The sequence below is a fragment of the Vigna unguiculata genome, chromosome 5, assembly GCF_004118075.2.
Source record: "Vigna unguiculata cultivar IT97K-499-35 chromosome 5, ASM411807v1, whole genome shotgun sequence".
NCBI lineage: Eukaryota > Viridiplantae > Streptophyta > Magnoliopsida > Fabales > Fabaceae > Vigna > Vigna unguiculata.
The window spans coordinates 8,390,344-8,457,587 of NC_040283.1; the positions used below are offsets into that span (position 1 = coordinate 8,390,344).

General features: G+C 29.6%; 2 protein-coding genes, 1 non-coding gene and 1 pseudogene across 3 annotated transcripts; 2 read left to right on the forward strand and 2 right to left on the reverse strand.

Moving 5' to 3' along the window:
- Nucleotides 1-16,417: 16,417 nt before the first annotated feature.
- LOC114185974 lies at nt 16,418-17,251 on the forward strand. The gene has a single exon (XM_028073965.1). It carries the CDS (start codon nt 16,453-16,455, stop codon nt 17,161-17,163), a length of 711 nt encoding a protein of 236 aa, XP_027929766.1. The 5' UTR covers nt 16,418-16,452; the 3' UTR covers nt 17,164-17,251.
- A 2,305-nt stretch (nt 17,252-19,556) lies between these two features.
- Nucleotides 19,557-21,580, reverse strand: LOC114183624 (annotated as a pseudogene).
- A 20,037-nt stretch (nt 21,581-41,617) lies between these two features.
- TRNAY-GUA lies at nt 41,618-41,709 on the reverse strand. Its single transcript is given in 2 exon segments — nt 41,618-41,653; nt 41,673-41,709. It is a non-coding gene; the product is annotated as a tRNA-Tyr (tRNA).
- Nucleotides 41,710-46,686: 4,977 nt separating this feature from the next.
- On the forward strand, nt 46,687-52,290 carry LOC114184251. The gene is made up of 4 exons (XM_028071536.1): nt 46,687-46,931; nt 47,125-48,780; nt 49,178-50,223; nt 51,823-52,290. The coding sequence occupies exons 2-4, from the start codon at nt 47,293-47,295 to the stop codon at nt 51,938-51,940; spliced, it is 2,652 nt and encodes an 883-aa protein (XP_027927337.1). The 5' UTR covers nt 46,687-46,931; nt 47,125-47,292; the 3' UTR covers nt 51,941-52,290.
- The last annotated feature ends 14,954 nt before the right edge of the window (nt 52,291-67,244 follow it).

Below are 67,244 nucleotides of genomic sequence, written 5' to 3' on the forward strand. Positions count from 1 at the left end.
ACACCACTTTTACACCAAAACCTTAAGGCAATGTTGTTATGAGTCTTTATTCTTATATAGTATTTAACTTTGTCTTTTCTATCCAATGTGTTTTTGACTCATACTTGGACTATTCCCAACATCTCCCCTCAAGGGTGAGTCCCTTGTTTTTTTTCTTTTTTTTCATATGGTATATTTCCCTTCAGGTGTGTATGAGTGACCCCTTTGGTTATGGTTATGCGGTCAGTCACTTCGGTGACCCCTTTTTGGTTATGGTTATGCGGTCAGTCACTCCGAACCATCGGCTCTGATACCACTGATAGGTTATAGATTTTTAGGGCTTTTGAAAATATGAGAGATTTGAAATATATGAGAGATATATGTGATATGTTATACGGAGGAACATGTTTTTATATTTTATTGATATACTCTATATATAGAGCAAAATATAACAAATATCAAGTATAAAATATTTAGAATATCTCACTCCTAATCTAAAATAATAACAAATTTCTAAAACTGACACATATCTCTAAAACTGAAATATTTTTTAAAAATTAATTTAAATAAAAAAGATATTAAGTAATATTCTCGACAGATAGTATTTATATATATTTTTTTCATATTTTAACACTCATACGCGTGATAAAAAATCTTGGATCATCATTAATAATACATTGTTACATATAGCGATTTGCAGAATTATTTTATGCGGTTAGTGCATAGTGTTTTTATTTTAGTGCTTCAAAAATGATTACCATAGCTTTCGAATAATTTAGGAAAGAATTTTTAATATTCACGATCTTAAAAATTACAATAATCATGATTTGTAGGTGTGAAGTTATTTCCTAAAGTCATTGTTGTTACTACATTCGTCTACCTAAGATCCATCTTAATTTGTTGAACGACTTAATCACCATTGATAAAAAAAGTTGTCATTAATAACAAAATGTATGAAGTTCCACATTTTGACTAGGCATTTATTACATGCATGAATATATATTTCTTTTAGGTCACAAAAGTATAATGGATAGAATAAGGATAGTATTTCTCTATATCTTATTCGTTGGATAAATATTCGTTTCGTATATGTGTTTATATTTGTGTGGATATCCGTATAACGGATATCCATATATTTTTTTAATATCCACGGATATCTACAGATATTTGTAGGTATTTGTAAAATAAAATTTTAATATTCAATAAAAAAATTAATCATAAATTCGAATAAAACTATAATGCATGCGGGTATAAAAATATCCATACCTATTATTTATGGGTATGAATTTTTTTGACATCCTTAATTTAAAATATTAAAATTCAAAATTATTTTGTAAATATGCATAATTTAGTTATCACTTTAATCATGTCATTAACATCGTACACTTTTTGTCATCCGGGTTGTAGATTTTGCTTCATTAGAATTTAACTATCTATTATTTTAGTTTATAAACTCAATTACCAACTATCATTTTATTCTCTGAACTTAACCGTCTACATTAATGGAAATTTTAAAAATATTTTCAGAGACTAAATTGATGATCAACGATTAATTTGAATAACTAAAATATAATAAACAATGAAGTTTAAGGATTAAAAAGAAAGTATAAAATTGAGTTTAAAAGTTAAAATTTGATAAAGTAAGAGAGAAGAAAAGTGCAATAAATAAGTGATGTAAGAGATTTATTTGTTTAAAACAATATAATGATTGCTTATTAGATTTATGAATAAAGAATCGCAATTTGCAGTGTCATTGGGAAAGATTTGGTAAAGATGAATAATTGGGTTTAGATTAGACGTAATGCAATCCGGAATAGAAACAGTGATGTTGATAGCACTTGTTTTTGTTTAAGCGTGAATCCAAAGATGTGATGATCAGAAAAGAAAACATTAACAATGGCATCCTGCAATTTCAGCCGTAATTATAAGCAGTCATATCAGTGCCTCACTGTTTAGTGTTGGACGACATTTTTAAGAATCCAGCCAAAGATCTTAAGTTTCCACTTTTTGGATCCATTCCTATTTCAGAACTCAGCTTTATAATCACACATTTGCAAACACTTGTCATATCTCACCTGCATTTTTTACCTCAATTCATTTTTATCAGAGATAAAATAGTTAATATATATATATATATATATATATATATATTTGATATATAGATACAAACTATATAATTTTTTTTTAAATATATATTTAGTTTTTATTTTTGTTATTTTTATTTAATTTAGTATTTATTTTCGTTTTGTATTCATTTAGATTCTAATTTTTATCAAATTTTGATCAATTTGGTTATTGTTTACATATTTAACGTTTTTGAATAATATACATTACGTGTCAGTTCCTGTTTTTTTTTTTTAATTTTTAATTTAAGAAAAAATTGTCCACGTGTCAAGTCACAATGTATCATGTGTTAATGCTAGTACCACATGTCAATATGTGGTTATGCTATTTTTATTTTGTTTAATTTAATCCCTATATTCGTTATTTTTGTTCATTTTAATCTTAATTTTTGTAAAAATAAATCAATTTGTCCCTTTTGAATTGACACCAAATTTTTTTATACAAATTATATTAATATTTTTTCTAAAATTAATATTTTTATTAATTATTTTCTAAATTCAATTATATATTATTAAATTTAATTATAAATTGAATAAATTTTCTTAGTTAATTGCTAAATAAAATATAATCATTTAAAATATTATAAGAATATAATTATTAAATATTTTTTTAATATTTATATTCTAAAATAATTTTTAAAATTAATATTTTAAATATTTTAGAAAAGAAAATTAATATCTGTAAAATTAACATTTAAATATAAATTTTACAAATGTTAATATTGTTATAAAATAAAGGAGAGAAAGAGAGTATAGAGTAGAGAATGATTTTCAGTCGGTGTGTAATTATGAATAGGAGAAATAGATACAAAAAAAACAATCCAAGAGATACAACTCAATGGTTACAACACTAATGATAACATCAATAACAATCAATCATAGGTAACTGCTAGCAACTCAATGGACATCTATACATTTCATAGCAAATATATATTTTGAAAATTTTAATAATTATATTTTAACAATATTTTAAATAATTATATTCTATTTAATAATTATATTTAATTTATAATTAAATATAATAATTTATAATTGAATTTCAAAAATAACTAATAATAATATCAATTTTAAAAATTAAATTGTTCCATTTTATTAAAAATTAGGACTAAATTAAAAAAAATAACGAATATAATAATAAATATCGGGATTAAATTGAACAAAAAAAATAATACAATCACTGACACGTGATACTAGCATTGACAAGTGACACAATTATGATTTGATACATTTACAATATTTTTGAAATTAAAAAAATTTAAATTTTTTTTATTTTTTTAAATTAAAAAAAATACCGTTAGAAAAAAAACCAAATTAACTAAAATTTGATAAATATAAAAACTTAATTAAACTTAAAATAAAGATGAAAACCAAATTAAATAAAAATAATAAAAATAAGAATGAAATGTATATTTAAGTTTTTTTTATCGTCACTAAAACAATTATATGATAGGGCAGGAGATATATTTATATATAGCACCAATAATGGGTTTGTTCCTGTTAATCATAGTCGCAAGCAAAGCACGTGAAGTGAAGCAAGATAGGTTCTTCTCACAGGTCACACCCGTAATTAATTTCACTTCCATCATTTCTGCACTTCTCTTCTGTCCATCGGGACCCCTCGTAATAAGCCAATTCATACATACACCCATACTTCAGTTTTCGTTTCAAATTATTCATTTCTATTAAATATTTATTATCTATAAAATATTAATATATTTAATCTAAATTATTTTTACTTAATATAGGATGTAATATAAACATTGCATGTTTTCATAGAAGTTTTTTTTTCTTAAAAAGATAATAAATATAAATTAGAATATTTTAAAGAGATCATAAAATGGGTTCCAGCTAGGTTCTCAAAATTTGATGGACTAGTCCATTTTATCTAGTCTGTCAATTTAGTGCACTAGAGATGAGACGAATATCCTGCTAACTCATTTTTTTTAAAATTAAAATTAAAATACATAATTTATTTATATGCATTATATTATTTGAAGAATGTAATTATACAATAATATTATAATTTTAATTATTAACATTTATAAATTAAATTTCAATATTTAAGATATAAAGATAATAATTATTTTATTTTATTCACTAAAAACATTAATTAATTAAATAAAACTAAAAAAAATTTACAGTGTACTTTTAATATATATATATATAGTTTAGAAAGTTGAAAACAAATTTAAGAAAAAAAAAGTGGTAGCCAAAGTAAAACTAGTTAAAATTTTCAATCCATTTTGTGTTGGGCTGGTGTATCCCCTTCAAACCCATTTTGAACAGGTCAATGATAGACTAGTTCAACGGGTTGAATTAATCTATTTTTCCATCCCAATTTTAAAATAGTAATTATATATGAAATGTTAAAAATATGATTTTTTTTATTAATTATCTACATTTAAGTTTTAATTTTTGTTAATAATATAGTTTAGTATATATGTGAAGATAAGTTTTTAAGCCTAACTATTAAAAAGTGAAATTGTATTTTAGTTCATATGAGAAGATAATAGTGTATCCTTTGTTTAGTTGAAGAATGTATTAGTTTTGTTGAAGAGGGTGGGGTATGTCTGCTTGGCTTTGCATAGAAGAGAGTCACTTTAGTCTCTTTCTGTAAATGGCCCTAGAAAAAACATCATACACATGAAGACTCAATACTTATATAACACCAATACCTTATCAATATATTTACTTTTGCAGACCAATTTATTCTTATAATCAACTTAATTCTTTCACTTTTGTAAAACACGTCTTTAATAAAAGTTTTCTCAAGAATATTTCATAATAATTTATGTTAAAAATAGTTCGTGTGAGTCAAAGTCCTACATTGAATAAAATAGACAAAGTTAAACACTGTATAAGATGAAGACCTATCACTAGTGCATTTTAGAGCTTTTACAGCGCTGTATATGCCTCGGTTCATGCGGACCCGCTGCATAAAAGCACGCGGTGGCAATTTTGTAATTAAATTCAACTTTTATGTCTCGGTTGTCATAATAACCGAGGCATATAGCTAAAAAAAAATTTGACTCAACGCATTGACCACTAATTTAATTTATTTATTTTTTTCACAGATGCAATATGCCTCGGTTCTCTCTTAACCGAGGCAGTAGAGACACGTAATTATTTTGACCACTGCGTTGACCCCTAATTTGAATTTTTTATTTTTTTTTTTGCTGAAGGAATATGCCTCAGTTCTGTAATAACCGAGGCAGTAGTGGTAATATATGCCTCGGTTCAGCGCCTACCCGAGGCAGTAAGTGTAGAATATGCCTCGGTTTCGAATAACCGAGGCAGTATCCCTTCGTAGGGTTAAAAAACCCCAATTCCTTCATTGTGCAGTGATCTCCGTTCTTCTGCAATTTCATCTTCTCCGGCCAACCTTCAGTTCTCCGACGACCAGCACCACCGTCACGCACAGCTCCCGCACCTCCGACACTCCAGCGCAGCTCTGCGCCACCGTCCCGACACTCCAGCGCAGCTCCAGCGCCGCGACTTCTTCTTCTTCGACCAACCACCACCGCACTGCTCCGCCCTTCTCCGACGACCAGCGCAGCTCTGCGCCACCGTCCCGCACACCTCCGACGCAGAGCTCCCACCATCCCGCACACCTCCGACGTTCCAAGGCATCGTTTCGTCGCAGCACCGCACCGCCGCGGCTTCTTCTTCTTCTTCGACCAACCACCACCGTCGCTGCACCTTTGAGGAGTCGTGCACTGCCACCGGAGCCACAACGTGTTTGTTCTTCGAGCAACCATCACCAACGGCTACTACAATTTTGTTCAGTCTGCCTCCACCGCCACTGCACGCAGCTCGAGGAGGTTCTTCCGGTGCCGTTGCCATTGCCTCCATTCAATCCCCCGCTCCTTGGTATGTTTATTTTTACGATTTGGATTATTTTTGGATTCGCTGGATTTAATTTTTTTGGATTGCTTGTATGTTCTTATATTTTCAATCTTGAATTTGAGATTATTAAAGATATGGAAGAAATTTTGGATTGTTTGTACTAGGAGATAATTTGGATCCTAGGAGTTAGTATATATCAATTTCATGAGAATTTATTTTAAACTTTTGACAGTGTTGACGTAGTATCCCTGTTGTCCGACTGTGGGTACAATTGATTCTCCTCCGTTGCTACTCACGTCTCACACTCTAGGTTCTTAATTTTATTATGAGCTTATAATTGTTTAGTATATTGTTTATTTAGTATGTTTTTTATTTATATTTTAAAGTAAATCAATTTATTTTGTTTGATCTCAAATTCTCGTTGCATGGAGTTAGCCATAGTTTCCCGTTTGAGATTGAATACGAAAATTATTTACTTGTCTCCAAGTATTTTTTTTAAAGAATGTGTATTTTTTTTAAAAGGAGACAATACTAATAATTTAAATGTATTCAATCTTGAATTGTCCGGTTGGACAGTTTAAGAAGATTAATCACTTTTTAATAGTTTATTAGTGCATGTCTATTTTAATATACATATCTCAATATTCATGAATATTTGTCAATTGTGTTTTGTATTGATCTTTGGGTGCATATTTGACTGTGGTTAATAATCACTTTCATTTCGTGTAACCTGAAGACAAATGCGAAATGCTGGCGAAATTTCGTGAAATTTAAGATATGTGTTTTAAAATTAATATGTACCAATAAACTAGAAGAAGTGAATCTTCTTGAATGGGATAGGGTCACACCTTAAATACAAAAGCGAGGTGATCATTCATTTAAAGATTACTGAAATTGTTCACACAATTTCAATATATAAACGTATGGATCGAGACTGGATTTACTTGCCACGCATCAGTGTTGAGTATGAGAAAGGAGTAGAAGAATTTATACAATTTGCGCAACGTTATGAAGGTAGAAGTGATGATGAAGTGAAGTTTAGATGTCCTTGTGTGAATTGTTTGAATGCGAGAAAGTTGAATGCAACTACAATTAGGGAACATCTTATCTGCGATGGTTTCCTTCCAAGTTATACAATATGGACATGGCATGGCGAATTAATAAACTTTCCAACTGTCTCCCGAACTGAAAATTTTGTGGATTCCATCGTGGAAGATCAACATGAAGAAGACAAATTAGAGGACATGATTCGTGATGTTGGCGCTAAAGCTTTTGCCCAAGCGCACGTGTATGAGACAATCTCTACTGATTCAGAGACTCCGTTGTATGTTGGTTCAACTAAGTTTACAAGGTTGTCAGTGGTGTTAAGATTGATGAATTTGAAGGCGACTAATGGGTGGACCGATAAGAGTTTCACAGAATTATTAGTGTTGTTGAATGAAATGCTTCCAGATGGAAATACACTACCCACTCGCAACTATGATGCCAAAAAAATTCTTTGTCCGATGGGTATGGAGTATAAACGGATACATGCATGTCCTAATGATTGCATACTCTATAGGAAAGAATTTGAAGGATTGAAAAAGTGTCCGAAGTGTGGCTTATCACGGTACAAGGAGAAAATCAACAATGAAGATAAAAGTGAGTTAGAAAAGGATGGACCCGCTTTGAAAGTAGTCTGGTACCTTCCAATCGTACCTAGACTTAAGCGTTTGTTTGCGAATCCAAAAGACGCTAAAAACCTTCAATGGCATGCATATGAGAGAAGATGTGACGGCCTGCTTCGTCATCCAGCTGATTCAATGCAATGGAAAAATATTGATCACGAGTTCCCCCAATTCGGTGAAGAATGTAGAAATATTCGCTTTGGTTTAGCTACTGATGGAATGAATCCATTTGGTAATTTAAGTACCAACCACAGCTGCTGGCCCGTTATATTATTTATTTACAACTTGTCTCCTGGACTTTGCATGAAGAGAAAGTACATGATGTTGTCTATGATGATATCCGGTCCAAGACAGCCTGGAAATGACATAGATGTTTATCTCAGTCCACTAGTTGAAGACTTGAAGATGTTGTGGGAGGATGGGGTTGAAACATTTGATGCTTTTACTTCTAAGACTTTCATGATGCGTGCAATGTTATTTTGCACAATTAATGATTTTCCAGCTTACGGTAATTTGTCAGGGTATAGTGTCAAGGGTCATAAAGCATGTCCTATATGTGAAGAAAACACTACAGCTCATCAATTGAAATACGGAAGGAAAACAGTATATATGCGCCATCGAAGATTTTTGCAATCGAATCATCCTTATCGAAGGTTAAAAAAATCATTTAATGGACATCAAGAGAATGATGATGCACCAATTCCATTGAATGGCTTTCAAATTCATGAAAAAGTTAATAAAATACATCATGTATTTGGGAAAACCTCTAAGAAATCATCTACAACGAGCCCTTGGAAGAAAAAATCAATATTTTTTGATCTTCCATATTGGTCGAAGTTAGAGGTTAGACACTGCATAGATGTAATGCATGTGGAGAAGAATGTGTGTGATAGCTTGATTGGTACACTACTTAACATTCAAGGAAAGACAAAAGATGGAGTAAATGCTCGGTTGGATATGCTTGAAATGAATATTCGCAAAGACTTGGCACCAAGGGAGGCTGGTAAGCGTACTTATTTGCCTCCCGCATGTTACACCATGTCTAGACAAGAAAAGATAAGTTTTTGCCTTTGTCTTAAAAGTGTCAAGGTACCACAAGGATACTCTTCAAATATTAAGAGTTTAGTGTCAATGCAGGATTTGAAGCTTGTTGGCCTGAAGTCTCATGATTGTCACGTCTTAATGCAACAATTGTTACCGGTGGCTATTCGTGGAATTTTGCCAAAAAATGTTCGACAAACTATAACTCGTTTGTGTTCATTTTTCTCTTCAATTTGTAGTAAAGTCATCGATCCTTTAAAGTTAGATGACCTTCAAAGTGAGATTGTTATCATCTTGTGTCAGCTGGAGATGTTTTTCCCTCCATCCTTTTTTGATGTTATGGTACATTTGCTTGTTCATTTGGTAAGAAAAATCAAGTTCTGTGGGCCAGTATACTTAAGATGGATGTATCCTATTGAACGCTATATGAAGATTTTGAAAGGGTACGTGAAAAATCAATATCGTCCAGAAGCTTCAATGATTGAAAGGTATATAGCAGAAGAAAGTATTGAGTTTTGTTCAGATTACATGACAAAAGCAAATCCGATAGGAGTTCCTCCTAGATCATGGTTGAACAGGTCTTCTATAAGTAACAACATCCGGGGTGTGAATGTGGTAACCAAATCTCGCGCAGAACTATTGCAAGCACATCTATACATATTGAACAACACTGATGAGGTGATCCCTTACTTATCTGCACACAAAGCCATTGTAAAGAAACAACATCCAAGACAATCAGAGAAATGGCATTTGATGGAGCATAACAAAACGTTCATGCCTTGGTTTAAATCTGAGGTTTTGAAAGATTCACAATCTTCTGAGACTTTGATGTGGCTAGCAAATGGATTGAAATTTGATGTCGTAACTTCTACAGGTTATGAAATTAATAATTGCACATTCTACACAAAGTCTTTGGATGATAAAAGCACAGTACAAAATAGTGGAGTGAGTCTTGAAGCTGAGTCGCTGCAATTTTCCACATCCAAAGATCAAAATCCGGTAATTGGGTCAATGACGTACTATGGTGTAATAGAAGAGATATGGGAGGTTGACTATACTGTGTTCACTATTCCACTCTTCAAATGTAAGTGGATTGATAATAAGAGTGGTGTCAAAATTGATGAATCGGGTATGACTCTAGTTGATTTTCGAAAGGTGGGTTATCGAGACGAGCCTTTTATCATGGCACATCAACCATCTCAAGTTTTTTATGTAAAAGATCCTGCAACTGAACATTGGTTTGTTGCTCTTCATGGCAAGAAACAAATTGATGTTAATGAAGAGAATTTGAGTAACCTTCATATTGCTGACACTCATCCATTTAAAACAGCGATAAATTTTGATGAGGCCCCAGTACTTGACGATGTACAAGCAATTCGGGAAGATCACGATGAGGGAATATACATATGACCAATCCATAACTTGATGTATGAATCTGAATTGTTTATATAAATTTACGTGTTTTGTGAAATAATATGTTATTTGTTATTAATCTTTTGTATTTTTTTCTTTTAACAACAGATATATGGCTGACCATCAGACTTCATCATCATCATCGGAGGATGAATTGCCTAAAAAGAGAACCACCAGAGGAGCCACTAGATTGAGGAAGCTCATGTTGAGAAAAGCTAAAGGTAAGAAGACTCATGTCATTATTGACGTCATCACTGGTCAAGCTTCAGGTCGTAATGGAGACCTCTTTAGAAGCTATTTAGGAGTACTGGCACGTGACAGAATATCCATCCTTACTCCTAGTTTCGATCATGTGTCTGAAGTTCAACGGAACATGATATGGCAGGATCTAACGGTAAATTATGTCACGTAATTTTTTTAATTTTTATTTTTATTATATTGGTAAAACACTTATTGATGTTCATTTTCTTTATTGCAGACGACATTTGATATTCCAAATGTGCCGACACTTAAACATAGATGTCTGGCAGCAATCGCCGAAGATTTTCGTGGTTTTAAGACAAAACTAATGTCTAGGTATGTCTATGGATCTAAAAAGAATGAAGATCCACGTGAGCTATACACTTCAATTGATGAAGACACTTGGCATCAGTTTGTTGAGTCTCGTACATCTGAGCGATGGAAGGTTAGTTTACTTGAATTCAAAAATTTGTTGAAATTGTCTACAAGTTGAACTAATTCATAAAATCAATTATATGTTACAGGAAATAAGTACAAAAGCCCAAGCAATAAGTAAAAAAAATAAAAACCCACACATATTATATCGTGGTGGGTATAGAAAGCTTGAAGAAAAGATATTGAAGGAAAAAGAAAAATCTAGGCCCCCACCTTCTGAAGATGATTGTCTTGCGCCTCCTTCACCACCATCTCGTCATCAAAAGTGGAAGTTAGCCCGCCTACGATCATCGGGCACCTACACTTCCGAAACTGCACGAGAAATCTCTTAAAAAATTGTAAGAGTTAACTTTACTAAAACATTAATATCATTTTATACCGAGTTTCTCTTAATTTTCTTGTGTTATATTATAGGACTCCTTGGTTGAGCAGAGCTCCCAAGGTACTTTCATTCCAGAAGGTCGTCATGATATTCTTGCTACTGCAATTGGACGACCTGAGCACCCCGGACGTGTGCGTGCTGCTGGATCAGGAGTCGGCATTCGTCAATTTTTTGGTGGCTCCTCTAGTCAATCTTCATGGACACATAGTGCTGAGTATGAAGAAAAACTGACTCAACGATTGACAGAACAAATCATTGAAAGGGTTATGCGTCAGTTCGAGCAACATTTTGGTGGTCATGGCAACCCTCCGCAACTAATTCCCCAACCAGAACCTTTTGTGCCCCCAACAGGTAGAAGCAAAAAGGGGAGTTGCTCGGGTCCAGCTGTACCAGGGGATGATGCAGACAACACTCATCGATGTGAACTATATGTTCTGCATGGTACAGGGAAGACACTAGTTGCTCGTGGAACAAAATTTGAGGCAGCCACTATTCTTCATGGTATGGAGCTGGCGGATGATGAGGTTAAGGTCACTGTAGAGGAAGTTATTATACCAGATGCTTTAGTTCCTGTGCCAACAGATGAGGTGTATACTGTGGCACATGCATTTCAGTCTTTCCTCGCCTGGCCTAAAGATTTTGTTGGTTCTATTTCTGACCCTTCGGTATGGATCTCCAAACTCACCTTATAGTACTTTGCATTTTAAGTTTACATGTTATTTATGTTCACAATCAAATTATTTTTTCCATGTACTAACAGTCGCATGAAGTGGAAAGTCCTGAACCTATGAAGATTCCAATATCTTTGGACGATCCTCTTGGTGCATTACACCAGCTTGCTGACATCATTAGTGATAAGCCGATGGTAGTTCCATGGGATTCTGATGTATTTGGGAGAGATAGTGACATCCCAATGTACCTGCATAAGCAAGATGTCTTAGAGCTTGCGTCGGGTACAGAAGAACTGAATATTACCCTTATTTAGTTATGGATGATGTAAGCATCTAAACTATTCATTATGTTTAATTAATTTATATATTAACTTATATTAAATAAATGTTTTTGTCCAGGTATATTTTTAGTGTCAGTAACAATATGGGGTTGAGTGATGTATATGGGTTCATAGACCCCCAACTCACTCATGTAGGCAATAAATTTGATGACATTCAAGCATACGTCACTGAATGCTTTGGACAAGGGAAGAAAATATATTTTGTCCCTTATATTTCTGGGTAAGTTAGTTTGTTGACTTCTAATTATAATATATTATTTTAAGGTACAACAACGAATTTTGTTTTATTGCAGACATCATTGGCAACTAGTTGTAATTTCCATGAAGGACAACATTGCTGTGTGGCTTTGTTCCTTGCACAGGCCTCCTCCTAACCATCTTAGACAAGTTATAGATTGGTAAGAACCTTAATTTTATGAACTTTCTTTCTTATATAATTGTATCTTAACACCTTACCTTTTTCATAGTTCAATCGCTGGACATAGCATGTTGTTAGGGAAATCAACTGCTATGACAAAAAGGCTAGCATGGTTGAGCCTCAAGGTTTGCTATTTTTGTCTATAGTATTATAATTATTCAATTTCTTTTCTTCATCAATTACTTATAAATGTGCATTCATTGTAGTGTAATTTACAAACCGGCTCATATGAGTGCGGTTACTATGTAATGCAATGGATATCAACCATTGTACGTGCTCGTATCACAAGTGGTTGGGAAACGGTAATTATTTCACTATATGAAATACTTATATGCAATTTTGGCTTAGTTTATATACTAATTTAAATTATTCTCTTGTGTGCAGAGACTTGGTACCAGTACATCAATCCCCGTCAAGTCCATCAAATATTTAAGGATAGCTTTGGCAAAGTATATTATTCAAATGTACAATAGTACTTAGTATATTTGTTTATGGAAGCATATGATATTGTAATGAGTGCTACAATATGAATAGTATTTAAGTATTGTAATGAGTCCATCAATTATAATATGATATTGTTTCTGGCTGGGTTTGTATTTCTGGTTCAAAATTTGCAGGTTAAATGTGCTAGATTTGAATGAAATAGGACCAGAATTTAAAAAAAAAAAAGCTTTATGCCTCGGTTGTAACCAAAACCGAGGCAGAAGATCATTCGAATTTTTATTTTTTTTTTAAATGGCCATATGCCTCGGTTAGACCAGAACCGAGGCAGTAAAGTTCACTTTCTGTCGCGGTCAAAACAGACCCGAGGCAGAAAGTATATTAAATTTTTTTTATTTTTTGAATTTCCGGTACGCATTAGGCCTCGGTTGGGCAGAAACCGAGGCAGTAAATATTTTATATGCCTCGGGTTGTAACCGAGGCATAAACTACTAGCTTTTTACCTCGGTCGTATATGCAGCGGTTGCGGACCCGAAGCCAAAAGCTGGAAATAACCGCTGTCATTTCCCTTCCCTGCACTAGTGTATAATCTTATTGTCTTAAAATTTTAGAGTAAAAATGGTGTCAAATACCTTATATGTATAATACTAATGTTATATATATAAGATTACAATCTCTCTATGACTATAACATATTACAAAAATATAAATCTATTAGCGATATCAGAGTCGGAGTGAGTAACTAATATATACGAAACATGACCCAAGACTTTCTAATTAATTATTATTCATCAAGTTCTTTAAAACACAAGTTTTCATAGGCTGAATTACGTCAATTTAGATCCATTTATATAAAGATCATTGTAGTATCCTAATTTTTTAAATATTTTATTTTGTCTCAATTAACCAACATGTGTACATCATATCATAAAATTATACATATATAAGAAACCATCGCTATATGTTTTAAGAATTTGGCCTTCCAACTGGCGTAAATTACTTGTTTTTGAATGAAAGGGTTTCCAAAACATAATCTTGAAATTAATTTCAATTCAGTAATCCTATACTGCAGGTTTTGAAAGAAAATAGAAAATATTGATTCATTTGGAATTATGCAGTAACATGCAGATATACATGGTTGATAAAGTTGTCAAGAATTTTATACCTAATTAAGCTGTTTGAAATTCTGCATCATCATATTTATTATTTTTCAGAATTAAAGCCAACTATAAGCATGAAAGACCTATAATCTGCACAACTTTTTTGGAATATTTGTATCACTTTTAGTCTGCATTGATTCTGCAGTAGTACTGATCTTCAATCTCAAGAACTGTGTAAAACTCTTGACTCTCTAGGTAAAGTTCTCAAGAATTATATAAAAGAATATAATTCTTATGTATCTTCTTTATATAACTGAACTCTTCAAATTTGCCTGTTGTTTACTACTTACTATCCCTTAGAAAGTTTATATTACATATATGTTTGACCTTCTGCATCATGCAAGCTATTTTACTACCTCTTTCGTTATACTCTTATTTTCTAACAGTCTTATATTACTGGATCGGAAGTATTCTTTGTTTTAGATCTTATAATTCTGTAAATATTTTGTTTTTAAAATGTGTCTTAAAAGATAGAAGATGTATTTAAATTATTTTTTATCTTAATTTTAGGTGATACGAGACTATTGAATGTACAATAACAAAAATTTTATTTTAAAAAATTTAAAAATTTGTTTTGATTTGAAAAGTTTTTAGAACATGTAATCGGAAAATCACTTGTACAAAAGGTAAAATGGCCATTTGAAAATTTGAGCGGCGCAAAGAAATTGTCAAGGTGCAGAAAGTAAAAGCCCACAAATATTGAATGAACTTTTAACACTTGGACTATTAATGGGTTGAGTTTTCTTTTGTCAAAATAAATTGTCAAGGTGCAGAAAGTAAAAGCCCACAAAAGATGACAGCTTGTTGCCATAATAAATGATTACACACTTGTTATAATAAATATACCGCAGGCCTTCATCTTTTCCACTTTCGAATTAATCAAAGAGAATAAGAACTTAATTCTAGATTAGTTAATCTAGAAAAAAAATTAATTCTAAATTTTACAATCTAAAATATATTTTATATTTCATAATTCAAAAATGAAAAAATTGATTCAAAATCATCTAATATATTTTCAAATTGCAAAATCTAGAAGTGAGAAAATCAACTAAATTATATAGTTTAGAAGTGAAAAAATTAATTTTAATTTCATCTCTCTCTTTTTTTCTCATCTTTGAATCTTTCAATCTAGAATTTTTTTTTTATAAAACTGCAGGAAAGAATAACACTGGAAGTCAAGTAATATATATAATTCAGTATGTATAAAGATGTACAAAGAAAACATGGAAATAGAAGATCAATTTTCTAACAACCGTGGGATGTTACCAGGCCTCATTAAGGACAAAATCCATTTTTCACACATTAAAATACTAATAAAATAAGTTGAACAAAAAATAATTTTATTTTTTAATGTTAATAAATTATATTGCTTTTTGAAGCTAAAAAAGGATATATATATATATATATATATATATATATATATATATATATATATATATATATATATATATATATATATATATATATGTATAATCCCTACAATTTAGTACCCACAATTATCACATGAATTCACTCAATAATAAATGGTTCAAACAAATTCTTATTTGTCCTATGCAGCATTTTCCTACCTCAGTTCTGTGAGGACCTTTGATAGAGAATGTCATGAAAAAGAAAAAAAAGTTGAATATATAATATTAAAAAGAAACAATCATAATAATAAAATTAAGAAACTCAAGATAAGTCATTCAACTCATGGTTTATCGGTGACTCGTTATGAATTAAAATAAAAAAAATACTCAATTCAATTTAACTAATTGTAACAAAATTTATAATCTATTTTTCACATGTTAGTAAATTCACCGGCTGAAAGATCTTTTGTTATTCTAACTTATTAGTGTAACTTACCTAAATTATAACCAATAAATACAAAATAAAAAATTCTACATTATTAAATAATATTTTAATATTTAAAAATATTAAATTTTCAAATTACACAATTAAAAATAATAATAATTATTATAAAAATATAAATAAATAAAAGTTTAATTTCATCCATATTTAAAAAATTGATGATAAATGAGATAAACTTTAAAATTAAAATTCATTTTTATATTTCTTAATAATATAATATACACGAGAAAATCTAATAAAAGAAATATTGAGTTTCTAATATGACGACAAGCTAATGCAAATAATGTGGCGTCTAATAACGTGACCCCAAAGCTAAATCTTGCAAAACATTTCAGACCTTACTTGCACTTCACCAACATGCCACATCAAATTCGTCAAAGATAATCATCATTTCCCAGTCATATTAAAATCATGAATTTATCACCAAACTCTGCACTTCTCATCGATGAAAACCTTAAAACCTGTCGATGTTTCCTCAGAAACCAACCAAACTCAATTTTCCATGCAAATACTAGATTCATCACTCCAAACTCTGGTGAAATCATGGAAGAGAAGACAAAGATGGTTGCTTCTATTCAACACATCCAGCCAACAAGATTCCAATAGCAGAGCAGCATGGCGCACCCATTTGGCCATTTTCCTTGATTCAACATGGCTTCACGTCTTCACAATCTTATTGCTTGTTGCAGACCTCGTCATCACAACGCTCGAGCTATCTTCATCTCTAGTTTCGTGCGAGAGACGCAGAAGCAGCGTAGCAGAAGAATGGTTCCATTGGATTGGGATTGGTATTCTGAGTTTTCTTGCAGCAAAGACAGTGGCTTTACTTGTGGGGTTAGGTTCTTCGTTTTTCCAGCATGTGGGGTATGTTGTTGATGGAGTTGTGGTGATTGGGGCTATATTTTTGGAAGCATTCTTGGTGGGAAAAGGTGGTGGTTTTTTGGTTGTGGTGAGTTTGTGGCGTTTCATTAGAGTGGTGGAGAGTGTGTTTGAGTTGAGTGATGAAGCCATTGAAGCTCAAATTGCAGGAATAATTTACCAGTTTGAAGCTCTGAGAGAAGAAAATAGTAGGCTCTTGGAAGCAGTATATGAGAAAGAGAAGATGATAGAAATGTTGGAGGAGGATTTAGATAAGTGTAGGGATGAAAGCCCTTAACTAAATTCAAAAAGAAAAAATCATGAAATTCAAAATTTACCCACTTTCACTAATGATGATTAAAATTAAGTTGTAAACTTGTTATATATATTTCGAAGGTACTTCTAATACACCTCTTTTTTAAGCTTCTTCTGTCCTACTTCAAGTTATGTATGTACTTTTGATCAATCAATGGTAGCTTAAAATTACCATATATAAGGAATTACTATTTTTTGATGACCATAAAAGAAAAATGAGATCATTTTTAATGAAAAACTTTCCACGATTGAACGAGTAGATTTGTGAATAAATAAACATATAATTAACCATATTTTTCGCGTAATCGATTATCAATGTAAATATTATTAAAATGGTTATATTTTAATAAAATAAAAAAATTATTAAATGAAATAAATTAATATTTTATAAATATACGTTTCTATATTATAAAAATAATTAAATTAAGAACTTTAAAATAAGGAGTGAATAAAATAATTTCATATTTTATTAATATATATGTTTTTATATTATAACAAAATAAATAATTTAGAAAATATTATTTAATTTAAATATTTTGAAAAATAATTTATTTTAATAATTTTTTTTAATTTAATTTCTTATTTTATAATAATTCTCATTTTAATTTGAAATTCATTTTAACAATAACTTATATTTTTAAAATTACTTTTTAAATATCTAGAAAATTTTTAGTATATTACATCAATGCTTCAAACTTTTCCCTCACTTTTTATCGTACTTTTCACGTCCAAACAACTTTACTTCAGCTTATTTCTCACTTTATTTCTTATAATCAAAATAACATCATTTGGTCTTGAGATTTTAAGTTTTGGAAATATAAGAAATTTGACAAAATACCACATATTTATAGTATTTTAATTTTCTAAATTTAAATAATAAATAAATATATTTTTATATCTTCATATAAAATTATTATAAAACAAAACAAATCACTTAACATTTTTCAGTCATTTTTCTTTTTTCTTTCTTTTACTTTTCACTTTCCTTTCCGGAATTAACACTTTGTTTACAGGTAAATATAATATAAATCATTTTTATTCCTAAAATCAAGGGAATATTGTAGTTATAAAGATTAAAAGAATACACACATAATAACAAAAGATTACAAATATAATCTCTCAGTGAATCCCTTCTTGATAATAACCCCTTCTTGATAATAACAGTTAAATTAATGTAATATAAGATGAATTTAGATTCAATTTTTGAGTCCATAAATTTTAGATCAACTTTTAAACATTTAATATTGATATTTGAGTGTCAGGTTGAGTCCTAATCAATATAGGAAAATGATTTTTTGACTATTAAATTTTGACAATTTTTCCTTATAATCTTATGTGTCATTTTTTAAGTAATTTTTCATTTTTTCTTTTTCTCATTCTCAATATATTAAAACCACTTATAAAATAACATATCATATTATAAGAGAAAATTGTCAAAATTTAGTAGTTAAAATATTATCATTCGTCAATCTATTATAAAGTCCATATAATAATGTCCTTACTTACCGTATTCTCTTTCTATAACTTGGCCTAAATTCTAGTAAATGTCACTTCAGTCCTTGATAGAACTATGATGAAACTTGTTTTTCTGTAACGAACCTTTATCAAATCGAAATTGAAATGATTATGTTGAAGTCGGTCATTTAGTTGGTATATTATGCATTGGGATAGGTAATTATATTTTTCTTTTATAAGAATTGTATTATCTTTTAGCGAAAAAATTGGTGTATGTATTTTTTGTCCTTATATTAATAAAGTGATCTCTTTGTAAGGTCTTATTAAAACTAAAATAATTTATAATTTAATTAAAATAACGATGTCAAAATCTCTTTACTATATATCCTTCAACTATAAAATGTCATCTATGATAAAAATTTCAACTTTTATGATAATTACTTTAAAAATTATATTTAGAATAATTCTAATTAATTAGGGACTCTCTGTTTCTAGAAGTTGACATCTAATATTTTATTATCTCTATTTTATTTTTATTAACATTTCCTATATATCAACAAATATATCATAAATTAAAAATGCAACTTGTAAATATTGTTGCTGTTTACAAATATTTTTTTCATAGGCAAACTCATTGTTATTTGATTCAGTGATATATTTTTGACCCTACTCATATCTATGTTCTTTGGGATCAAGAAACCTAATAATTGAATGTCCTTTTCATTCAACAAACCAGCCCTATTTGCACATACAACACCTACCCACATGCTCATATTTTCAGTGCAGATAATTTAAAATTTACACAAATCTCCTCATTTTTTTTAACACATTTCTTCTTAATATGTAAAAAAAAAAATCTAATAGAAACTTTTCAATTATTAGCTATTTTTATTAAAATTTGTAAAATCACAAAAAGTCTCATCAAACAAGAACTGAAACTCGTAAATCTTCTATGGGTAAAGACTGAGCAAAACGATAATAATCATAAAGCAGCTAATAACATAATTTGTTGGATTAAACAACGTTGTTTCCTAATATAAAAGATCTACATAATCTTATACTTGAATAACTTTATCATGTTCTAGTTCATGATGATCAACAACACGAGGGTTTGTGTTTGTATTTGCATTTACATTGAGATTGGATGAAGCATCCTTCAAGTTCTTCTTCTTCCCCTTGCTCACACATTTCTTCATCAACTTCCCTCCCCACTCCCACGCATGCAACACAACGTACGTTCCAATGCCTCCGATCAACCCATAAGCTATAGAGTAGGTTAACGGCATCAACAGAATCGTTACAAACGCCGGTATCGCTTCCCTCATTTCCTCCCAATCAATCTCCGTCACACATTTCATCATCATCACCCCCACCAATATCAACGGCGGCCCCACCGCCCACGCCGGAATGGAAGCCAGCAACGGCGTGAAAAAGAACGCCAACAAAAAATACCCCGCCACCGTTAACGCCGTCAGCCCCGTCCGTCCCCCTCCCGTATCCCCGTCGAGGACTCGATGAACGCCGTCACCGGCGACGTGCCCAGCAACGACCCCACCACGATCGACGACGCGTCAGACATGAACGCGAAATACTGACCCTCGAAATCACCGTTCATGTCGAGAAACCCCGCGAATCTAGCCATCGAATATAAAGTCCCAGTCGTGTCCAATATATCAACGTACAGGAACGTGAACAGTGCCTCCCAGAATGCACCTCTCCCCATGTGAGCAAAACTAAGCGCCCCCGCCGTCGATTTAATCACGTGCACGTCAACGATCTTTTTGAAGTAATTGTAACCCGCGTCGCCGAACTCCGTGTTGGGGAACACCGTAACGGGCGTGTTCCTGAACCAGGAGATCACGGTCACGAAAACGATGCCGTATATCATAGCGCCTTTTATGTTCTTCATCAGGCAATAAGCTATGATGACGAACCCGACAAGACCCAGCCATAGGGTGGGATTCTCCATGCGGCTTCCCGAACATAGTATCTTGTCGGAGACGGCGCCGCCAGGGATTAAACTGACGGTTCCGTTGATTGTTGTGACGGGAGCTAGCGCTGTTAGTTTGTCTTTCGGGCAGGCTCCGAGTGTGATGAGTGTTGATGGGCTGAACCCGACGAGCCCAATGCCTTCGTTGCTCTGAAGCCCAATGAAGGCCAGGAAGAGACCGATTCCGGCAGAGGAGGAAACTCGGACGGGTTTGGGAACGAGTTTCGCCAGCTTCGCGCGGAATCCAACGGCCGATATTAGAAGGAAAATTAAGCCTTCTAAGAAGATAGCGGTTAATGCGGTTCGGTAGGGTATTGAACCCGACCCGTGATACCCGACGACGGAGTAGGCGAAGTATGCGTTGGCGCCCATGCCTGGCGCGAGCGCCAATGGAAGGTTCGCGAACACGCCCATTATGGTGGAGCCCACGAGAGAGGATATGACAGTGGCCACGATGAGATCACGGCGCGTGCGTTCCACACACGCTGCGTAACCCGGGTTGACGGGCGGGTACTTGCATGAGGAGTCGGGTTGGATGAGAAGGTGGGTGGGGCATTGGGCCAGGGGGATTTTGGGGTCAGAGCAGTGAGAGGTGCAATCGGAAACAGAACAAGTTCCGCCGGAGTCAGCTATGATGGTGGCGTTGACGGCAAGGATGTAGGCCATGGTGAGAAACGTGGCTGTACCGGCACGTAACTCGGTTGTAAAAGTAGAACCGCGTTCTTGAAGCTTAAAACGCTTACCGACGCAGCTTTCAGCCACCGCTAAATTTAACCACGACGTGAGTTGACGACTCCGAGTTTGACTCGGAAGTGGTGGTTGAAGTTGTGCCATATGAAGAAATGTGTGTTTAGTAAGGGAGATGAAAATGAAGAGTAAAAAAGATAAAGAGTTGGCTGGGAATCAAAGAAGGTTGATGCGGTTACGTATTGGGATCTATTTTCATCCTATTATGTACCTATCGTATTTATATTCCTTTTTAGTGCTATTGGACCTCCTCTTCATTGCCTCCATTATTTCTTTTTTAAATTCTTCTCTTTTCCATTATTTTATATACTATCAAGAAAACAAAAACATGTTGTATCATATAAAAATTCAATAAAAGTGTCTGATGTATAGTGGTTTGGTTTGCAGTTTTGGTGCCATTTTCTGACTACAATTGTCTCTCTGCTTTTGTGTACAAAGATACAAAAATGATAATTTTGGTTCCTGTCTGATTTTGGGATATATTTTTAAATTTTATATTTCCTTTTCTGGAAATTATAATTTTCTTCTTATTATTTATGTTGCTATCCTGTTTATATTCCTTGTTCATGCTCTATGGTTTACTGGACCTCGCTTCTATTGGATCCCTTAACGTTGGATCCACTTTCTGTCTTTCTTTTTTCTATCTTTTCAAGAATTTTCTTTTATCTCAAATTGGAGTATTTGAAAACTAAATATCAGGATATAGATAGTTCATACATAAACACATTAATGGCATATGGTTGCTTATATAGTTTATTAGGATAATTCATAGTGTTACTTAGATAATTAAATTCAAATTTATTAGTCAAACAGTAGTTAATTATGTGGTCATCAAAGTCAAACTTTGTAGTTACCTAGTTAGTTTGATGTCACTATTATTTTTCTCTTTAAATTGAGATTGTCTCCCTTGTGTAAGTCTTTCATTTTTCTTAAAAAATAATATAAAAAAAAATTCAAACAGTGTACACCATTAAGTGATTCTATACTTTAAGATTAAATTCAATCTCTTCTATGAGCCTTTTACTTTCAGAATATGAATTCATTTAGCTAAAAACACATACTAGAAGAAGCATATATTACGTGTCATTAACCAAAAATTATCTATAGTCCAAATTTCATAGCACCAAATTATTTCGTTTTAATTGAGTTTCCCTTACATGCATTATTTCTACTAGACAAGGCTAGTTTTCAATGGGTGTTTTTTTTTTTTTCAAAAAAAAATTAAGAAATGAAAATAAACTATAAATAATATAAAGTGTTAAATATGATTTTAGTCCTTAAATTTAGACGCGAAATTGAAATTCATCACTATCTCAAATTTTAATATATTTTGCTCCCAAAACTTAAGAAAATTAATAGATATAGTTCTTTTAACCCAACGACATTAACATTTTTTTATGTTAAATGGTGTTTCATGATTGTATTTGAGTTAGAATGTATTAAATGGTGTAAACAGCTCAAACTTCAGCTACAAATATTGTTTAGCATGTTAAAAAAAATTCACGCAGTTGGGATAAAAACTACATCTATTTATTTTTTAAGTTTAAGAATCAAATTATATCAAAATTTAGGACGAACAGAGACAAAAATTCAAAGACTAAAAATATATTTAACTCTGATATAAATCTTAAACAAATTTTTTAGTGAGTTTATTTATTTTCAATAGTTTACTCTATCATTTAATTAAAATCAGTATTAATTTTAATTTTAAAGTAGCATAACTATTGCATAAATCAACATGCTTATTGAATTTCGGATTATGATAGATGATGTATCACCTAAAGTTGAATGTCTAACTTCTTACAAAGTAATGAGGAAGGCTAAATTTTCTATCAATTATTATTATTATTGATTCGTTAAAACAATAATAATAATTCTTGATTATTAGTTATAATAACATTTTAATTCCAATTTTTTTTCTAGAATAGATTACTTATTCATCTTGAGTCAAAAGGAAAAATTTAAAAGACATATAAAAGAAAATTATAACATTGAATTTGTCAAAATTTTTGGTAAGATCCAATCGTGGTTAAAGCTAAAAGTCTTATATTAAGTAAGAACATAAAAAAATAGTAACAAAAAAATCACAAACATTTGAACTTTAAAATTTTACATTAAAAATACTATTAAGTTTTTTATATGTATTATTCAATTTTTTTATTGATAAATATTAGTTGTAAGTTTTGTTACTTGGGAATTGAACATACCCAAATCTTTCAAACAAATTTTATATATATAAAATGTAGATTCTAACCTAACTATGGTATCATGTTCGAAGTGAGTTTTAAGTCCAACTCAATCCCACAATCAGCTTGCAAAATGAGAATTGCACCCACTTATATATCGTGAATTGACCTTATCTCTAGTCGATGTGCGACTTTCAACGGTGAGCAATCTCTCTAACTATCTATGATAAACAAAAATTTGGACTAGGCTAATTATTCTAGTACGGAATAGTTTCTTATTATAGAGAAAAATAGCATGAGGTTGAGAGAGTGTGAACGTGTGATGGGAAAACAATTGTACGTGGAAGGCATTATAAACTAGAATAGCAACCGAAGGTTCCTCCTACGAGTGACCACAATCTAGTAACATCATCTTGTCTATTGACAACCCTATTCCCTCCAAAAATCAAGAAAGCTTTTTGCAAAGAGTTCCATTTTCATACCTAAGGTTCCTTCTCCTACTTTTTTTCTTTTCAATTATATCTTACTATATACAATGTGGTTTTAAGTTTAAGGGTTATATATCATAACTGTTTGGGTCTTCGGACCCGTCCGAATTGCTCGACTTGATCTTTAACTCTGGCTTAATCTAATATTATTTGAGAGGTCTAATCCACCTTAGTTCTAGCCCTAACCCACTAAAGAGGGAATTTTGGGAGCTCTGACTTTTTTTGGCCCCTCATTTGAGGTCCTCTTAAAATGAAGTTTTATGAAGAGTGAGTCAGGACTGACCTATGGATTAGGATCAAATTAACACTTTTACTGTGATCTCTATAAAAATTCTTTTAATCAGAAATCTCAAAGTACAACCTTTTATCCATTCAAATAAAAGGAAAAACTACAACCATACACCAATAAAGGAAGCAAAGAATGATGTTGATAAGTGGAGAGGATGAGAGAATAATGAAACCCTTAAAGTTACAATAACTAGGATGAGCGGTCTAAAATCGTATTTAATTCACTTAATATATTACTAAATTTCATATCAAATACTTTTCTACATAATTAATCAAATACTTGCCAATTTTCTAAATATTTTTTAAATATTTTTTGAGACCTAGCTAGGGATTTCGATGCTTTACCTTAGGTCATATTGATCGAGTAAGACAGAATCTTATGTATCTTATTCTCAATTATTCATCTCCTTTTATTAATATGGAAGTCTTACGTGGGTATTTTCTTTTAGCCCAAAGAATTTCCTATACCTCAAAGAAGAATATCATTCCTTGCCTCAAATTTCATCTATAAAAATGTTTTTACATTAAACACTATAAGATTAAAGTCACACCTTTTCAGATTAATAAAAAAGTGTTTTAGGAACTTATCATATTTAAAAGAGTGCGTAAAAGTGATAAAAAAACAAAACCAAAGTATATTTGAGTGTTTTCTCAAAATCTTAAATTTCTCAAACCTGATTTTTAAGTAGAGATTTTAAAAAATATTGGATATGAAAATGTAGAAATGAAGATATATGCAGTTGAAGAACAGATGAGAATGACATAATTTTGTATCCGAAACTTTTACACAGAGAAGCAGAAAGCAACGCAGATTCCATTAACTACAGAATCTTCTCCGGCATTGATTGATAACCACATAAAATTGTTGCAGCAATGTTACTTACGTGGAAAGAATAAAAACTAATTGATTGAGAAGAAGAACAGGAAATAATAATAAAGGGTTTGTAGGTATAACTGCAGTGGGTCTGTGAAGAAGTGATGATGAACTCACTCAGATGTTGCTTTCCAGGTTCTATGATCCCATCCAAGAAGTAGTGGTAATTAATAAATCCTCTGTATACCACTCAATTCCACCACCACCACCATCCTCTCTTCCTTTCTTCTTCCTTTTTCTCTTTCTCTCTTAGGTCAGAACTTCAACTTTTAGGTGTGTGGTGGGGGGGCACACTATTTTTCTTGCATTCACTAAAATTTATCCTTTTAAAAAAAGGTTTATTATTGAGCTTAAATATACTCTTTTAAAAAAATCACTATATAAATATTGATGCATTCATTTATAGTTGATAAATAATTAGGAGAGTTGTCATAATTTAATTTGCATATTTATATTATTAACTTTATTTTGGAATTTGTTTGTTAGGATTAATCTATATACATGTTAGCTGACATTTTTCTTTGAAAGATTCTTATATTTATAAAGTGGTACAAGAGATAGTATATTAAGGGTGTTACAAATATTGTGTGCCTATTATAATATTAATATGATAAAAAAATTAAACATTTACTCTTTAATAATTTTAAGAATTATTTATCTTTATTAAATCATGTAAATAACCTTTTAAAACAAATTTCTTTCGTAATTTAAATTTCTCTTTTCTTTAAGTTTTCTTATTTAATATAATTGAACATCGTTTAAAATGTTTATAATGCTCCTTAAAGTTACAAGTTTTGTATTAAACACATGTTGTGTGAATCAATATATTAATAATAGAGTTATCATGTTTGATACCCATAATTAGAGTGCCAGAAATCTCATCGCTTACAGCTAATCAGAAAATTAACAGATAAAAGAAATTAGTGTTGTCTAATAATCCAATTAAAAAAAACCTTTTTAGTATCAACGTTATCTAATGGAGATTTTAGTTAGACACTTTTTCTAAAAGCAGTTTACTTAGACGATTGGACAACACTTAATTACTTTAAAAAACACCAACCCTTTTTTTGGTACATGTTTTGTTTTCGGTCTTATTGTTTTAATTAAGTTTTTATTAAATTCTTTTTGTTATATTGAATATTTAAAATTTTTATGTTTTCAATTAAATTTCTGTCAATTTAATTTTTTTTTAACTGTGTGTTATTTTATCGTGTGACATTGTTTACTTGGTTCTACCTGTTAAAAATAAATGTGAGGTGTTGTGATTAATTTAAATTATATTAAATAACAAATAAATTTAGTATTTTTAAAATTATGTTAGATAACAAAGTTATTATGTTCTTTAATGAAATTCACATCATCATTTATAAATATTAAGAGAATTTTGTTGTCATTTTGTAAGTCACATCGATAATATTTTATTATCCATCACATTTTATTATTTTAAGTTTACCGTAATATATTTTATATATTAACCACGTCACTTTTCACATCTTTTAACGATTAATTATAATAACGGATAGGATAAAACTCGAGTTGCATCGTTAATATTAAAAAAATTCATATTTTTTTTGTCAATTTTGTTTTAATTTTTTTTATAAAAAATACTTATAAATTTTATTATAAAAAAATTGCAGAAAATTGTTACAAATTTTTTTGAAAAATATTTTGTATAAAATATTTTTTTAACAAATTTTATAAAAAATATTTACAAATTTTATAATTTTGTAGAAAATAATTATCCACAAAAGAATTATCAGCTAATCAAAATTTTTAGAAAAAAATAACAGAAAAAAGTATTTTCTTACAAATTTTAACAAATTTGCAAAAAAAAAAATTTTGTAATATGAGAATTTTAATAGTACGTTAATAAAAAAAATTTAAAAATGAGACTAATTTCAAAAATATAAATTTTTGAATAAATAAAAAGTATTAATAAAACCAATTAAAATTATTAAAAATTACGACTTTTGAAACTTAACTAAATTTTTATAATATAATAAATATGTGTAAAGATCAATCTAATCAACATTGAGATTTCATTAATTTATCATCCGATTACAAATTCTCATATATGATTATGCTCATTGATTTTAAGAAGAATCATGTTATTAAACTTAGTGAAAATGATTTCTAATACATGTCTATTAAACTTCGAATATTCAATGAAAAATAGTTTTGTATCCCCATAATCTACCAACGAGATACATGATAAATAAATCCAATTAACTTTGATTTCTTGAAAAGTTGTGTCTAATTAATTACCAGTTGGCCCCTCAACATTGTTAATGGATCACAGGTGAATGCAACATAATTAAGATTTTAATGTATATAAATAAATTATTTAAAGTTGAAAACCGACCATGAGAATTAAGTAGTATTAATTACATTATCACAACAACTTCTTTATATGTACCGAAATTTGCTTATGAACTTTGACTTTAAAGAACAATCCCATTTTTTTTGTGTCAAACCTCAACCTATTATGGTTGTTTGGTTGGTTTTCACTCACTATGAATGTGACTACCACCTTTCTGGTGGGATTTGTCTCTGAAAAAAATGAAGATAACTTCAAAACACGTAATTGGTACATACTAAATTATATTTTATCTGTATATAATATAAAAGTTCTTTCAGTAACTTTTTCTTATGACTATGTTTAAATTTTATTATTTTATTTTACCTTTTTTCCATTTACAATCTGTATTCTTTTTTAAAACATTAACGCTAATTTAAAGTATATGATTCAATCTAATCAAATCAAATAAGAAGTAACAAAATAATAATAATAATAATAATAATAATAATAATAACTAAATGACACCTAAAATATTACTATACCATAAAAATATAACATTATGAGTTTATAATGATAAAAACTTAAAATAAAGCATGTGTTTCGTTCTTATAGTTTTCTACATCTCTAATTCGTTCCGAAAAACTACTCTACATTATCTTAAAATCTATAATTATCACACATAAATTATAATAGAGATAATAACATTTATCTATGAAAAATACAATAAAAATACGTTCTTCAACTTTTTCTTCAATCTCATCTTTTTTCAATTTATTTCGGGTTTATTTTTTCTTCTCTCAAACTTTCCGATGATTAAGAGTGAGCTTATGGCCAGATTTATTAGCCAACGTCCATAGATCGATTAAAGTCACTTTTATTTTATTTTGTTATATATAATAATCTAATAACAAAATGTTCTTATATTTTATTACTAAATCATAGTTAAATTTATTATTATATTTCACATCAATAACGTAATTGAATTAATTTATTAAGTAATTAATATCGTATAAAATCGCATTAACGAACCTATATGTTGAAAACATGTTTATAAATACTTTAGATTATTTTGTGATCCTTTAAAAAAAAAAAGTAATGTTGTATTAAACATGTTTCCTTAATGCGTTTTGAGATAGTTTTTTCTTTTTATCAACTTTTAATATATTTATTAAATTTATCGAATTTTGATCGTTATTTTTATTTTAAGTGAAATTTAGTGAAACTAATTTACCATGATTTCTTTAAAAATCACTTACTATAGCCAAATCATCTCTCTATTTAGTGCAAGTCGAAATCACTTGTTAAACTTTCATCTTCTACATGAACTAGGTCAAGATTTTTCTCCTTCAACAATCTTTAACTACTCAAACAAGTAAAAGGAATATTCAATTTGTTTAACAAATTTAGGTCATTTATTTTTATGCTAATTTAATATTATCATAAAACATGTTAATTAAACGTGTCTGTGGGGGACAACATATCATGGTAAATAGAGGTTTTGGTAAGTTTTTATAATCTTTTAAATTACTTGATGACCAAATTAATTAAATTGAAAAAGAAAAAGACAATAATATTATTCTATAGTAACAAAGCCAAACTTTTGGGTAAACTTTTCTCTACGCGTTTGATGTATTAGTGGAAACCTTTGTTAGAAAAAGAATGAGAAAACGATAGAAATGTAACTTGTAAAGGTTATGGCCGACACTTTGTGAAATGTGTTCTCCAATAAGACAATGCTTAAGGTTTCTAAGAATCAATGTATTTGGTGTGGATTGTCCTCTATTTTCTTTTAAATGTTTTTCGATATTTTTCACATTTCAATTTCTTTATATGTTTAAACTATGGCATGTATGTTAGGTGAATTTTCTATTTATATCATAATGATATTTTTGAAACTTTAACTTGTTTTATTTTAATAAGTAAAAGGTAGAAGTATCTATAATGGAGAATGACACCAGAAAGAAGTACCTACATAATACAAAATTATTCCCTTTAACACAACTGCAATTTTTTAAATTTTATTATAAATATTTTTGCAAATAATATTTTTATTAAAAATACTTATTTTAGTTTAAAAATGATTAATTTAAATGAATTAAACAATTAAATCTAATAAAATGATTATTTAAAAGAGAAAAAAGTTAAATAATTGTTTTAATTTAAAAATCAGTTATTTATTAAAGGATAAAATATATAGGTATAGATTTAATACATATAATGTATTTTTTACTCAAAATGATGAGTGGAAGGCGCCAACACGATTCATGCAACCACCACCATGAAAATAGGCTGAAACACGTTTTAGGGGTCTTTGTTGCACATAATAACCAATTTTAATGACTAAAAATAATTAATTACTATACTGGAGTGATCAATTTAGATATCAATTTATAAATTAAAAATCATTGTTAACTAAAATAGTTTTTATTATGAAAAAGAAAAATTGTAATGGATTTCTAAATTGATCACTAAAATATTTTCTGTTATGAATTTTGTAATGAGTTCACTATGAAAAATAAATAAAATTAATAATCACAAAATATGGTATATTATTGACAACATTGGTATACACAAAGTTTGATACCATGCAAAAATAGGAAAAAACAAAATGTTCTACTAAGAACAAGGAAGATGAAAAAGAAATCCTAAAGAAAAAAGAGAAAAGGAATCGACAACCACAATAATCACTACTCTCTTTTCTAACAACTTCTTATATATTAATTCTTAAGCCAATAGAAGTCATTCAATCTAGTATTATACTATCCTGAATAGGCTACGTTTTTAGTACTACCTCATTATTTCTGGTTTAGGTTCACGTTTCCTTCTTTCTTATTTTCTTCCTCTTCCACTTTTTTTCTCCTCTCGCTTGACTCTAAGTCTTTGTTCTTTTCAACAGATTTACTATTGAGAAGCGAGTGAGAGCAAGTGAATATTTGTTTCTTTCAACCAATTTGTACGGAAATGAGGGCATGGATTTGGAAGAAAGAGCTGAATATGCATCTTCGCAAATTAGAGAAGATCTGCGTGGATAAATATTAAAATTACTTGATGGTCATTCTTTTTCTCATTTTATAACTTTTATGAGAGATGCGTGAGATTCATGTATTCCACTAAATTTTGTTATAATTGTAATGTCAATCTTGATACATTAGAATTGATTTGCTTCGTGGCTAAATATGGTTGTTATTTCTTGTTTGCAGGTTTTTTTTTACCATTGCAGTGGTAAAAAAATTATCGAAATAAATATAACACATAAAATTATCAATTTATACACTTATTATATAAAGGGTAAAATAGTAATTTACCTATTATTTTCATTAAAATAATTTTTTTAATATATCACATCAATCAAATTACTTACAAACTTTACTTTCAAATTCTCACAATCACCTCTAAATCCCTTAAAAAAACACACAATTCACTCTCAAATCCACTCAAACCCATCTACTCCCTCTCTCTCAAATTCATCCACAAAAGTGAACACAGCCTAAATCCTTGTTCGTGTTTAACTCTTTGCACTGCAATGACCACACATATTATTATTACCCTTTTGCGTGATTATGTTGCCATCCAGAATGATGTTACTCGTGTTATGGTTCAAACACACTCTCATATTTGCATTTCTCTTTTCACCTATTTTAACGAGTTTACAAAAATTGTATATGGTAATATATTTTTATTATTTGAATTATTATGTGTTATTTAGATTATTTGTTTTTGAATTTATTGTTTAGTATAACTTTTTTTGTAATTGGTTTATTGAGATTTTGAATTTTGTAATTAGTTTATATGAACAAATTTAGTTTGTTTAATGGTGAGATTAAATTTTGATTCTGGTTTTAGTTCTTTTTTTTTTTGTCCAAATTACATAGTTAGGAACTAAAAGCCTAAAACAAAACAAATATTAAAAAAATACTAGACTACGGTAATTGGAATAATCGTAACATATAAATCATAATAGACTACGATTATCCTAATAATTGGTATAACCGTAGTTTATAAATAATAAGAAACTATAATTATAGAAAGAATCACATTTTATAAGTGATTTTTAGACTACAGTTCCAATCATAGTCTAAAAGATTTATTTTTTACTACAAGATGATAAACTACAAATTTATATTTATAACAGTTAAAGTTAAAGTAAGTTTGAAAATAATTATAGTCAATAAGCTATGTTGCATTAGTGAAAAAAAAAAATGTATTTTGGTTTGACAAATAAAAAATTCAATACAGATTTGTTTAGTAAAATCTTAGTTGTTAAACATTGAATTTAATCTTGAACTAAGATAAGTTAGTAAATAAAAGTTTTTTTTTATTGTTTGGAATCATATAATAAAAGAATAGATTTAATGTAACTTAATACAGTAATCACGAATATTTAAAAATATTACTATTCAACATTTAACTTTTTTTTTTGATAAAATTGTAAAGCTTATCATAAAATTTTTCTGATAAAAAATTTCTAAATTCCACATCTGACTATCCAAATTCTTCACATTGTCTAAAAACTTATTGAGTTAAACTTATTAGTGAGAATTATTAAATTAATTAATTATTTTTATACCAGTTTGCTTTTTTTTTTTCTTTATTCATATATAAGTTAATGTGTGATTTTAATAAATAACTAGTTGAAAATCGACCTTTATTACTTTTTCTTTTTTCTTAAATTTTTATGTATTTTTTCATTAATTGAAGTTAAATTGATGATATAAACCATTTTCAATCAAAAAATGAATAAAATTTTTACTCAGATTTTTTCATTTGAAATTTGTTTTGTAATTCATTGTATGTGATGATTTGAGCTGGTTAAAATTCAAAACCGACCATGACAATGAACCAGTAGTATTGGTTATACGATTCATAGGACCATTCACACAACGACTAATCAAACTCTCTTCATACATCAACTTTGACTTCTAATTTTATAATGTCAAAACATACTCTCTGAATGAGACTCCCAACTTTTTCTTAGTGGGATTTACGATGTCTCACCAATGTTCAAACACCCTTCATTTGTCCATTATGCTTCTTTTTGTAATATTTTACACATAAAAAATAAAATAATTTAAATGTTTAGTTAGAATGATCTAATATATAAATTTTTAAAAATTATTTTAATATTTATATATAAGTTATGATTAAATTTAATTATTATTTTGGTTTTAAATTAGATTATTTTAAAAAATGAAAAAGATTAAATTAAACCAAAATTTTAAATATAGAAACAGTTGAAAACAATAATTATTATTTAACAATAACACTGATACGTGACACTTTATTGCATCATAATATAATTCTAATATAACACATGTTAGTTTATGTTTTTAAAAAGGTACAAATTTTATAAATTGATATGTGATATGTTTTTAAAAAAATACAAATTTTATAAATGAATATGTGACATATTTAGATACACGACGTGACATATACTTGAAAAGATCAAATTAAATCGTTTTGAAAATTTAGATAACTAAATTAAAAATTATATATAAGAAAACAAAATTGAATCAATTGAAAATTCGATGATTAAATATATAATTAAAAAGAATAAACAACTCCTTAAATTAACATTTTATTGATAAAAGTAGCTACACTATAAATATTGTTATGAACAAATAGTGGTCTCTAAATATTTTTTTTCCATGTTAAAAGAAAAGTTGAGTATCATTTCAAACACGTAAAAGACCATACATTGTCATAATAATTATTTTGGGAAAAAAAGTATAAACTTTGAGTTTTTTTTTTCTTCTGGTCTTTTCAGTGGCACTTATAGTTATTGGCTATTTCTATAGTGCGGGTTGGTAAAGCAAAAGCAGATTGACATGTATGATGTATGGTTGGTTGGTATTTAATATTACTAGATCAATCTTCAAATAAAATATTTTATTATATTTGCAACCAAAGTCTCTAATGGGTGTACATTTTCTTTTCCTTTTTTTTGGTCAATCCTTCCTTTTTAAGGATGAAACATTTATCAGTTCACTTTTTTTCTTTGCATTTCGGTCACAATGTTTTTATTTTTTATATACTTACTCCAATGACATCTCATTTTTAGAGAATTACTTCCTAACCTCTCTTGTTATAAAAACAGATGGTACATATTTTACACACCGTGTGAACAGTTAAAAACAATCTTAAATAATAATCAATTTTAATGAATAAAATAGTTAATTACTATGATCAATTTATATATTAATTTCCAAAATAAAAAATTATTGATTATTAATATAATCTATGAATAAAATATTATAATTGATCACTAAATTAATCATTAATTAATTAGAAACGGATTTAGAAATTAATTTTGTTGGTAGTCAAAATCTTATAGTTAATATTGAGTGACCAATTTATAAACTATTTTTGTTTGTAGTCAAAATATTGATAACTAAATTTTAGAGATCAATAATAATTTTTTATTCATAATAGTAACTACTTTTGTAACCAATAATTTTTTAGTTTGTAAATTGGTATATAAATTGGTTATTATAATGATTAACAATTTTTTATCACTAAAATTGGTTGTTAATGAAAGATTTTTTTTGTAGTGCTACTCTTTTCTTACATATTTTGTTCAATTCTAAAGAAAAATAATAATTTTTCTTGTCTCACTTTATACTAAAATATTAGTTTCATATTTTTGTTTTATCTCATGAATCTTTTATATAACAATTTTTTATGAACATAAAATAAAAAAGTTAACTATTATGTGCTTTCTCGTAATTTAGTTCTAACTGTGATTTAATTATTATAAATTTTTCTTTTAATAATTACGTCTTTTAATAATTTATTAGAATTTAATTTCTTTTAGTTTTCAACTTCTTTTAAAATAGGTATACTTATTTTAAAAATAAATAAATAAAATTTTATTTTTTTTAAAAGAATAATAAAATAAAACTTACATATGAAGCTGAAAAAAACATAAATTGAATTTATTCGTCCATTTTGAAACATGATATTTAATGATTCAATTAACTTTTATTTCATTAGTCGCAATGATTAAATATACAAATTTATAATTGGTCAAGACCTATAATGAAGGGTGATTTTCATTTTCTGAAATATAAGTATTATCTTACAACATGCAATTCATGTTCATCAAAATACATAAACCATATTCATCACATAATATCATCGCCATCTCCGGTTATAACTACTTGCTTGCATATACAACTTACCTAACCTACGCACTTCACATCATATTTTTTTATTTCCAAGCATAAGTATATATATATATATATATATATATATATATATATATATATATATATATATATATATATATATATACTCTTATGAGAATTATAATAACACATCTCTCATTGTTTAAGGTTGACAGGAATAAGTTAAATTATCTCTAGTCTTATTTTGATTCTCTAAGTTTTATTCTCAATCAAAATTGTCCTTTAAAACATTGAGGCATAGAAATTTCCACTTATTTGCCTTTAAAAAATATACTGGCTGAAAATATGGATGTCGAAAACCATCTTTTGGGATGATATAACAATTTAAAAAACGGTGCCAATTAGTGTAGTTCAATTTGAAAAGGATTAAATATAGATAATGAAGCGTCTTCTGTGAAGCATACTTATACAAGTGAGATACTCCTTTAAAATAAGTAAAGATAAAAATATTTTTTTCTCTCATTTAAAAAAAAAATAAAAAGAACTTTCCTCTCATTTAAAATTTTCTTTTAATTTAGTCAAATTAAAAAAAAAATCCTTAAAAAAATTTACTTTGACATGGTAAAGTATCTTGGACAAATTAGATTTATAATTCACTAATTTATGATATTAACTTAGTCAATTTAATTATTATGTGTATTAATAGCATCATCTTCTTTACTCATTCTTCATTGTATCCATTTTCTCTCCATCATTGTCTTCTCATGGCTTGTGAAGTGAAGAGGTGAAGAGATGTGCCACCGCAGGAAGAGGTGTGCCGCCACCGCTAGCCACAAGAGAAGAAGAGGATAATAAAATGGTCATTTTATCAAACTTGTGGGGTTGCAGAAAAAAAAAAGAGAGGTGCAAGAAGAATCAGGTAACAACCCAAAATTGAGACAGTCCATGATCATCCCAGCCCAAATGATTTTTAAAAATAATACATGTGCTAGTGTGGACATTGCATAATTTAAATAATTATTTATTAAAAATATTTAACTTAATTTTTTTTGTATTTATTCTATTGTTAATACTCTAAATACTATTTTATCCAAATATATTATTCTGTTTGTTTAATACTAATTATTTTTTTTAAACAATAAAAAACAGTACTTATACCTTTTCTTTGAACGAAAATATAAATATTTTCGCAAACCTTCTTTTATTATTAGTTTTATCAATATATATTACATATTTGGTTGCGTATATTTGGTTGCGTATCTTATAGGTCGTATGACATTATATGTAGTATGGAACAATATTTTATTACGTTATTAAATTGTTCAAAATTTGTAAATAGTTTCTTAAATGATTGTTCGTAACATGTTATCAAACTCTTTTTACGATTAATTTGGAGTTTGACCACTCTAGTACTCGTTTTACTATATCAACTGTAGATATTAAAGTTTGAAAATGTCTTAGTTAGGAGTGCCATGGTCTTAATCAAAGTCATTTGTAGGTTATAAATGATTGAGCTTTTACTAAGAAATGGATCAACTTTCGATGTAAAAGTTATTCTTCTCTAAAACTTTTGATGCAAAATATTATAGACCGAGTTTGAATGATTTTTGTCTTAGAACAAGGTCATGTTTAAACTTTTATAAAATTTGACTAAGTTTTAAATGAACTAACCATTATTGGGATAAAATCATTTCATAATATATAAGTGGAGTGCAAATCTCATCTTACAAACTGGTTCTGTAGAATTGAGTTAAGCTTAAAACTCACTTCTAACATAGTATCATATCAAAGTTAGAGCATATCCTAACGAACTTTCTTAAATATTCTTTTTCACCCAAATTTAATGTTCACGAATTCTGATAAAGAATATTTAGATTTTATAATTAACGAAAGCAAACAAATAGATTGGAGAAAGGATATTGAAGAACGCATTATTATTGGATCTCTCATTGATCAATGTTAGTATCCTATTATGATTTATATGCATAAATGTATAATTATGTGCGTGAACATGTAAAATTCATGAATCTTAAGATCCTATAATAATTTTTTATTATTGTATGGAAACTATAAAATAATATACAATAAATATATGTTATACTTGGGATTTTTGTTGAAGATCGAATATTTTTTTTAATAGATTCAATTTATTTATTAGAAACATCAACTTTATTTATATTAATATTTTATTGAGTATTTTGTTTTGAATCTGATTAATAACGAAACTGATTTTCTTAGCGAATCAAATAGCAGGTAAATATTATCTGTATATGTTTTTACCATCCCTATCCATATTAGATGGGTTACTCCCATTTACTAATTTCGTAAAATGTAACATTGATCATATAACTTGTTGATTTCCTAATGTATATGTTTATTTTGTCACCTTTGTCACGAAACAAACTTATCAAGTTGATAAGTTTAAAATCTGGATGGAATGTGATTCATTTATTGTGATGCAAACCTTCAATAACCATAACATTCTACCTTGAAAGTTAAAAGGCAAATGATTGAAATGTTTTCATACGTTTATTTATAAAAGGTTGGGTACATATTTGCAAAGAAGGAAATAATTGTGTTAATAATTTAGTTTGTGTTAAATTGGCAAATAAACTTACACCCATATTGTGAGTATCATTTGAATAAGTTTTGTTTTAATGAAAAATTCTCACATTGACTATGTATGAGTATAAATATAAGGAATACCTGACTTTTCGATTGGGGATGATGATAGAGATGTACATATTTGTTCCGTCCTCGTCCTCATTCTTATACCCACTATAATATTCATTCTGTTATATCCTTGTTCCGGTTTAAATTATTAAAACACTTGTAGTGTATTGAGTAACCTTATCACACTACACACTTTATATTTTTTTATTTTTTGTAATTGTTTGTTGTGACGCCCCGACTACTATACTAAATAATTATTATTTGATAAAAAGATATGAAATTAATTTTTTTTTCCATAAGATTATCCTTGAGAGAACATTAATAATAACATAACTTCATATTCATATATGTAGTTTGCATTTATGTAATTGTTCATGAAATATTACAAAAATATATATTTGTTAAATATTAAGAGTCCTACATCAGAATAGAAGATTTTCTAAATTTTTAACATCTCCTAAAGATATTAATAGAAATTATCCATGAGTCAATCTTCAGAAGATCCACCAATAATATCCCGAATAACTCTCACTGAGCAGGTTCATCTTCTGTTCATGCAACAGGTACATATGAAAGAAAAATATGAAAGGAGTGAGGTCTTTATAAGCCTTAAATATCAATCTTAATAAACTCAACAAACAATGCAGACACCGGGGGCCTAGATTTGGACCTATAACCACCAAACTTGATCTTGTTTTACCAGACATATGGATCCATATTCCACTTCTGATGATCCAATCTGAACATCAAAAGTTGCTTTGGGAAGTGATTAGGTAGTTGAGTATTTCTCATAAAACATTGGTACAATCATAATTATTTCTTTCTCGAGAATATTAGTCATTCATCGGCTCACAAAAGAGATATATACTCACTACCTAACCTTGGCGATGCCGAGCAGGTATCGGATAGTCCCAAGTTTGTCCTATGAATATCCTAGTCCAGGGCACTATTCTGAACTATCCAGATATTCACCTACTTGGTAAAACTTCCTTAGACCCCACCATGGTCCCTGCCTTTCATCCCGCAGTGTACCAAACTGTGACTTCCCAAATACAAACACTTTGACACTGGTTTAATCTCAACTTATTGAAACCAGACTTAACTCTTACTTAACCGACATACTCTTGGATATTTTCAAAGGTCATTAAATGTGATGACTATCAATTCATGTCATCGTATAAACTATACAAAGAATATAAAATAACGATAAAATGTACATACAATTTTCTTATATCCAAGCTCACTAAATAAATAATATATACTTTCACTTCACATTTATTTATTTTTAATTGTAAAAATAATGATAAAATAAGAATCAAAGCAAGAACTTTAAATAAATAATTAGATAAGGGTAAGAACGTTATAAATAAACAAAAATATAAATTAAACAGGAGCAGTACGTAATTGGAGATTAAATAAAATAAATAAACAGGACCAGTGCATAACTGAAGATAAATTAAATAAAAAATAAAATAAATAAATAGGACCAGTGCGTAACTGGAGATAAATAAAATAAACTAAATAAACAGGACCAGTACGTAACTGGAGATAAATAAAATAAAATAAAATAAATAAACAGGACGAGTGCGTAACTGGAGATAAATAAAATAAAATAAATAATTAGGACCAGTGCGTAACTGGAGATAAATTAAATAAAATAAATAAATAGGACCAGTGCGTAACTGGAGATAAAAATAAAATAAAATAAATAAATAGGATCAGTGCGTAACTAAAGATTAAATAAAATAAATAAACAGGATCAATACATATTTGAAGATTAAATAAAATAAATAAATAAACAGGATCAGTATATAATTGGAGATTAAATAAAATAAATATAAGAGGATAATAAATGAAAATAAGTTAAATGAAAGTAAAAAGAATAATATATGAGTCAAAATAAATAAAAGATTAATATAAAACTCATGAGCTTATCAAGATTAATATATAAGAGCTTAACCTCACTCTCCCTTACCTTATTGATCTTGATCGAAGAACACACTAATAATAGTTGTAGAAGACTAAGATCTCTTTGAATGTTGCTCTAAACTTTCTTTCCCTATTTTTCTCTTTCCCTCTCTTCTTTCTCTTTCTCTTTCTCTCTCTTCTTTCTCTTTCTCTCTCCTTTCTTTCTCTCTCTCTTTTTCTTTCTCCTTCTTTCTTCTTTCTCTTTCACTTTTTACGTAACTTCTGCATCCATATTCATATATTTATATATGCCTATCCATGTGCTAAAGTCATCATTGCTTTTATTAATTAAAGAGATAATGTTTATCTCTTTAGTTTTTTTTTTTCTTCTTATCTTATCTTCTTTTTCTTCTTTTTTTTTCTTCTTATCTTTTCTTCTTATCTTCTTATCTCTTCTTCTTCTTTTCTTTTTTCTATATTTTTTTTCTTTTAAAAGATTCTTCGTATATTTTTTTTTACACACACCTATTTAATTAAAATAATTTTTCCTAATATATATATATATATATATATATAATTTGTTTTGTTTTGTTTTTATTGTTATTTTTAATAAGTAAAAACTACATCATGATAAAATATATTTTTAATGTTTAAATTACATCATAATAAAATATAAAGCATTAGTAAAAAATAGAATATTTTATAAATGTTTTATTTAAAATAAATAATATATTTTATTAAAAATAGGGATGTTACATTTGTCATGTCATGAAATTTATTCACATCTCCAAGATAATTTTTTCTTTTATCACAATCTTTGTACAATGGCAGATCTTGACCAATAATATTGGGGAAGCCAAAATAATATATTCAAAATTCAAAAATTATATATTTAATTATTGTCACTAACACAATAAAAATAAATAAATAATTTAGTATAACTATACCTAAAAAATAATCACATGTATACGAAGAATTGTCTTTCGTTCTTTCAGATTTTTGAACTCATCAATAATTGAATCAAAATTAAAATTTATAATTTTTTTAATGTAAATCTAAATACGTTTCAAAGAATTAATATAAAACATGTTCCTCTAATTGAACAATATGATCATTTGTATCATCATTTTGTATCATCATTCAGGATACGTAAAATAAGATATTGAATTAGTATTATTTTCACCGTCACACATAGCTTTATTTTTATCACTTTTAAAAAATAAAGCTATTCTTTTATTCTTCATCAATATATATATATATATATATATATATATATATATATATATATATATATATTTATTTATTTTTTAAGTTTAAGATTAAAAAATAATTTATCATTATTTAATTAAAAAATAAAAAATTAAGAGCTACTAAAAGAAAAAATCAATGACAATCAAGTCCCAATTAAAGAATGATTATGAATACATAAATACTACAATCCTTTTTCTCATATAATCATAAAGAAAAAAGAAGAATACATGTGATAAAAAATAATGTTAACTATTAAACAAATATTTCAATATCAAGTAATACGAGAATTACCTTTTTACTTCAAGAATGTAAGAGAACAAATGAGAGGAATTTATAGATCTATAAACATCAATTAGTAATGTGATTGTTGTAAGAATATTAAATAGTTTGCATCTTTCTATTTATAGAGACTTGGTTCATGTTAATGGTACTTTGTGAGGAAAATCTCTGGTTTCAGTGGTGAAAATTTATTTAATGTACTTATAGCCAGTGATGTAACTGATATGCAAGAACACTTAGTCTCTTTATCAACAACCAATGCATTTAATATTTTATCCTATGTGTCATGTTTGTTTTATGTTTGGTCGAATTAAGAAAACATTCCAATATAATGGCATTGAAGTATTATGTGCAATTTATCTTAATTTCCCCTGTAGTATTTTTTTTTTAATTTAGAGAAACGTGAATTGGTAATGTGATTGTTGTGGGAATATTAGATTAAGAAGTAGTTCCAACATGGAATGACTTCAGTGTTGAAGAAGACATTAAAAAGTCGTACCATAATGGTAAGACTTTACTTTAAATGAAGAAGTCGTGTCATAATCGGACGACTTCAATAATGCAGATGAAGAAGTCATATTATATCGACACAACTTTAGTGTTGGTTTTGAAATGAAGAAGTTGTATTATAATGCCACGACTTTAGTGTAATAAAATAATGGAACAACTTCCATTTTAATGGATGTGTAGTTGAATAAGAATAAAAATTAGATATTTTTGTAGGTAGGTCACTTATATTGTTCTAGATTGTTATCCATGTTGCACGATATTGAGGTCAATATCTTTTTGTTGTGGCTCTCATATCTTCTCTATGTAGCTTATCAAAATTTAAAGGGTTAGTAGGAATAATTTGGCGGATAAAAGACAAACACATTTCCGACCTGCCGAATTCGAACCAGCGACCTAAGGATGGCTATTTGGATTTACCAACTACAGTCCTCCACTCTACCAACTGAGCTAAGGTCAGATTTGCTTATGTTTCATAATTAGTACAAAATACTCTTAGTTTCTTACAACGTCTTCAAAATGGAGAATATATCGTTCCTAATTTTTATTTATCACTTAATTTTTTTATTACAGTAATTATTATGTTGATTTGATTATTATTACAAGTAGTGACACAAACGATTTTATGTGAATAATTCAAATTTATCATATAATTAACATTTAAAAGAGAATAATAGTTTACTTGATTGTCAAAGGTTTTTAGATTCTACGTGAAATTCTTTATGAAAGATCTAATATTTTCTTTGAATTTCTCAATAAAGAGACAACCAAACATTCTAGCAAAATGTTTGTCAACAAAGAATCCTCAATCTTGACCATACATAAAGAGATTATTGTGTAAATCGACATAATATCAATAAACTACAAATCATTCGGTAAATTAATTGGTAAATATCGTGATTTGGTTCTTCTTCTTCTTCTTCTTTTCTCCTTTTTTTATCAACAAATAATCCTAAATCTTAAGTGTTCGTAAAGAGATTATCACATAAATCGACAAAATGTCTACCGACCATAAATCCTTCGATAAAATTCATTGTTGGTAAATATCTCAATTTGATTCATCCTCACCTCTAAACCCTAAACTCTAAATCTTATTATGTAAGTAAGAAAAATGTCTACCAACCACAATTCCTTTGCTATTCATTATTGGTAAATATCGTGATTTGATTTCTTCTCCTCCTCCTCCTCCTCTTCCTTCTTCTTCTTTTTTATTATCTCAACAAAGATACAACCAACATGTTAGCAAAATGCCTACAAACAAACAAACAATCCCAAAATGTTAAGCGTACACAAAGAGATTATTATGTAAGTTGACAAAATGTTTATCGACAACAAACCTGTCAGGAAAACTCATCGATAAATATCACGATTTATTGATGCTCATAGCAAGAACTTTTGTGCCAACTTTACTGATGAAACTTACCGTTGGAAAAATCCATCGGTAATAAAAACTTTAATTTACCGACAAATTCATACTGATAAAAATATTTGTTGGTAATTAATATTCTAATTTATCAACTGACTTATTACTGACGAAAGTTTATGTTAATAATTAAAATTCTAAAATTCATTAGTAAAATTTCATCAATAATTAAACAAATTCTTGTAGTTTGTTGACATTTGTAGGATTGATCAAGTGTGAGAGGTGGGTGATATGTTCTTCTTTACCCTTACATCACCTCTTTTTTTAGGGTTTAGAGAGAGAAATAACAAGTAATAAGAGAAAGACAAATGTACAAAAGAGATTTAGATTAATTTAAAATCAATTCTATGTTTAATACGAATCTACTTAGTCTTAGAGAAATTATTTACAATATTTTCTATGTATTAAATTACAACCATGCTACATGTATTTATATATTATTTGAAAAAAAAAACCTCGTGAACAATCTTTAAGAAATACTAACTAAATGTAAGAACTTAATACACCAAAAACACTTTAAAAGATTAAATAACATTCACAACTAAGGAAATAATATCACCCGTCAATGATAAGTATTCAAATATTTAAATCAATGTGTAAAGAATAAAATTTACCACACAAAACCTTGATTGATGGTTTAAATAAAAGTTTCAAACTTTTATACAATTATATAAATTTTATTGAAGTTTTTCATTAAATTAAGATCCTAGTTATTCAAAGTAATTGATATGTTTCAAGTGAATTTCCACTACTTAAAAAAAAATATATTTCCTGTCAATTTTCTTTTGAAATTTTTTTTCTTAGGAAACATTTGCAATTTTTGTTATGAATAATAGTTTGTAAGAATTTGCTACTATTTCTTTTTTTGCAAAATATTTTTCACAAAACTTTTTTGCATAAAATTTTGTAAGAAATACTTGCGAATTTTATAATTTTGTAGAAAGTAATTACCTACAACAAAATTACTTGCTAATTAAAATTCGTAAAAAAAAAAAGCCAAAAAAGGTTTTTTGTTACAAAATTTTATAACAAATTTGCAAAAAAAATTCCATAAAATATGAAAAAGTTATAGTAGTGTTTGAAATATATTTATATAAAGCATTTCGACTAGAACTTAATCATTTGTGTGAAGCTAATCAATTGTATTATTTTAGGATTTTTTTAAACAACACAACACTATAAAAACTAGGGGTGGCAAAATGGCCAGTCCGGCCCGTTTTGGCCCGTAAAAAATGGGTCGGACCGGGCTGACCCGTCTACTTTTTTTTTATTAATTTTTTTAAAACTTTTTTAATTTGTTTTTAATTTTTTAATTTTTAAAATTTGTTTATATTTACATATAAATTATTATTAAAGGCATATTTAATCAAATAAAATATTTTTAAAATTTTTAATTGATTAGTTAATATTTTTAATTAGATAAATTAAAATAATTATTAAGTTTACATATTAAATTATTAAATTATAACTAATAATTGAAACGTAATTGGTAGGTGTAAATTATTTAAATTATAATACTATTACATATTTTCATATATAAAAAATATAATATAAAAAAAATATTTTTAATTACTTTTATTTTTTATTTTTTAAAAAGCGGGCCAACGGGCCAGGACAGGTTGGCCCGTCAAGTTGACGAGCTGGACGGGACTGGTCAAAATAGGCTGACATGTTGAAATCTTCAACCTAACCCGTCTCTTTTAACACAGCCTGACGGGTTGACCCGTTTGGTCTAGTCCGTTTTGCCACCCCTGATGAAAACTAATCTATTAGTTCTCGTTTAATTGATTAATTACATAAGTTATGCCATTTCATGATTGATTAGGTTAATGATTATAAAGAATTTGTACAACAATATCTAGAAATCACTTTGAGCTAACCAATTATTACTATAAATAGTTTATTTAAGGTATTCAAAATAATGGTTTGTGTTAATTAATAATCAAGTATAATGTTTTAGAACCATTCTGAAAACATCATTAATAATATCATAATTAATGATGATCATGCTTCTTATTCTGAGATAAGTTTTACTTCTTATGTGTATGATGAACACATATTTAAACAAGTTATAAACATTCAATAGGATATTGTTCCATCATTAAAAGAATAAAATATTGCAATTTTGTACAAATGTTTTTTTAATAAAATTTTAATTTTAATATTTTGACATCAATATTGAAGTGAGAAGAGTGTCTTTTTGTATATCACATTATGATGTTAAAAGTTTAAGACGAGTTTCCTTATCGAATATTTTTTTGTTTGTGTTTATGTTTTTATAACTCTATAGTAGTATTATTTTATGGGATACTATCAAATGTATTAGATAAGTGATTTCTTTCTTTTTAGAATTTGTGCACCATATGACATAACTATATTTTGACTCATGGATCAACTTGATCCCTCGCTTATTTTCTTATCGAATTGGATTAGAAAATAAATTATTCATTTCATATATGACAAAATTAGTTGATCACGTAAAAAGATATGTAGATAACAACACATGGTTATGAATATGTAAATATGTATCTTATTCAATAAATCTATTACAAATAAAATTATTTAAACTCAATTTTATAATAAATTAATTCATTTAATCTATCATTCATGATGAATATCGTTGGCAATAAGATCCAAGTGGTGATTTAAATGTTCGTGATAACTGAAATTGAATCTAATTGCTTCAAGAGGGGAAGATTCATCTGAAAAAGACTCTTTAACGCTCAAGTCAGTAAGGTAAGAGAGTTATGATATTTGAAGTGAGTACAAGTATATAAGAGTGTTGTTAGGTAAGAGAGTTAGGATCTTTGATAAGGGTAAGTATAAATAGATTAGAGTGTGTATTCCATAGGAATTCTAGATGTATTTATAGAGTTTTTTGGACTACCTTGATCCATGTTATAAAATAAGTAATGTAATATTGACTAATATCAATAAAATAACAACTTACTTTGAATAAATAAGAATAAATAATAACAATAACACCTTACTTGATATATGCAATATTCTTTAAATATATGGTATTAAGTAATATAATAACGTAATCAAACTATCCATGTTTAATCATATATAATGTCAATATATGAAAATTTGCACAAACAAACATATTTCAGAATATCTTTTAACCACTTTAGGTTAGCAAAGCTAAATAAGTTTTATTGAACGGTATCATTTAACATATTTGTTGATATGTACAAAATATTAAAGTGATTTTTAATAAATAAAAAAATTCATTTATCAACTTGTATGATTGTATAAATCTACTTTGAAAATTTCTTATATTGATTTAGATGATTTTTTCTAAAGATAATGAAATTTAATTTAAACATACAGATAATTTTTTATGTTTAAAAGTAATATAAAATAGGTAAGAGAGGAAGTTCTTGAACTAATTGTGACATAATATAAAATGTACGATAAAAGGGAAACAGTTAGCAAAATATAAATGTTTAATTAAAATAGTGGATGAGCTGTATCATTTTTAAATACAAATATAAAGTAATATAATTTTATTTTTAATTAATTAAAATTTTCAATTAAAATTACTGAAATCCAATTGAAAATTAAAGATATTGAAAGTGATGTGGTTTTTTTTTGAAACAGCACGACTCAAATTATTATTCACCCAATAACATAAAAGTATAGTATTTACTGTACTTTTTTAATATTTAACTACATCGGATGAGATTTCTGCACTAACCCCAAATTATGCAATTAATCACAGAAAAAAATCACATCGTAGTGTCATTTTCATTTTTAAATAGTGTTTTTAAACAATTTCATACAATTATATATACATATATAATTAATTAAATGAAACAAAAAATTATTGATGAAATCAAAGAAATCCCAAAATTCGATCCGCTGCGAAAGAACAAAAAATGCAGAAGAAAAGAATGTAGGAGAGAGAAAAAAACAAAAAATAAGAAAAGAGAATAATACCAGCCGGCCCGGTTCACCGACTCCGGTCCAGTCTATCCAACATCCTCGACGGTTCGGTAACATCGCTTGTTCCGATTTTGTTTTTCATTTCAGTGCATTCTCTCTCTTTCTTCTTATCTTGTTTCTCTCTCTTCTTCTCGCATTGTTTTTCTCTCTCTCTTAATACACACCGAACAACCCGCGACGGAGGCTCCGACCCGAATCGGACGACTCGACTCCAGCTCCGGACACTTTCATGTACTCCGCCCCCAATCTCATTTCGCTCCCATTCCCACCGATTTTCATCTTCTAAAGTTTTCACCATCGACGCTGAATCTGTGAGTCCTAAATTCCCATTTCCTCTCCCTTTCAATTCATGACACAATCACGTTGGACCAAGCTTCTAATTTTTTCTTCTTTCATTTTTCTGTCGCTTTTATTCTTTACAGCGACATTTGTTGCTAGAATAGGGCAATTTCAATTCCAATACCAATTTCTAAATATTCTGATTTTTTTCTGTTTTCTTTTTAGGTTTGGGATTTTAGGGTTCTGAAGTTTCTGCGCCTAACCCTGGGGGATATTGATTGGGAGGAAGGGGAAAGGAACCCGGGATTAGGGTTTCCTCGGAAGCTTTGTTTTTATAGGGAAAAATCAAGAGGGTATATTTGGGACTAGGGAGAGGGTTAGGTTTAGAGGATAATGTGTATACTGTGTGTTATTCAGAAGTGGTCTCGCCGGGTTGCCACGATGCTACCTTGGTTGGTTATTCCGTTAATTGGTTTGTGGGCACTTTCTCAGCTTCTGCCGCCTGCTTTTCGCTTCGAGATTACTTCGCCTCGTCTGGCTTGTGTTTTTGTGTTGTTGGTTACTCTTTTCTGGTATGAGATTTTGATGCCTTGGTTGTCGGCTTGGCGCGTGCGGAGGAATGCACGGATTAGGGAGAGGAAGAGGTTTGAGGCCATAGAGATGCAGAAGTTGAGGAAGACAGCTACTAGGCGGTGCCGCAACTGCTTGAGTCCCTATAGGGATCAGAACCCTGGTGGGGGTCGGTTTATGTGTTTTAACTGTGGTCATGTTTCTAAGAGACCGGTTCTAGACTTGCCTGTGCCTCCGGGGTTAGGGATTTCCAATTCCAGTATAGTTAAGGATTTGGTTGGAAAAGGTGGCAAGATATTAAATAGCAAGGTATGGTCTGAAAATGGATGGATGTGCGGTCAGGAATGGCTGGAGAATGGCAATTGGGTTGGTGGGTCTATTCCAGGTAATCCCAACAACTGGAGGACGAGTGAGAGTACTGGTCTTTTTGGAGGAGCCGAGCATTGTTCGACTGAGAGGTCATATTGTGGTCTTTTATTTTTGGTCTGCAAGCTTTTGACTTCGTTTTTCAAGAGCATTAGATGGCTCTGGAGAAAGGCTTTTAGAGTTAGTTCAAGAGAAGAATGTTCATCCGATGCTGAACATAGAGCATTCTTGGCAAAGAGGGGTGAAAATGGGGTGGGCCTCGGTGAAAGTAGAGGGGAAAAAGCGCGTAGGAAAGCTGAGGAGAAAAGACAGGCTAGGCTAGAGAAAGAGCTTTTGGAGGAAGAAGAGCGAAAACAGAGGGAGGAGGTTGCAAGGTTAGTGGAGGAGCGTAGGAAACTGAGAGATGAGAAAGTGGAAGCAGAAAAAGATCACAGCAGATCATCAAATCCCTGTAAGGATAAAGAGCGCAGGAAGGAAGCTGAAAGGAAGCGTCAGGAGAAAAGAAAAGAGAAAGACAAGGGTTCCAGTAAGAGCAACTCTGACGCCGAAGAACTGGAGAGAAGAGCTGGCAAGGAAAGTGAGCGGAAGCGGGACTTCGACAAAAAGAGCGAAATGGATCGCCGAGAGCAACATAAATCTGGGTTAGAGAGTGGCAAGGGACAGAATATGGACAATGCACCTAATAAAAATGTCCCTGCAAACAATTATAACCGAGGAGGCACAGGAGCAAGGTATCTTGACCGCATGCGGGGCACTTTTTTGTCTTCTTCAAAAGCGTTTGGTTTCAGTAGGAGCAATAATATTCCAAGTACTGTGGTGAAGGAAAACAAGTTTAATAGTTCTGTAGATCATGTTCATACTGCTCCCAGCCGGAGAGAAATATGTCCTCCTGAGCGTCCTGCTCCAAAATCCAATTTAAATTGTGATGATAGGATCACTCACTCTGTAAGTTGTCTTGCTTCCTATATCCTTTTCTTTGCTCTTTTACAATACTGTTCTAGCAGCTTATGTTGAGTGTTGATTAGTGATGGAGTGCTAGTTACTTTTTTTCCACATGAAAGAAAAACTTGTGGTTTTACAGATCAATACTACTGTCAAATTTCTGGACAATGCTTTTGCTGTTATTTCATCTTGAAACGTGTCTATTGTCACTAACTTCATATTGTTTGATGACATTCTAAACTTTCAGTCTTTGAGATTTTTGAACATAACATAATTGTGTGATGCTCTAATTAATTTTAATTGCTTGCTATTACTGTATATAATCACGATGCTCTAGTTAATAATTGCTTGCTATAAGTTTATATTAATTGCTTACTAGAAATCTATATGTTCCTTGCAGGTACTCCCGGAATCACAGCCATGGAGTACAGGACCTAAAAAATCATGGCAGCAGTTATTTACTCGATCTTCATCTGTTTCTCAATCTTCAAATTCCAATGTAATATGCAGACCAAATTCGAAAACTCAAGCAGAAACCAAGAGCCCTCAGTTGTCTGCCCAGTCACCAGTTACGCAAACATTTACTAATCCTATTCAATTTGGTCTTCCATCACCATTTAATATTTCTACCCATGCAAGTGTACCAACTAGTAGTAGTCTAGGTTTTTCTCCTGCAATTGAACCACTTTTTTCTCCTGTTGGAAATACATCGCATGTCTTTCGACAAGATGAACCGGAGCTTTTTGAAGACCCCTGTTATGTTCCTGATCCGGTGTCCTTGCTTGGGCCTGTTTCCGAGTCACTTGATAATTTTCAGTTGGACTTGGGAACTGGCTTTGGGACAGAGAATGCAGTAACAAAGCCACACTCTTTGAAAAGCATATCTGCCAGTTCTGATGTTAATAAGCCATCTCCAATTGAGTCACCATCATCCCGGGAGAAACAGAGCTGTTCTAATTGGTTTCCCAGTACCCCCATGGGCCAAGACAGGCGTGGTTTTCCCCTGGATGATGCAGCTGCAAATGAGAAGGGAACGTGGCAGATGTGGAGTTCGGCTCCACTTGTTCAAGATGGTTTAAGTTTAGTAGGTGGCCCACGGAGCTGGCTGTTATCCTCACAGAGGAACACACCAAACAAGGATGATTTTGTGGTTTCATCTTCTCAGAATGCTATGGCTTCGTTTTTTAACAAAGAAGATAGCATAATATCCAGTATCCATTCTCCACATAATGTTTTTCTTCCTAATGGCCATAGTGGTGAGAACTTCAGCCCCGTTACTGGTTCGTCTGGATATGATCCTTGGTCACAAAGTGCTCTCTTCCCACCATTGTCAGGTGGTCTTATAGGTCAGGAGACAGCCACTAAAAATGATATGATATATGGTAGCCCAAGTGAATCTGCTAGTAGCCATGGGCTTGATGGTTCTCCGGCTAACTGTTGGTCCAAGTATGTATGAACTATTTGCCTAGCCTATATATTGGATAGATAATGTGGAATTTCTGCTTTACATTGATCATTTATATTGTTGAGCGTTTTAATTTGATGAAACTTATTTAGCAAAAAATGATGAGAAAAAACAATTCTTATTTTTCGAAATGAACTGTAGATCTGTGTAAACATTTATGGGCAATTTTGTGGGAATTCTAAACCTTTTTGCTTCTTTTGTTTCAAGTGTCTCGGTCATGTTATGTAGGTGATGATACGTTGGGAAAACCATTGGTTTCTGTGGTGAAAATTAATTTTATAATACTTAACAAGTGATGGAATGTTTGAATGGAACAGCATGTGTTTAAGTATGTATGTGCTGTGTTGATCTTATTTGTCCTCTGTAGTCTGTTTGTTGAATTGTGTGGGTTGCTTATTGATGATACTCCGACTCCATGTATCTAAATATATCTATTACTAATTTAGAGTGGTGCTTGTTGTTTGGGTGTTTTTTGAACAGATTGAATTCTTCCGTACAGAAAACTAGCTTATAAAGAAGAAATATGTTAATGTTTCCAACGAGAGTGAATTACTTTTTAAGTTTATTGGTAATGGTTTGACTGGAGGTATATACCCAAAACAGCATTTTCATCTCTAACCATGCTTTATCAGAGAAGAGCGAGGTGTAGAAAATGAAATATAAATACGAAAAAAAAATATAGCATCACAGCTTTTGTCAAATTTCCATGATTTTGTCTCTTCTGCTGTCCACATACCACTCATGTATATGAAAGGTAATTTAAGTGTTTGATTGAAATGGATTCCTGTGACTTTGGACATCGTTGGATGTCTGATTTATAACAGAATAAAATGTATTTAGCTCCAAATTTACCCTTTTTATGTTCTTTAGATTCACTAAAAGTGGAATATTTAATTGTCAAATGATATTTTGGATTCATGTGTGAGATCTGTGTGATATGTATTGTGATTTATTTGTTCATGAAATGAATGCGGTATGCAATGGTACGGGACAGAAAGGGATTTAGTTGTTGGTGTTTGACAGTATATTTTCATGTCCTTTTCTTTACTCGTCTGTTCTGTTTGATTGAGTCGTCAATTGTTGTGTGATTGTGTTCATTGATTAGTTCTAGCTGTCATCAATTTGTTTATCCTTTCAAAGTAATTGTTTGAGAATATACTATCAGCTAAAATTCAAACTGCGGACTTGTTGAACCTGGAAAATAATGAAATAAAAACTAGTTGAACCAACAAAAAAAACAAAACTAAAGAGACCCTCATAATTGAACAGTAAAAGAATCTCTTGTCCCTAAGGTAGAATTTTGGGGAAGTCTAGATGCCTCAAATACTTGGACTACTACTACTAACTTTTTTTCCTCCTCTTATGATGTGTTGGATTTATTTTTTCTCCTTGATTATGCAACTTGGGTCATTCCTTCCTCTCTAATACAATTTTTAGTGTTAATTTAGACTGTTGAAAAGTGTTGTTTGAAACTAATGGTTTTGCTTGTGATATGAGCTTTTATTTTCAGCATCTAAATGAAGTTTTCTGAGTTGTTGTGACGGTAGATTTAACAGCTTTGAATTTTGTTTGCTTTGCAGAAAGGAATGGCATGTAGATGGTTCTGTTGAAAGCATAGGGAAATCAGCTGTTTCAAGGCCATATAGTGGAGGTCAACAGCCAACCTCGGATGTACAGTCGTTTTGGTCATTTGATTAAAAAGATGATAGTGACAGGTTATGAGGGATTTGATAAACAAACACAAGTGTTCTCTTGAGGCAAATAGCCTCTTTTGGGGGACGAGTTTAGAATACTGAACCCATTGTATCTTCCTTTCTTCTTTTTAAAGGAAGATTGATGTTTACATAATGTTAACAGCATCAATAGGAATACATGTTGGATTGGATGCACTCTGAGCAAGGTAACAAGAGAGGTTCTGGTGCCCTCATTTCTTTGGAGAATGGTGCTTCACATTCCCATGTGTCACGATCTTCAAATATGTATCAATTGATGTTCTTAATCACAAATTAACTCATACTAACATGACTAGCAGCCAATGTGTTTGTGTACATCATCCTCTCATTATTACCTTTCATTATTATGAATCCAGCTGCATCTTTGACCTCATTGTGAACAAATTCGACTGTGATTCTACCTGACCCATCCGTTGTTATAATTTATTTTTTTTCTTACACCCACTTATTTCCTCACGCATGAGAGATTTTAAATATTTTGATTCAAATTAAGTTACACCATATAAGAAACTATCTCCACGTATTCACATTCACGAATGTAAAATTTTCTGTAATATCCGTTTTGAAATGATAGAGTGAGGGGGGATTTTTATTCTGAGTCAAGTTGTTCTTGAGAAAAATTTTGTGGCACAAATGGCTCTGCCGCAAATGTAGTTTGGACGTCATAATTATTGATTTTTTTTTTTATGAGAATTAATTTTCTTGTTATCTATAACTATATATAAAGGGGATTCTCTCTTTTGTGTCCACATTTCATAATTCCAACTTTACCCTTTATAATTTAATTATTTATTAAATTTTTAAAAATTAACGGTTACTTTTACAAGTTTTTATAAAATTATTTACTTATCTTTTTTTTCTTTTTTTCTCTTACTATTTATCAACAATTATTTTTCTCTTATTTTTTCCGTACATTTTATTTTATTTTTTATAAATATACTTTTATTTTGTTTATTAAATTAATAACATTACAATATCATCAATTATTAATATAATTTAAAAAATGCGTACACACAGGCGCGATAGCGCCTGTGTTTACACTAGTTTATTCATTAAAGCACTTGCTGTTGAAACATAAAAAAAGTTAAAACTAACTTTATTTTTCTCTTTAATGCAAGATGTTGAATCTTTTGTAGAGAGAGTAGAGCAGAATGTGGTTTTGTTTTTCACATAGAATCATGCAAAATAATTAAGGTTAATATATACTGGGCATGCGCACTAAATGATTAGAAGAACAAAAATCAACTAACATCTACCAGATTCGAACCAGCGACCTAAGGATGACTATTTGAATCTACCAACTACGGTCCTCCGCTCTACCAACTGAGCTAAGGTTGAATTTGATGGACTTTTCAAGTTTTACTTATAATATTACAATAACACACCTTGTAACATGCTTTAAACCTGATAAATTTCGATGTATCGGATATAAAATATAAACCCTATTATAAGATAGACTTATTTTTATATTTTCAGGTTACATATATTTTTTGTTTTTAATTTTTAGTAAAAATTAGAATTAGTCACACTTCTAAACTTTGAATCAATTTAGTATATTTTTTTAAACTTTGAACAAATTTAGTTTCTCATCTTTAGAAATACATGAATTTAGTCCTTTAAATTAAGTTTTTTAAAGTTTATTTGACGTTTCAAATAAGTTTATCAGTTAACATTGAAACAAAAATGTTTCAAACAGTGTAAACAAACTCATATGCTATCATGAAACGCATTTGAACGTCAAGTAAACTTTATAAAATTTGGTTAAGAAAATTAAATCCACTCATTTTTAAAGTTGAGAGACTAAATTAGATCAAAGTTTTAAATATAGACTAATTTCAATATTCAGTGAAAGTTAAAGAACCAAAAACATATTTTAATTATGTCAATTTCAATTTGTTTTGTAATTTTTTTTTATTATCATAGATTTTATCATCTACATTTTAAAGTTATATCACTAACAACTTTTAGGGATAAAAATTCATTACTCACTATAATAATCAATTTAGATATCAATTTATAAATTACAAAATGATTGGTGTCAATTGGTTTCTAAATAGACCATTAACATTAGCTATCAAGATTTTAACTATAAAAAAAATTAGTCACTAAATTTGCTCAATTAATGGCCAATTTAGATAAAAATTTAAATACTAAATTTTTGTGTAGCTAAAATCTTGGTAGCTAATTGTAATAATCAATTTAGAGACAAATTTATAAATTATTTTAGTTACTAATAATTTTTAGTTTATAAATTGATTACTACAGTATCTAATTATTTTTTATCATTAAAATTAGTCATTAGTTAGACATAAAATTTTTTTATAGTGTATACATTATTTTTTTCATCAATCCAATGTTAAACTACTAATGTGTGGTGAATTCAATAATACATACACCTTAAATATTGAATTTTTAATTTAGGAGAATTTTACCACCAAGATTTCAATTTTGTTAATTTATCCTGAGATTATGAGATTATAAATACTTTAACTTTTATTCTTTTGGATACTAATTTATTATCAGGTGCTTGATATGATCAAAACCAATACCAATTGCTTTAGAAGGAATCGAAGAAAAATATATATGAAGCATAAATTGGTATAGAAAATTTATTAAAATAATAATTTATTAAATTTGCGTATGTTTATGTAGTAAATTTTATCTTCTACTGATTGTTCAACACAAAATTTCTTTATTTTATTTTTTATATTATCAGATGAAAAATTATTTTTTAATAATTAATTCGGAGGAAAGTATATTAGAATAGCTTTATTCTAAGCTAATATTGTTATGTATTCATATGAATCTACACAAATATTTCGATAACTTTTACTGATTTATGGTAATTATTTTTCACAAAATAGCTAATTAAGTAGTGCTAAATCTAATGCATGCAAAATCTTATTAAATTAAAGAGAAAATATTTGCATAATCTTTTACTATTAAAATGTAAATAAAGGATAGCATAATTTTCTTACATCAATTATAACCTAATCATAATCTTATTTTTATGTATATATTTAATTGAAGCCCAATTTCATGCATGTACGCATGTATATGTTTCACAATGAATAAAACGAGGCACGCAATATTTCTATAATGACGTCCACTATGCAGTTGTCACTAACGCGTGGGTGTAGTTATCACGATATTTCCCTTCAGAGTAATATATAAGTTGGTCTTATAATTTTATTTGAATTTTTAAAAAGATTTTTAATTTTTAATTTGATCAATTTAGTTTTTTAATTCTTTGAAAATGTTTGATTTGGTCCTTTGTGTTAAACTGATGTTAACGCCGTGTTCGTACAGTATCAGCTGTCATGTTATTGTCACATGATAGTGTTTAGTGTTTATTTTCAATTTAGTCCATTTATTTATAATTTTGATCCAATTTGTTCTTTTTTTCTTAAATGAAACAATTTGGTTCCTCTCAAATTTGAGACCAAATTAATAATTAAACTTAATTACAACTTATATATACATGTTAATTTTAAAAAAAAATTATATATCAAATCACTCTACCTAAATATTCAAATTACTTTTATTTTTTACATTTTTGCATAAAAAAAATCCCTATTTAAACTTATAATATTTTAAAAATATTAAAAATATAAATATAAAGTGACATTTTTCATATTAAAAATATATCATTAATCATTTAAAAATTATAAGTGTCACTTTACATTTACACTTTTAATATTTAAAAAAAAATTATAAGTTTAAATAGGGATTTTTTTTATGTAAAAATGTAGAAAAAGTAATTTGAATATTTAGGTGGGGTAATTTGATATATAAACATTTAAAAAATATTTTAACATGTTTGTATAAATTGTAATTAAGTTTAATTACTAATTTGTTTTCAAATTGGAGATGGAGTAAAGTGCTTCATTTAAAAAAAAGGACTGAATTGAATCAAAATTATAAATAAGGATACTAAATTGAAAACAAACATAGGCATGTGACATTAAGATGACACGTGACACTGTACGAATACGACGTTAATGTCAATTTAACAGAAATTACCAAAATGATTATTTTTAATAAAGTAGAGGACTAAATTGAATAAATAAAAAATTAGAGGTCTTTTTGAAAATTCGAATAAAATTAGAACACCAAATTAGGTATCAAACCTTTCCTTTACTCTCACCATTTTTAGCATGTCTCATATTATTGTTACGACAATTTTATGTTTTACAATAACTTGCACTCAAATTTCATTTCATATGTCATCCATAGCCAATTGCCCTTGATCATACCTTGTAAAAGTCATACCTTGTAAAAGAACTATAAAGGATTATTCCATTCAATGAATGATGCAACACCGTCATAATTCTCATATAAACTCGTAATTAACCAAAGAACTAATCTTTATTTGAAACTATGCACTAAAGTTAAAGAGTTGACCGACAAACATTTAAAGTTCTTAGCACTACAAGATGAGATGTTAGGATAACCTTTTATATGAGAACAAATGAATTGGTTTTTCAATTAAACATTATAGAACATTTTTCAATTGTTCTCATGTTGGTTGTGTAGTTGAATCTAGTTCCAACTTCTAAGATGGTGTGCATAAAATTGTACCATAAATCCATTGAAGGATAATTGTACCTGTGACTATAATGCTTGTGCAGTCTCATCATCTTATTATGTTTTCTTTGATAAGTGTGATGATTACTCATTTTTCATGCTTGTTATAATCTCTTATTTGTCTTTATATCATGCATTTTGTATTATTTCATGAAAATATTTAAGATTTTAATATTTTTTTAAGATAGATATAATTACCTTTTTTGTTGGATTATTATGTAGAAAAGGAAGACTGAAGAAGAATAAAAATTACTTCTTAGGACCTTCTCGCCTAGCTAAAAGATAGCTCGTCTAGCCAAAATAAGGTTCTTTCGTCCAACCACTAAAATCCTCGCCCAACGAGTAGAATACTCGCCCAGCTAGTAAGAGTAGTTAGCCTTGGCATAAAAGCAACTTCTCACCCAATAACAGGTTATGCTTGCCCAGTGATAAGACGCTTTTTGGTAGTGGTTGAAAAGTCAAGTTCTGGATGAAATGAAACAATTTTGGTGTGGGAATGCAACAAAAGATCATGAGATAGACAACACATTTGAAGCTTAAAGCACTTCATTTTCCTTCATCCATTCCACTCTTTTGATCCATTTTTGAATTCCAAATGTGTAGGAGTAGCTAAACTCCCTACTCACTTGGATTGGATGTAATGTATCTATCTATGTAGATTTTTCATATGCAATATAATCTCCTTTATTACTCTTGTATTCTATCTTTAATCTTCATGTGCATGATTGACTATGTATGCTATTTTTTGGTCTCTAATTATCACGAAATGTTTTGGGACCTAGATAATGATAGAACAACCATGGGGTTTGGGTTTAGACATAGAGTATAATCCTTTGGTCATTCTAAACATCTTTTCTTAATGTAAATCTTGTATTAAGATAACTACAAGATTAATATTTTCACATAAAGGTTTAAAACTTGTGTATAGAGAGTTAGGACTTGTGAACTGATGATGTGAATGCTTGAGTATGTTAAATATATATTGTGTAAATTATTGCATTGAGTTTAGTTCATTAAATCCAACCTTAATGAATCTTTTGTCTTGATCACTTTATATATCATGTTAATTTAGTAGCTTTTATGTTGGCAATTTAATTTCATCTGTAATCAAATTTGAATCCATTAATGTTCATATTCATAGTCTGAATTAGTGAATAAACACAATTAACCAAACAAATGCAAATCCATTGAGAAAATATATTTGGACTTTCATTTTACTACTTATACAACTGATACACTTGTCAAGGAGTTAACATTCTTTGGTAAAATTATATGATTAATAATTTGTTATGCTTGACAATGAATCTTAAAGAGCTCTATCCATGAACAATGCCCATTTTTCATCTTTAAAGTATCATGTTATTAACGGTCAAGATATAATAAAATTTGTTTTTTGCAAGCATTGATTATAAGGAAAGAAGATAAAAGGACAAGAAGGGGAGACGTGGCGTAGTTTGATGAGACAAATAAAGTTTGGAAACATGGTTAGAATCAAACCTGAACCTAAACCTAGCTTTGATACCATATAATAAAATTTACATGCCTCATTTTTATTAATTGGTGAAATATATATATATATATATATATATATATATATATATATATATATATATATATATATATATATATATATATATATATGGTTCAATTAATCGTATAGTACCCAGTTTGGGGCTAGTGTGTCAAATAGGTATCCGGTTTTAAAGAAGTGTCAATTGCATCCCAACTTTTGAAAATTGTTTCAATTAGGTTCCTTTCAGACAGAGTTGACTAACGCCGTTAGTCAACGTGACACGTGTCAATCTGTGGATTTATTTATTTTTTTTATTTTTAATATTTTTTTTAATTTTAAATTTTTTTAAAAAAAAAATTAAAAAAATTAAAATTAAAATGTCACGTGTCAAGTCCCTGTGTGTGACACGTGACATTGTCAGTGTCACGTGGCATTGTAATACCATGTGTGAGTGTCACTATTAGATGTCATTGTGTTGATTTCGATTTAGTCCCCAGATGTGTCTTTTTGTTTCAATTTAGTACCTAAGTATGTGTATCTGATTCAATTTTGTCCCAAATTTTTTTTTAATAATTAAAATATTTTTGTAATCCATTTTTTATAAGATTAAAAATAATTAAGTATAAATATTTTTACAAAATTAAGTACTAATATTTATAATGTTTCTCTCATTTTCAGACCAAATTTATGATTTGTATAAATGTTATACTAATATTTTTTTATTAAAAATGACTTTTTAACATATTACTTTATTAATTGTTTTTTTATTAAGTACTCATGTTTTGTTAATTTTTTTTTTTCAAAATAGAACAATATTGTCTCTTACTAATTTTAAATCAAAATTTCTATTGGTATGAATGTTATACTATTTTTTTTTATTAAAAATGACTTAATAAAATGACTTTTACCACTAAATTTTAATATAAATATAAAATACTTAATTTTTTTAAAACTTTTATACTTAATTACTTTTAGTTTTATTAAAAAATATTTTAATTATTAAAAATTATTAGGTCAAAATTGAATCAAATACACATAAGTAGGTACTAAATTGAAACAAAAAAACATAAATGAGAACTAAATCGAAATCATCACAATGACATCTGATAGTGACACTGACACGTGGCATTACAATGCCACGTGACACTGACAATGCCACGTGTCACACACACAGGGACTTGACACGTGGCATTTTTAATTTTTTTTTAAAAAATTTAAAATAAAAAAAATTAAAATTTAAAAAAAAAATCAAAAAAACCACAGATTGACACGTGGCACGTTGACTAACGGCGTTAGTCAACTCTGTCTGAAAGGGACCTAATTGAAACAATTTTCAAAAGTTGGGATGTAATTGACACTTTTTAAAAATCGGGTACCTATTTGACACACTAGCCCCAAACTGAGTACTATACGATTAATTAAACATATATATATATATATATATATATATATACATGCGTGAAATGTACCCAATAGTCAAATGTATATGCAAAAACATGGTTACGATTACACTATACTTAAGGTAACAATTACGCAAAAGATTGTGTATATATATTCTCTTATAATGTAACAAAACTATGGGTTCTCTTTCATACATTTACAGTGAGGGAAATGATTGTATTAATAATTTAGTTAGTATTAATCTAAATATAAGACTAACTTTCCTTAATATAAGTTACCTAATTTTAATGACTTCTTTTAGAAATAAAACAGGTTTACTTAACTATTATTTTTCCTAACCTTGTAGGATTTAAATATTTTCTCATAAGTTAACTTCTTCATATTTGTCCTGTTTTTTTATACATATTACATATTATTTTGGCATGCTTGCACCTTAATAACATATATGTGAATTTAAATAAAATCAAATATATTATCACATAAGTTGAAACAACGTGAAGTAATTTTTATTTTTAATTATAAGAAGAAGATAAATAAACCTAATAGGATTATAAAAAATGATATTGCTCACAATCCATTAACTATTGTAACAGTATTAGCAAAAATGACCAAATTGAATAAAATTGATGAATATTAGAACCGAATTGAACAAAAAAAAAATAATATGACCAAATTAAAAAAACTGAACGAATATTAGAATCAAATCAATTTTTAAGCCTATAACTAACATTTAAAAGAGAATAATAGTTTACTTGATTGTCAAAGGTTTTTAGATTCTACATGAATTTCTTTATGAAAGATCTATTATTTTCTTTGATAGGATTATAAAAAATGATATTGCTAGTCATTGTTCACAATCCATTAACTATAGTAACGGTATTAGCAAAAATGACCAAATTGAATAAAATTGACGAATATTAGAACCGAATTGAACAAAAAAAAATGACCAAATTAAAAAAACTGAACGAATATTAGAACCAAATCAGTTTTTAAGCCTATAACTAACATTTAAAAGAGAATAATAGTTTACTTGATTGTCAAAGGTTTATAGATTCTACATGAATTTCTTTATGAAAGATCTATTATTTTCTTTGAATACCTCAATGAAGAGACAACCAAACATGCTAGCAAAATTTCTGTCAACAAATAATCCTCAATCTTGATTGTACTTAAAGAGATTATTGTGTAAATCGGTGATTTGGTTCCTCTTCTTCTTTTTTTCTCCTCTTTTTTTTTCTATCAATAAATAATATGTAAAAAGATTATTATATAAATCGATAAAATTCATCGTTGGTAAATATCTCAATTTTATTCTTCTCCTCCCCCTCTAAATCCTAAATTCAAAACCTTATTATGTAAGTAAGAAAAATGTCTACTAACCACAATTCCTTTGGTAAAATTCATCATTGGTAAATATCGTGATTTGGTTTCTTATTCTCCTCCTCGTCATCTTCCTTCTTCTTTTTGATTATCTAAAAAAAGAGACAACCAAACATGTTAGCAAAATGCCTTTAAACAAACAAGCCCCAAATCTTAAGTGTACACAAAGAGATTATTATGTAAGTGATAAGTGTCTCCATGACATAGAAAAACATAGTAATTTAGACACTTATTCAATGCTTAAATTGTTTTCATTGAAGAAAAAGACCATTCTCTAGGGATATCATTGGACTTCTTACTTAGTTAATTGAAAAACAGGGAAACTAATGAAATAATTCTATTTTGCAAGAGAAAAGTGAAATAAATCAAGCAATGAGCTATGCCAGCTATGCCACTAGAAGGGAGCTCAATTGTAACATCCCGATCGAATATTACTAATTTAAATAATTAAAATAGGGATATAAGTATAAAATTGCATTTATGATAATTCCTTTTTCCAAAATGCGGGAAAATTTAAAACTTTATTTCAACGCGCCAATTATAAAATTCATACGACGTTAAATTATTACAAAAATTAATTGTTCATAATATTCATTACAAAATAGTTCATGAAGAAAACTAGAAAAAAAAAACTCCCATAGTTGAACCCCACTCCGACTCTAGGCATCCACACGCTTAACTGCATCAACATTTGCTCCCATGTAACAAGTTACATGATCATCGCCAAACACACACAAATAGGGTGAGTTCAAATACAAGAAGAACAATTACACATGACATAATTAAAGCATTTCATAACCATAACCCGTGTTAGCCCCAATCCTCAATCCTCCACTTCCAAACTTTTTGTTGAACACATCTTGATTCTATACCCTTTGATGAGTACACTGATCGATCTTTGCTGCACGAGTGTCTACTCGCCCCTCCGACTACAGGCCACCACCTGATAGTCCACACGCGAGAATAAATTTGCCACGGCCTCACACCGCGACATCAAGTGGAGTTCTCCAAAACGAACAGAAGTTCGTAGTTGTTCCCAGACTACCAAAACTCTATCAGATGCACTAAAGAGGGCAATCATCTGAAACCTCGCCGTACGAGCCACGATCTCGCACACTCCACTGGACTTCCTAAACCACCAAGCTACAACCTAGAGTACACCCCAAACAGTTAGGCGCCACACCAGTAGCGTCATTGCTACTGGTTTTTGGAACTTTTATTATTGTTTTATTGCCCGTGCGATATTTTGGGGCAATGGTTATGTATTCTTCCTACTTTATATTGTTTGGTTGTTCAAAATTGTGTCAGACTATGATCCAATCATGTGATTATGACTAGATAAGCATATTTCATGTTATGAAACTTGCTTCAAAGTGCCAAAAACCAGTAGCAGTGACACTATTGGTGTGGCGCCTAGCGGCTTGGGGTGTGCTGCCTGGCAGCTTAGGGTGTGCTGCCAGGTGATAAAGGAAAACAAGAGAAGATTGGAATGCATGGCGTCTGGCGGAAAATGTAATCCCGCCAGGCGGAAAAGATCTGGTAGAGGCTCTGGAAAGCGTATGGCGCCTAGCGGCGTGAGGTGTCTGCTAGGAGGTATGGATCCAAGTTCCGCCTAGCGACGTGAGAGGTGCGCCAGGCAGTTTTGGGTGTAGAGTTGGATCGCGAGGAAGATTCCTACACCGCTTTGGATGAAGGACATGAGGCGATGCTTTGGTGGGGGCCCAGTTACGAGTGTAACTTGTATTGGGGTAACACGTGGCCACTCTAGGGGTTAGCCTGGTGGTTTAGGAAGTCCAGTGGAGTGTGCAAGATCGTGGCTCGTACGACGAGGTTTTGGATGGTTACCCTCTTCAGTGCATCTGATAGAGTTTTAGTAGTTTGGGAATAATTACGGACTTCTGTTCGTTTTGGAGAACTCCACTTGGTGTCGCGGTGTGAGGCCGTGACAAATCTATTTTTGCGTGTGGACTATCAGGTGGTGGCCTGTAGTTGGAGGGGCGAGTAGACACTCGTGCAACAAAGATCAATCAGTGTACTCATCAAAGGGTGTAGAATCAAGATGCGTCCAACAGAAAGTTTGGAAGTGGAGGATTGAGGATTGGGGCTAACACGGGTTATGGTTATGAAATGCTTTAATTATGTCATGTGTAATTGTCCTTCTTGTATTTGAACTCACCCTATCTGTGTGTGTTTGGCGATGATCATGTAACTTGTTACATAGGAGCAAATGTTGATGCAGTTAAGCGTGTGGATGCCTAGAGTCGGAGTGGGGACCAGCCATGGGAGTTTTTTTTTCTAGTTTTCTTCATGAACTATTTTGTAATGAATATTATGAACAATTAATCTTTGTAATAATTTAACGTCGTATGAATTTTATAATTGGCGCGTTGAAATAAAGTTTTAAATTTTCCCGCATTTTGGAAAAAGGAATTATCATAAATGCAATTTTATACTTATATCCCTATTTTAATTATTTAAATTAGGTTTAATTAATCGTAAGGTTCCCAGTTTGGTACTAGAATGTCAAATTGGTACCCGCTTTTAAAAAAGTGTCAATTGCATCCCAACTTTTGAAAATTGCTTCAATTAGGTCCCTTTCAGACAGAGTTGACTAACGCCGTTAGTCAACGTGCCACGTGTCAATCTGTGGTTTTTTTGATTTTTTTTTTAAAAAAAATTAATTTTTTTTTAATTTTAAATTTTTTTAAATTTTTTTTTTAAAAAATTAAAAATGCCACGTGTCAAGTCCTTGTGTGTGCCACGTGGCATTGTAATGCCACGTGTCAGTGTCACTATTAGATGTCATTGTGTTGATTTCAATTTGGTCCCCACATATGTCTTTTTGTTTCAATTTAGTACCTAAGTATGTGTATCTGATTCAATTTTGTCCCAATTTTTTTTTTAATAATTAAAATATTTTTGTAATCCATTTTTTATAACTTTAAAAATAATTAAGTATAAATATTTTTACAAAATTAAGTACTAATATTTATAATGTTTCTCTCAATTTCAGACCAAATTTATTATTTGTATGAATGTTATGCTATTTATAAGTACTGAAATGACTTTTACCACTAAATTTTAATATAAATATCAAATACTTAATTTTTTTTAAACTTTTATACTTAATTACTTTTAATTTTATTAAAAAATATTTTAATTATTAAAAACTATTAGGTCAAAATTGAATCAAATACACATAAGTAGGTAGTAAATTGAAACGAAAAAACATAAATGGAGACTAAATCGAAATCATCACAATGACATCTGTTAGTGACACTGACACGTGGCATTACAATGCCACGTGGCACTGACAATGCCACGTGTCACACACAGGGACTTGACACGTGGCATTTTTAATTTTTTTTTAAAAAAAATTAAAATTTAAAAAAAAAATTTTAAAAAAAAATCAGAAAAACCACAGATTGACACGTGGCACGTTGACTAACGGCGTTAGTCAATTCTGTCTGAAAGGGACCTAATTGAAGCAATTTTCAAAAGTTGGGATGCAATTGACACTTTTTTAAAAGCGGGTACCAATTTGACACTCTAGTACCAAACTGAGTACCTTACGATTAATTAAACCTTTAAATTACTAATATCCGATCGGGATGTTACAGTAACATCCCGTCCGGATATTACAAATTTAATTAATAAAATAGGATATTAATATTAAAACCTCATTTATTAAGCTCCATTTTCCAAAACACGGGAAATATAAAAACTTTATTTCATAATAAAAACCAGCTCAGAACCAATTATTATAAAATTCAATATATTATCAAAAATCATCTCATAATAAAACCAATTTCTATAATTCAATTGATTACAAGAGAAACCTTAAAATTCATAAAATAAACTCTCTATAGAAATGTTCCCATGATAGCCCACGCTTCGGTTCTATGCCTCACCAGATCCACCTGCAACATCATCTGCTCTCGTGTATCACGTACACGATCATCGCCAAAACACAAGCAGATAGGGTGAGCTAACAATTTAAATCATACACATAATATGAAACAATTATAGCAACACGAACACACCAAAGGAATTTTCATCCTTTAATTCCATAACACATGGCCACTACCATGTTACCCGTGTTCTATGTCTTCTAATGAATACCTCAAGATGTCTTGCTGCCATACCTACTAGCCACAACTGGTAGAACACATGCGGGAAACCAAGATACGGACTACACTTCGTAACGCCAGGTGAAGTTTCCAATACGAATATCATTCGTAACGTCTCAAGACTACCAAACCTGTTGGTCTCATACCAAGGAGGATAATCTATTTGGACCGTGGTATGAGCCACAACTCGCACACTCACACCGGCAACACTCGCCAACACGAGCCACAACTCAAGAGTTCCTTGTGTTCATCCGCCATCCCGAGCCACAACTCGAGAGTTCCTTGTATTCAAGCAATGTTTACTGACACATCAAAATCAAACTTCGGGTTCTCCTTTCATATATGGACATTCTCCCCTTAGTTTTCTTATGTTTACATCAAGGCCCTCTCCGATGGAATAGTCATTGATTTTCTTTCTTTACATCAAGGCCCTCTCCGATGGAATGGTCATTGATTTTCTTTCTTTACATCAAGGCCCTTTCCGATGGAATGGTCATTGATTTTCTTATGTTTACATCAAGGCCCTCTCCGTTGGAATGGTCATTGATTTTCTTATGTTTACATCAAGGCCCTCTCCGATGGAATGGTCATTAATTTTCTTATGTTTACATCAAGGCCATCTCCGATGGAATGGTCATTGATTTTCTTTCTTTACATCAAGGTCCTCTCCGATGGAATGGTCATTGATTTTCTTTCTTTATATCAAGGCCCTCTCCAATGGAACGGTCATTGATTTTCCTTCTTCACATCAAGGCCCTCTCCGATGGAATGGTCATTGATTTCTTTGTCACTACCCTTTTCTTTGAATTGGTCTTTATATATGCTTGTTTTGTTTTTTTCCTCTTTTCCTTTAAAACCCAAACGAAATTAGTGTTTTTATCTTTACTCATCTTTTACTTTGATAACCTATGAAAGTTAAAATTTCATACTATCAAGTAAAATCTAAGTAAAGAGGGGCAGCTGTCAACACCCAATTTCGTCCGGGTAACAATGATAAAATAAAATAAATAATTAATTAATTAAAGTTCAATTGAGAAGAATAAATAAATAAATAATTAAGAAAAGAAAAGAAAAAAAATATGTTTTGGTTTGAGAAAAAATAATTATCTATTTATTTTATTTTATTTTTTTATTTTATTTTAGTTTTGTTTTATTTATTTATTTGTTTATTTGGGCTTATTATTTTGATTATTACATTTTTTTCTTTCTATTATTATAGCTCATTTTTTTGTTTTACGTCTCTCATTCTAGTTTAATAAAAAAATATAAAAATAAAAGAAGAAAAAAAAAGAAAAAAAAGAGAGAAGGGAAAAGAGAAAGAAAGAGGTAACGTAAGGCCTCTCTTTTGTCAGACCCAGACATGCTATGCTATCATGGTTTTGTATTGGGAAGGGTCTGTGGCATGGTCATGATGGCTGAAGGAGCAGGAAGCATCTGCTCTTAGTCTGGTCCCAAATTTCAAAATTGGAAGGTGCAGAGGGTTACATAATAAAAAGGGAAAGATTGGTCTTTTTTTGGATTACTAGAGAGAGGGGAGAGGGCACCAGAAATCAGTGAGGGAGAGAAGGAGTCAAATTTGGAAACGGAAACAAAACTGTTAGTGCATTAAGTTAGTGCATTAAGTTTTATTTTCATGATAAGTGTTCTTAACTCCTCTTTAATTTGATATTGATGTTCATGAATGTATGGATGGTTTGAAATGAGCATGGTTATTCATTTTGTTTATTCCCATGTGTACAGTAAAAAACGTAGTACAAATTCTTTTATTTTTATTTTTATTTTTTTATTAATTTGTCTGCCATACGATATGTTCTTGTTTCGATATGTTCTTGTTTCGATATGTTCTTGTTTCGATTCTGCTATTCGATTCTGCTATTGTTTGGATGTTATTGCTGCCCGAATGCTGAAAAATAACCTCATCTTCGACCATTCCCCGCAATAATCATTATCTCCTTTTCTGCCACATAACGAGAATTTTATCTCCTTTCCGGCCCTCACTCATTTTTTTTTAAAAGCAAAATCTTTCATGTTTAATCCAGTACCCCACCCATCAATCTTCATTATCATCTTCGGTCATCTTCCTATTCCCTCATTCCGCCACCTGCACAAAAAAAAAAAAAAAGAAAAGAAAGAAAAACAAAGCAGAACTTTATTCTTCTTCACCTGTACAAACAAAAATAGCCAAACCAGTTTGCCTACCACCTCTTCTTCAACCAATACGCAAATTCATTAGACAAATCCAAACAATCCTTACCTTT

What these genes read in the sequence shown, in the direction of transcription:
- LOC114185974 (XM_028073965.1), top strand. Translation starts at nt 16,453, where the DNA reads ATGAAAACCTTAAAACCTGTCGATGTTTCCTCAGAAACCAACCAAACT.
- LOC114184251 (XM_028071536.1), top strand. Translation starts at nt 47,293, where the DNA reads ATGTGTATACTGTGTGTTATTCAGAAGTGGTCTCGCCGGGTTGCCACG. An exon ending in ATGATAGGATCACTCACTCT is followed by an intron (nt 48,781 to 49,177) that starts GTAAGTTGTCTT and finishes TGTTCCTTGCAG; the next exon opens with GTACTCCCGGAATCACAGCC. An exon ending in CCGGCTAACTGTTGGTCCAA is followed by an intron (nt 50,224 to 51,822) that starts GTATGTATGAAC and finishes TTTGCTTTGCAG; the next exon opens with AAAGGAATGGCATGTAGATG.